At 41.4% G+C, this 72,089-nt stretch overlaps 6 protein-coding genes across 6 annotated transcripts in view; 2 read left to right on the forward strand and 4 right to left on the reverse strand.

The window, feature by feature from the left end:
* Positions 1 to 1,600: 1,600 nt before the first annotated feature.
* Positions 1,601 to 9,589, forward strand: LOC307075565 (proline-serine-threonine phosphatase-interacting protein 1-like). Its single transcript, XM_079736199.1, has 15 exons — positions 1,601 to 1,734; positions 2,126 to 2,226; positions 2,986 to 3,060; positions 3,833 to 3,867; positions 3,965 to 4,071; positions 4,205 to 4,267; positions 4,787 to 4,888; positions 5,098 to 5,143; positions 5,435 to 5,514; positions 6,053 to 6,151; positions 6,507 to 6,603; positions 6,972 to 7,068; positions 7,473 to 7,561; positions 7,678 to 7,778; positions 8,116 to 9,589. The coding sequence occupies exons 1-15, from the start codon at positions 1,684 to 1,686 to the stop codon at positions 8,245 to 8,247; spliced, it is 1,275 nt and encodes a 424-aa protein (XP_079592325.1). The 5' UTR covers positions 1,601 to 1,683; the 3' UTR covers positions 8,248 to 9,589.
* Positions 9,590 to 11,408: 1,819 nt separating this feature from the next.
* Positions 11,409 to 15,899, reverse strand: tspan3b (tetraspanin 3b). Its single transcript, XM_079737356.1, has 7 exons — positions 15,768 to 15,899; positions 15,178 to 15,369; positions 14,708 to 14,782; positions 14,245 to 14,346; positions 13,883 to 14,035; positions 13,440 to 13,523; positions 11,409 to 11,749 (listed from the first exon to the last, which is right to left on the reverse strand). The coding sequence occupies exons 1-7, from the start codon at positions 15,828 to 15,830 to the stop codon at positions 11,657 to 11,659; spliced, it is 762 nt and encodes a 253-aa protein (XP_079593482.1). The 5' UTR covers positions 15,831 to 15,899; the 3' UTR covers positions 11,409 to 11,656.
* A 7,176-nt stretch (positions 15,900 to 23,075) lies between these two features.
* On the reverse strand, positions 23,076 to 28,563 carry sec11a (SEC11 homolog A, signal peptidase complex subunit). The gene is made up of 6 exons (XM_079736579.1): positions 28,416 to 28,563; positions 27,275 to 27,384; positions 25,316 to 25,465; positions 24,739 to 24,858; positions 24,472 to 24,529; positions 23,076 to 23,561 (listed from the first exon to the last, which is right to left on the reverse strand). Exons 1-6 carry the CDS (start codon positions 28,464 to 28,466, stop codon positions 23,511 to 23,513), a joined length of 540 nt encoding a protein of 179 aa, XP_079592705.1. The 5' UTR covers positions 28,467 to 28,563; the 3' UTR covers positions 23,076 to 23,510.
* Positions 28,564 to 32,808: 4,245 nt separating this feature from the next.
* LOC307075790 (alpha-protein kinase 3-like) lies at positions 32,809 to 44,460 on the reverse strand (the record flags this gene model as incomplete). Its single annotated transcript, XM_079736485.1, has 16 exons — positions 32,809 to 33,127; positions 33,347 to 33,395; positions 33,647 to 33,864; positions 33,963 to 34,051; positions 34,451 to 34,725; positions 35,122 to 35,157; positions 35,265 to 35,392; positions 35,570 to 35,717; positions 36,146 to 36,698; positions 38,877 to 39,032; positions 40,551 to 40,691; positions 41,175 to 41,994; positions 42,264 to 42,381; positions 42,729 to 42,850; positions 43,223 to 43,261; positions 44,333 to 44,460. The coding sequence occupies 16 exons, from the start codon at positions 44,458 to 44,460 to the stop codon at positions 32,809 to 32,811; spliced, it is 3,339 nt and encodes a 1,112-aa protein (XP_079592611.1).
* A 6,609-nt stretch (positions 44,461 to 51,069) lies between these two features.
* cry5 (cryptochrome circadian regulator 5) lies at positions 51,070 to 57,912 on the reverse strand (the record flags this gene model as incomplete). The annotated part of the gene is made up of 10 exons (XM_079736405.1): positions 51,070 to 51,183; positions 51,273 to 51,493; positions 51,577 to 51,728; positions 52,296 to 52,436; positions 52,866 to 53,033; positions 53,425 to 53,565; positions 56,094 to 56,251; positions 56,521 to 56,639; positions 57,042 to 57,236; positions 57,698 to 57,912. The coding sequence occupies 10 exons, from the start codon at positions 57,910 to 57,912 to the stop codon at positions 51,125 to 51,127; spliced, it is 1,569 nt and encodes a 522-aa protein (XP_079592531.1). The 3' UTR covers positions 51,070 to 51,124.
* Positions 57,913 to 60,027: 2,115 nt separating this feature from the next.
* LOC307075627 (FERM domain-containing protein 5-like) overlaps positions 60,028 to 72,089 on the forward strand; it is a gene marked incomplete at both ends in the record, with an annotated part of 63,019 nt that continues 50,957 nt past the window's right edge. The window contains one exon of the mRNA XM_079736280.1: positions 60,028 to 60,129. Coding sequence (XP_079592406.1) covers positions 60,028 to 60,129 — 102 coding nt within the window. The remainder of the gene's footprint in view (positions 60,130 to 72,089) is intronic.

Below are 72,089 nucleotides of genomic sequence, written 5' to 3' on the forward strand. Positions count from 1 at the left end.
AGCTATTATTTATTTTCGGTATTTTGAACATTGAGCCCCCTTTGTGGTTTGTCTAGGATGAAATAGAGTGGTTGAATCAAGTATCGTAGAGAAATACAGTTTATATGGTGTTTTATTGCACATTTAGCGCATTTTGTAAATTCCATTGATCTCCGTTGGAAGACTCATTGCTCGTTGGCCGGAAACGGAAAGGGGGGGTGTTCACGTTTGGTTGTAGTCTTTTCGCTCGGTTCTAGCCCTACTGTTGAGACGGAGAACCTAGCGAAAAGATTACAACCAAATGTAAACAGCCCCCCCTTTCCGTTTCCGGCCAACAAGCAATGATTCTAGGAGGCATTCTATTCCGCTGAGCCATGAGCCAGAGAGCTTACGTTATGGATTGTACATATTTATAATTTTTTTACATATTTAAATGCTCTAGGGTCTATAGCATATTAGCTAGCTATAGCAAAGCTATAGCATATACGTTGTCTGATTACAGTTTAATTCATTTTTCACAATTTAAAAGCTCTCGTTTTGAAGAATAATCACCGCGCCATTCGTTTCAATGGGAATCGCGACGGTCTATACTTTCACCACTAACCACTCGATGAGTTTCACATTTCTGAAAACGAAGGTTAAGGGGTGTTTGTGAATGCCCATAGACAGCCATTGTGAAGCAGGCAGGGGTGATTCGAAATTAGCCAAATACTGGAGACAGGACCAATATTCAAAATTTCGGTGTTAACCACTCTAGACAAACCAGAAAGGGGGCTCAACGTTCAAAATACTGGAATTGTCCTTTAATTTCTGCTACCTTTTTGGCTGATGGTGAGTATTTTCTTCAAAACATGTTTTAACTGCGCAACTATCTAACAAATATGTTTTACATTGCACCTTTTGACAATATGTGCATGAAAACACTGGCTTTAATGCTGAATGTAGAAATAAGTTGATATGTGTTATCTTTACGAGACTGGGAGCGGAGAAAGTTTTCGTCGGTGGCAGGGACAGGAGGTCAGCATACATAGAATTTAGTTACTATAAATAAAATGTCCATTGATGCTGCTTTTTCGCTAGGTATATCGATGTACTTATCGCTGTATAGAAAGATAGGCCTACTACTGATAAGCGATACATTGAGCTTTATGATGGAGAAGCTGTTTGATGTAATGGTATATGTTGGAGAAGATACTATTGGACCATTTAATGTCTTTAAATAAAGGAATTAAGACATTGTCCATTTTACCTTAAAACGACAATGACGTGCACTTACAATTGTAATATTGTAGATTGTGTAGCCAATATCCAAATTCTGCCACCAGATGGCAGACAATAACAAAGGCCTACATGGCCATATAGAACTGCTCTATGTATCTCAACACTGGAATGAACAAACCTAACTTTCTTGAAATTTAAAAACATAAACTAAAATGTACATACACAGGCTACAAATACATAAACATAATTATACACAGGCTAAATACAAACACCAATACACACACAACCACACACACACACACACACATTCACATATTCAGTTTCTGGTCAGTAACTTGTGTCATAGGTCCTTCCTCATTGACACATATACGTCAAGCACACATGCCGTTAGTAAGGTTTTGTTTCCTAACCACTCCTCAGCTTGTCACCAGACTCTTCTAGGTTCAGATCAGTTTTTCTGAGGAACCTACTAAGACTAAACGTATGGACTTATCAAACAGGATGACACCATTGCTGTTTAAAGATGCCTTTTGGGTAAGCCATTTTTTTGAGGTTTTAGAATTTTCAACAGAGTTTTGACTTTTCCTTGAGTTTCCTGCAGTTAGTTTGCTCAGTAAGGAAAGAGACTTACGTAACCCAAGTATCAAAGTCATAATACTGAATATATAGGTCTATACATTACTGTGTTCAATTCAAAAGTACTGTGTGTTAACATTTGGATGTTAAGCACAATATTATTGAAGTTTTTTAGAACTGCTAAAGATGATCAAACTTTTCTGCAAGACATTCAGTTTTGCTAGTTCTGCTTTTTTTATGTTACATGAAATAAGATATCACCAACGGGAAGAGTGTCTCAAAAGTTTCCACAAAAAAAAGTAGTGAAACATCAATTCTGGGTCACATCTCTTTCTGTTTCCTTTTCTAGGGGAGGGACTTCACCAGCCGAGAAGGCTATGACACGCTGATAGTCCGACTGAAAGATGGGAGACAGATGTGTAAAGATGTGCAGGGGCTCATTAAGATGAGGTACTGATAGGGGACCAATCCTTGGGTTCTTCAGGGATAAACTAAACTAACTTCTACTTCAATATTTTCATGAGTCCTTCTGCGAATTCCTGTAAAGGATCAACGGATAACTGCATTTGTGATTGTATCTTTTGAAGAAAATGTGTCTCAGACGTATGCTTTACGTCTAAGACAGGAATGCACACATAACCAACTATGGTAATGTAACCCTAAAGGAAGTAATAATCACGTAATTACTTATCACACAATGACATATTGAGCAATGAGAGGGACATCTAGCTGGGTCATTCTACATTTAAATGAAAGACTACAGATGATTGAGGGCTCCCTAATTGTTGCTTAACTCCTCTGTGTTGCATTTAAACAGAACACATCCACAGGAAGACTAGATTAGATTTCACCTGTTTTTTCCATCTCTCTCCCAGACTTCTCTCCCCCTCTATCTATCCATATATGTCTCTCTCCCCACTACTCAATTCAAAGAGTCCCTCTTTGAATTCCTGTAAATGATCAATGGATAACTCCATTTTTGATTGTGTGAAAGAGTCATAGAAATTAATTCCCCCCCCTCTTCCTCCCTCTTTCCATCTCTCTCGCTCACTCTCTCCATTTATCTCTCCATTTCCCTTGCTTTATATCCTACTACCTACCTATCCCTACCTTTTTACCTATCTCTGTATCCTTCTACCTATCTCTCTTTCTACCTATCTCTGTATCCATTTATCTATCAATCCATCTGTCTACCTCTCCCTCCCCCAGGGCCCTAGCGGAAGAGCAGTATGGGAAGGAGCTGGTGATGATAGCCCACAAGGCCAGGGGCCTTAGGGAGATCGGGTACGACCCGCTCAACGCAGACACTTACAGATAGCGCTGGGCTAGCTCCCATCGCTATGCCTAACATTATCATTCTAGTTCATTAAGAAGCATGTGCAGGGTGATTCTTTATGTATTCTTGATTTATAATGCTTGTCCACTGGTACATTGACAGTAGTTTGGGTGATAGTCACAGAAATGACAGTTTTGGTTGTTTGTCATAATATACAGTGTTTGTGTGTGTGTGTGTGTGCATGCATGGGTGAGTGTGTGCGTGCGTGCATGGGTGCGTGCGTGCGTGCGTGCGTGCTTATCCATTGCCTCGACTTTAATGGTACAGTTCCCCATCAGACACACCCATGTTGAATACACACATGGAACATTAATAACTATAGCTGACTCTCAGAGAGGTCATTTTAATGATGAAGTGGGAGAAAAACCCACTTGTACTTGCATTCTACACAAACACATTTTGCATTTTAGACGTCCATACAGGAACGTATAAAGTTAGGCTTGATTAATGTTCTAAATGTATAAAATGAATATACATATATTCAAATTACGAATACATTACATACGCTGAGGTGACTCTTTGCAAGCTTCCGTAGAGATGAACCCTAAGGTTCCATATACAGCATTCAGCTCGCCTTCTTTTGGATCTGTTTCTGTGTCCGTATGTTTGCGTATATCAATGAGTCATAATTGTAACATTGCGATATAGATCATATTGTTAAATCCTTTTTGACATATAATTGCATAAGTTAGTGTATTAATTTATGTCATATTTCCCCAGTACCCTGAGAGCATCTTTTGATCAACTTAAAGCACGTAGGTTCACACAATTTATTGAAGTATTTTATTAATAATGTATTTAATATATATTTCCAAATGTGTTCACTGTTTGATTTGTATTATTCCTGTACAGATATTGAGAATATTGGGAATTTTCACATCCATTTGTCTAATGTTTTGGAAGAGGAGGTGAAAAGGATTGAAATATTCCAAGAGAAGCAAAAGGCACAGAGGAAAAAGGTATGACGACGCTGTTATGTGTTCAGGGAGTTTTGTATATGTAAATGCTAATTACCTGACCTCTGAAATCCAAAAGTAGACCATGCAAGTTTTATTAATAAGCACTATTTTTGTTTTTTTGTTTAATACACAGTTTGAGTCAATCATGGAGAAGCTTATGAAGAGTAAGAGTTCTGTGTATAAGAAGACAATGGAGGTACAGTTGACAAAAAGGTTGAGTATAAAGGCCCTCATGCTTTGATGGATCTTACTCAGTTAGCATATACCACAGGTGCCGTTAATATGCTTTCACATGCAGTCACTCAAAGACACACACACACACACACACACACACACATAAACACAGAGAACTGAAAACAGGAAGGAAATGGGGTCTGGAACCCTCTGAAACTTAAAGTCCACCGTGTTTTATATTTAGAAATTCTAGTCTACACAAACAATTCAACTTTCACATTATATATCGCACAACATACATATCCAAAATGTAAACTTGAATCGTTGATAGATATCTGTGAATGTGCAATATCACTTAAACAAAATCATAACATTAGATGCAGATACAGACACAGATATAGTTACAGGTGTTTCTGTGTTCAAGCATCTGAATGAAGACTCCATTGTTAAGTATAGTCCTGAGCACATTCCATGGTGTTTCTTTTGGTATACTATGGTTTCTCTTTGAATCATTCCAAGCCTCTCTCTATCACTGATCCAGTCCAAGAACAACAGCAAGCAGAGGAGCCAGGAAGCTACTGAGGCAGAGAATCTAGCTGCGAAAATCGCTGCAACATCTTCTACCCCCAAGATCATAGAGAAGGTAGATAATGATGCTGGACACAACAGACTCTGTACTCTGTTAAGTGCAAACAGAGAAATTATACTGCCTCAACTGCAGCAGGGGGGTTCCATTTGATTTGAATGCAGCATCTCTTATGATTCAATGCCTATGGTTCCATCAATTAATTACAGAACATCTGTTCTTTCAAAGTTGATGTTTTGTTTCTATCCCTTCTTGCTTGTGTGAAGGCATATCAAAAGGCAGAGAACTGTAAAAGAACTGCGGCAGAATCAGGTTTGTCTAATTCATTTATTAAATATACTAACTGTTTAAGTTATTTTTGACATTGTAGGAAACCTGTCCTCATTGTCCGATCATTTCTAAGGGACTAATGCGGACAAAAATCTTAGTGTAGTTACAGTGTTATCATAGTGGGCCCAAATAACAAATTATATAGAGAATAATAATATAATATAAATAGTTGCAATGAAAAAATGACATAGGGCAGGTTAAAAGGTTGACTTTGATAAGCATATGTTGATGGTTGTATATAATCACCATTTAATACTTCCCTGCGTTTCCCAGAGAGCCTTTACCTGGGCGACATTGTGCATTTGGAAGAAGTGCGCCAGGACTGGATAGGGACACACCAGAGTACTTGCGAGGTGGGTTAACTTAACCATGAAGAAGTTCAAGTATTTTATCGTAACATGCAAAGAAAAACACAAAGTCACACCGGGCATCCAAATTCTTAGGTCACCTCTTTTGTGCATAATGTTCTCGAAGGATTAAATATACACAAACATATATCACACACACACACACACACACACACACACACACACACACACACACACACACACACACACACACACACACACACACACACACACACACACACACACACAGAACCACACATACAATACCAATACACACCAATAAAGTTAAAAAAGATTGGTCCCCCTAAGTTAAGTGCTGTAGAAAAGATCGGAATTGTAAAGAAAGAGAGCAGAAAACATTATAAAGGAGCACGATTTTGAAATGAATACATCTAAATAGGTTCATACAGAGGCAGCTGTTCAATTCAACTTGAAACAACATTCTGATGGATGGCAATGGCCTTTACAAGATGTAATGTAGGCTTTCACAAAAAAATGGTTAGAAAGGAGATTTTTCAAAAGTGTGTATGTGTGTGTGTGTCAGGTTTTCCAACAACTGGAGTCCGACCGCATCAGTTTCCTGAGATGTGTGCTATGGGACCACTGCAACCATTTCTCAATGCAGTGCGTCAAGGACGATGAGGTGAGAGCGCCATGCAGAGCCTGCTTACTAGTAACGTAAAGACGTGATCTGAGCACTACTCCCCTCAGACCCACTGACCTCAAATCAGATCTGTTGATCAATGATCAGATCTGCTGAACTCAGATCAGATCTGCTGAACCCAGATCAGATCTTCTGTAATCAGATCAGATCCGCTGAACTCAGTTCAGATCCGCTGAACTCAGATCAGATCCACGGAACTCAGATCAGAACCCACTGAACCCAGAACTCTCTCACTAAACACAGATCTGATACACTAAACTTGGATCGGTGCTTTGTGTATAAATGATGAAGCTTTTCTCAAGTATTTTAACATTTTGATTGTGTTCTCCGCCAGATTTACGAGGATGTCAGGAAGGGTCTTGAGAAGTGTGAAATCAGCACAGACAATAAATACTTCATCCAGATGAAGAGCACCAGCACTAGCCCACCTGGTCAGACCTCCCAACACTTTATCCTGAATCATGTATCCATTCTATATCTATAGTCGAATTTAAGTCTAGCTTATATATTTAGTCTTGTCTTCCATCTGACTACATCAGGAATAAGTTGAGTTTATCTGTCTAAATCAAGTCAAAGTTTACTTTGTTTTTCTATATCAGGTATTAGTTTAGTTGATCTGCTTATATCAAGTCTCAGTCTAGTTGATCAATATGTATTGAAGTTTAGTTTGTCCGTCTAAACTAAATAGTCTATTTCATATCTCTATATATTGAAAAAAGTATTTTCTTAAATGACCCACAAAAATAAACATCCCATTGCCAGGCTTGACTTAGTCTACCATGTGTTCCCCTGGGGTCAGAACCTGTGATGTTTAGGAACTACAGTGTTCTGCTGGAGGAGTGCCAGGCCAGCCCCAGCAACCTCAGCTCTGTGGGGAGAGCATCCGTCTCAGAGAGGTACCAAACCATACACAACCAAAATGTTTCATTAGTTGAGTTATTTATCAGACGCTCTGATCCACGGTTAGAGGGCATCTTGCATGACAACGCCTATGGAAGGGAGGTCGCAACCCCCTTCCTATTCCACACACACACACACACACACACACACACACACACACACCCACAGCAACGCATTTCCCTGTGGGTATTGGAAACCATTTACCTTACGGATAATGACTGTGAAAATGCCCAAATGTATTTTTTAAATTTTTTTTGAATGAAACGATCTTTATCTTGGTTAATCTCTCTGAGTCATCGTATTACCACGCACTCACGACATCCGAAACGCTTCACATCATGACCACATCTCTTATGACGCATATAAATGTTCCTTATTTAACGGTAAACCTCTTGCACAGGCTTTCCATATTACACGGAGTGGACTCTAATTCGTCTCTCACTGACGGAACTCCTTATTCAGAGTCAACGAGGAACTCTAGTGGCTACTGTAGGTATCTCTTCTCTTTCAAATGCCTTCAATATTTTAAATATGACAACGTACAGATTCTTCTTCAAGGTCAAAGTATCTCATTAAACCCTTCACGTGCATCTTTGCGTCCTCAGCACTCAACTGTTCGAACACATCTGGATTCCAACAGACAAGTTCAAGAGCATCGGTTGCCTTCAACGACAGCTACAGGGTGGCCTACGAATACATCGCACAGGTGAACCTGATGCCTATGTAATGCAAAAGAAGTAACTCTGTTCATTTAAATGTGCATATGTCACTCTTTTGTTCTCTTTTGACCTGTTTCATTTTATGAGTATTACAGGGCCCTCATTTTAACCATTGGGTGTGAGGCATCTGGGTTGACGCTCACTTTAGAGGTCACCAGTGGATCTATTTTTTTTTTCAATGGCTGATCCACCTCACAACGGGTGGTTCAAAACTACGCCCCTTTAAAAACCTTTTCTCTCAGATCTGTTTTGGTTATGAAAGCATAGTGTTAAATGGAATGAAGAGTTACATGTTGTATTATAACGGTGTCGTTTGCCCTCCAGAACCCAGATGAGCTGACCCTGTTGGGGGGGGAGGTGGTGCAGCTGATTGAGCAGGGGGATGACGGCTGGTGGACGGTGGAAAGGGACGCGGAGGTTGGACTGGTCCCTGGGAACTACCTCACTCTGATCTGAACTCCCTCTCACATACACACGCATAGAAATGCCCGCTTGCTTTTTCCCTCTCACACGTTTCTGTGTGTGTGTTTGTGTGCGTGTGTTTGTGTGTCAAATCAATCGATTAATATATACATACACTTTTTATATGTTTATGTAGATAAGAGAAAGAGAAACAAAAGTGGGGGGGACTTCGAAGTATGGCTTAATACAGCTATGAGGCCAGCTATGATCAAAAGTGGACAACTCATATTCCTGGCAGAAGTGTGTTCTATAAGTGTTTGTGCTGTAAGGGATGATTGGATGGAAAAGCTACATTGGAACAAACCAATAGAAATGTGTTGCACTATAGACCCGTGAATAAATGAACTGCCGGGGCTGGTGTGAACCAAAAATGATGCAATCACGGCCCTTGCGTCATCTATTTGTGGCAAATTTCTGAAGTGCGTGGCATGTTTTGCCTAGCACTGTGTGCTGCAACTTTTGTGTCCCATTGCAAAATTGTGCTCCTTTTTCAAAGAGTGATCTTCACGGTCAAACATTTACATTTACATTACATTTAGGGCATTTAGCAGACGCTTTTATCCAAAGCGACTTACAATAAGTGCATTTGTTGCAATAAGTACATTAACAATCAAACATGGTAGTTTGTTGATTGTACGCTGGAGTGGAGATTATGTGGAGAGAGCAAGAACATCAAGAGGAAATGTAATACATCCAGTTTTTTCTTTTGGAACAAGGTTATCTTTTTTTAATATTTATTTTTATTTTTAAGGTCTTGAAAAAATCCCATTGTTTTCCAACAATATCACTGGATTGGTATTTGGACATTTCGGTAGTGAAATGTCGATCTCAGCTTAAAATAGAAAAGGTGTTTAAGAATTCCCAATAGATAAATGCAAACAAAAAGAAAACATTGAGGCAAAAGCCAACCGGATTAAATTATATATTAAAAAAAATTGTGCCTATATGATACACCCTCTACCTGGTGAGCCACCAACCGGATTCAATAAGATACTTTTCTCATGTGATGTTTTATTTTTACAAGCGTGAGAAGTGGATTCACAAGCACATATACAAGGCTACAATGTCATATTAATCTTACACAGAGCTGTGAAATCGTTTATTCAAGTCTCCAATATGTGCTCTATAAAGCTGTGGAACGTAGGACCTTGGGAGAGCACACATGTAGAACTGGAGAACATAGGACACAGTCAACTTTTTTCATGTTCCATATACATTTTGGGGACATAGGTCCCTGGAGGCATAGGACCCTGGGAACGACCCTATCCGGGGCGGTTTTATGTTAGCTTACAATATAAACGTCATTGTCCTTCAGTCAAAACTGTCACTCGGCTATTTGCAATAAAATTATATTGACTATAAATTAACTTGCATCATTTTTGTTGTCATGAAATTGTAATTTTAGAAAACAATGTACTATTTTTGGTGTAGAGAGCTATAGACAGTTTGTGTCACATAAGTATAGCATTGGCTCAGCTGGTTAAACTAGGATACGTTACTTCACACTAACTAATGGATCTAAGACCAGGATCAAAATGTGTCAAAATGGTGCTTTTACATTACAATATTAACAAGGGAGAGAAACCGCCTACATTGGCTGATGGGAACAATGTTTCATTACCACTCTTATTTCAGACAGCCAGGTATTAATTCGGGCACTGATACTTAATGTATGCATGCGTATAGCAGCAAATTTTGTGCTTCATCCATAAATTATGCAGAAAAAGAAAATTGGCCATTCATTCCTATCCCTTGCCATGGTCTTCCTTCCAGATAATACATTTTCAAAAATGATGTAGATTGACAGGTCTATGAGCTACACTCAAATGACAACACCCCCCTATAGACTCCATAGATAAGACTAATCTAAGAAACAGCCCCGCTTTGTAATGCTCTCCTGCTAGAACGATTGACTTATCCTTTTCAATTAAGTATGTTATTTGCTTAGTATTCCTTTTTAGCTGAGAAGCCAAACCACTGCGTTTTGTGTTTATATGTTGTATGACTCCCAACAGAACTATGAAGCTTTCTCAACTGAATAGTAGGCCTATTGTTTGTTTTTTTACCATTTTGTTTATAAACATGCCTTTCTAACTTTTTAGGTTTTGTATTTATGTCTGAAGTTAGGACCTCAAATGTGAGACAGCAACACTTGGAACCAGGTGAAATGTAGGAGTTTATTTAAATCAGTCTTCCACCCTCCCTTCCAAAGCAACACCATTATCTTGTTGTTTCCCCTTCTTTACAAGCTGAATATCTAGAAATAGAAGAAAACCAAAGAATACAAAACCAAACTCAAATACAAAACCTAACGACAAGGAAGTGCATGGCGTGAGAGTTTCGTGATATACTTCCTAATAAGGTAACACTGTAGAGTGCCTCAACTTGTAGCAACATGTAGATGCTTAAGTAGGCTGAATGGCTCACTTTTTATTAATTGGCTCACTATTCATTTCTAGACAATAAATCGGAAAGCTCAACAAAGAAAATTACAAAAAGGACAGCACTTTGATAATAAACAGAACCACAACATATTTAAATAATCCAAAGATTAAACATTGTTCAGGATGAAGGCAACTCCTCCAACTTTGTCAGGAGTTTCCATGCCCAAAGTGAATGATGGATCGTAGCACCAACAGCTCTACAAGAGCTGGAGGGCCCACTGGGTACCAAAGCAGATGCCAGGTTACTTCATCCACAGACGAAACAAAAGGAAAATAATTTAGTTTTACAACAATCTCTACTCAGAGCCTGTGGTTATAATTGTACTCCGTTCCTTTGAAATTCGAAAGCTTGCATGTTTTTAACTTGAAAACCTCACTATACACGTACAGACACAGCCGTAGTGCAAACCTACACGTTTATGTAATACATTCAGCCCAACGAGCTTAGCAGACACAGAAACCTGCTCCTCGACCCCCGACTTCACATGAAGCAACAAAAAGGTCAACAACCAGAGTAATGATCGCGCAATTCTCATCATCGGTAATATCAATATGCCAAGTACAACTTTTGCCTTTTTTGTCCTTCAGCGTGTCAGTGTTTAATCTTTTTAAAAACAATTAAAGTAACATTAACTTACAAAGCATGTCAATAAATATTGTATTGGTCCCTTCCCCCCCCCCCATTCCCTCCCACCCTCTCCCCATCCCTTCCCTACCAGTGTTTGCTACTGCAGATTAATGGAAGATTGTACAACATGTGCTTGAGCTTCTTAACGACTACAGCAGAAATCGAACTGTGTGTGCATGTTTGGTGTATGTATGTGTTTGTTTGGGGAGAGGGCGTGTCCAATGGATTGGGTTCCGGTCAGTGTAGCGTTGTTGTTGTTGTTGTAGTATTGTTGGCGTGCTGTTGTAACGTTAGTGTTGGCGGTGCTGTGGGGGAGGGGGGGCACTCCTGTTCATGCGTAGCTGTTGGTGGTGACCAGCAGCTCGTAGGCCGGGTCGTGACTCCGCCGACAGAGCACCACGCAGGCACACAGCATGCCCAGCATCTGCATGGGGTAGAGGGTGGGGCGGGGACATTAGTGCGACCGGAATGGATGACCGGAAGGGTACGACCACAACAAACGGGTGGGTCTTCAGAAACGACGATTGTATGGGTTACTTCTTGGTGAATTATGAACATTTGATGCCATTTTGTGAAGAAGAAAAAATAAGCTTGTTTTGGTCCACAGTAGGGCTGATCCTGAATAGTAGTTCGCTAGGTAGGAATTCGAATCTCAAAATATTCAGATATTTCTTTTGTTTAGGGATTATGAAAAAACAAGTAATGCAAAAATAAATATGCTTTTTTGACGTCTATGCGTGTAGGACATGTGGGAGGAAGACTAGGTTAAATTTTGTCTGAACATCCGAATAGCACTAGTCCTGCTGTGAAATGTATTATCAACTTTGCACAATGTGTAAACCACGTATTTGCTTTGTGATGATTGATAATTTCATACTTTTGAAGCCGTGTGTGTTCAGAAACTTTTAGGCTGCATTGAAGCTCTGGCTTCACCAATTTGAACTCGGACTGATGAGTGGATCCGAAAGCCATTTAGTGGCCATATAGCCTTTTGCGTTCTTAAAATAAAACATTTGTTTTACCAATTGAACCACTTCAGAAAACGATCAGTTGATAAAAACTTGATTCTTCGCCCTGCTTTGTGTGCAGGCAGTAAAAGATGCACACTATGAATAGACTTTACTTCTCTTTTTTTCTTCATAGAATATTCAGATTTTTATTTGGAAACTTAACGAATACCCGAAGCGTGAAATTATGTGTACAGGAGCCAGCCCTAGTCCACAGTCAAACCAAAAGGAAAATATTTTAGTTCTCATTTCTGCCGTATCTAAAAGGACTTGACATTTCATGCCATTTGTGAATTAGTCCTAACAAGCAGATGACGCTTTATTTTCAAAGATTCGATTTGCGATTGATATTTCAATTCACACAGTTGAAGTAGCCAGTGGCTAAAAGTGCCAAGTGGTTACATGAGATACGGTAAGCGTGCAGCAGCAAGCATGGACCAGCATGAGCTCATCACATCTAATTAAGGCTGCGGAGGGAAAAAGAGGCTCCTTGTTGATGGCGTGATTCTGTGTGACTACGGCCGCGGCGGGACTCCTCAGAGACTATGGTGTGCTGAGAGCACAACCTCTCTCATGTTGTCAGCACACCATAGGTGATAAATGCTAGCTAGCCCCTTCTAGTTTAACATAAAGGGTCTTAATCAACACTCAATCAAAAATAGGATCAGATTGTCTACAAAAAATATGTGTTGTTAAAAGCATACATTGACATTTTTGGATCTACGGTATTGCCAGCAGGGCAGATATGGAAAGATAAGGGATGATAATTAAATAGAAATCAGAAGATCTGGCCAGAGGTAATCTATGCACTAGTTATGGATAAATAATTTGTTTTTATAAACGTGCAGGTATGTATTGAAAGTTATTTAAAATAGTAAGTATATCAACAAACGGTTCCACATTTCTATCTCACCTGTATGGATGATTTGATGTTTTGTATAGTGGAATGTTAACACTCATGTATTGATGAGATAGTGTATAGTGTAATTTATTGTAAGTTATCTCACCTGTATACATGTAGTGTTATTTATAGATCTATACTAAAATGTTATCTCCCCTGTATTGATGTAGTGTTATGTTTAGATTTATAGTACAATTGTATCTCACCTGTATAGATGAAAACATCAAGGCAGTCCAGATGACATACATCATGATCTCCTTTAATTTCTTCACAACTAGAGCCTCACATCCCTAGAAGGTACAAATGTGAAGAAATGACAAAATTAAATACAGAAAATATCCTTAGGACCTCAAGTATTTCTGAAGTTGTGGGTATGTTTGGAACGAACGCACATAAATATAACAATCTTTGTTTGTGCACACATGCTGAAAGAATATTCAAAGCTTGAAATGATGCATTCAGTCCAGCAATAAATTTGATACAGAATGAAATCTAATTTATTTATCCCAGAGGACGCATTTGAGGTATAGATACAATTATAATAAAACATTAATGATATAATATAACAACACCATGTACTGTATGCAGTGTCCAAGGGTCCCTTTAACCAACAAGCCACCACCAGCATCTAAAGTGCCCGGTAGTGTACCTCCTGGTAGAGGTCCCCGGGCCGGGCCAGGCTCCCGGTGCAGTTGGTGATGCTGGGCTGACAGCAGCTCAGTGGAACGCTGTTGGCCTTGCTCTGCTGGAACCATGTGGTGTTCCTCCAGTCAGAGTAGTTGTGAATCCCACAGCAGTGAAGCTAGGGGGGTAGAATACCACACACACACACACACACACACACACACACACACACACACACACACACACACACACACACACACACACACACACACACACACACACACACACACGTTATAGAACCAACCTGGGCAAGCATCCAACATAGATCCGGTCACATGGAAACAAGAGTGTAAACGTAGAGTCAAGAATGCTGGCTCTGTTCCTCACCTGCCTTTGCACATAGTCAATAGCACGGCTAGGTGCGTCCGTGTTGGTGCCGTTGTATTCGTTGTACACTTTCTGGATGGAGTGGTTCACCTGATCTTCCACCTGAAACATCAAGATGTTAGAGGATACACTCTACATACACATTATCTGACACAGCCATGCACTCAGGGTATTAGATATTGAAACTAGCATGTTCCCATGCTTCCAGCATTAAGTAACTAGTGGAAGGTAATTAGTTTGACCCCATTTAAATCAATACGAGAAGAATGACTATAAAGCACTATTAACTCTCCTTCTGATGGACAAAACACATACTTTAGGTGGTAGTGGATATACGTCTTTGCATTTGCTGTAAATTCAAATTAATATCTTCATGATAAATACAGGAAAATAATTTGGCTGCTACCCTGGATATTCAGTTTTAAGTTATAGGCTCACAGTGCTGTATGAAAGGTAGGCCTACCTTTGCTCTGTATATGTATCCAAGCACCACCACCACACACTCTGTTACAAACACCAGCAGGAGAATAACTGCAAACTGTAGAAAGAGATACAGTGAGACTTTGCACAAGTATCAAATTTTGGCCACCAAACAAAAAAAAACATTATTATTTTTGTTTTTAATACACAATTATGCCTTTCAAAATCTATTAAAGAGTGAAATAATATACCTATTCAACAAAAACATAGAACCTTTATAAGTGACAAGCTGGCAACACTCTGCTACACAACGTCACCAGTGAAACTTCCTGGTTATGAGTTAAAGCCCTCCTTTGTATTTGAAAGAAACCAGGGGGCACAGTGCAGCTAGCTAGCATGGGTAGAGCAGCAGCACTGGACCACATTGACTTAATAATGCTGCAGCAAGGGTTTACGCCACCACGTCACATTTTCATCCGTACTAGAAGAGATTAATCTATGAATAATACGTACAGTGGCCAGACCACAGGAGCTCTCACGTATGGTGGCGCAGCAGCCGATCAGCCCAATGACGAAGAGCAGAGTCCCCACGACTATGATGATGACGGCGGGGATCAGGGTGTACACATCCTCGAAGAAGTGGTCGTAGTCGTCGTATGTGATGAATACATAGGCGCCAATGTAGCACAGTATTCCTGCAGCCGCCTATGAGACAACAGGACAGATGGTCGTACTTGAGTTGAGTTTGTGTGTACGGCGGTGTTTTACCATGCAATACATTTGTATGCATGCAACATCAAATCCTAGTAATGTACTTGCCACCTGCACTAAAGAGTTTGCAGTAAACGGAAGGACTGCCTAAACTTCAGGAGGACAGCAGGGCACAGTAAAGGCTTTATATAATGATTGTTGGGTTTAACAACTGCGGTCAATTTGAAATACGAATAAAATACAAAACATTAAGAGTGTGAGCAACTTAATGATAAACGCAACGCAGGGTATCTGCATGGCGCAGTTTGCTGGCCTGCAGCTCCTCCGGAGCCTCATTGGGATGCAATTCGACTCAGCATTGATACAACATACGTTAGTTTTATTTTTCTTACCCAAAATATCAGGTTAAGAAACACCAAGACGGTTTTGGAAGACGTAATCCCACACTGCCCCATTGTTGGCGTTTGGGGCTAAAAAAAAATACACAAAATAAAACACAGCGTTGCACCTGCTTCTTCCCTAATGATGATAATAAAATGGCTTCAGTGGCCCTGCCCTCTTTGCGCAGACTCGTCTCGGGTTACCCAATCAGAAGCATGAAAAGGGACACATGGCACAATGAGGTAATGTTTAAAGCAATACGGGCCTGACGTCAACTGTACATGGAACATGGAATCCGTCCATCTATTTTATCCGAATGAATAAATGAACCCATACCATGAACAACTGCTTCTCTCTCTCTCTCTCTCTCTCTCTCTCTCTCTCTCTCTCTCTCTCTCTCTCTCTCTCCCTCTCTCTCTCTCTCTCTCTCTCTCTCTCTCTCTCTCTCTCTCTCTCTCTCTCTCTCTCTCTCTCTCTTTTAACAGATGTGGGCCCGAATGGACATTAGTGTCAAATTTCCCTTGCTGCTATTTGTTTTAACATTACAGTGTGTGGTTATTTCTGTAACCAATCAGGTTTCTGGGGACAAGTCAAGAAGTATTATCAATCCAATAGGGACCAGTGAATGGCGTCACAAATAGATATTTATACAAGAGGGTGACAGTGTTTTGGTGAGCTTCGTTTTTCTGTGGAAAATTATGTTGAATGTAAATACCCCAGATTGCAAAAGACTTCACTCATTTATGAATAATCTCATTTATTTATATGATTCTAGCAGGTAGGAATATATACCATTAAAGGTGACATATTATACCACCAGGTGTGATTGTGATTAGCCGTTACAATCCGTTTTGAAAGTCTGCGGGCGTGTGGGCGCGTCCTCCTAGAAACTGGATGTATGACGGATAGATGAGCAACATTTGCAGAACAGGAATAAGGATTTTTTTAAAGTTTGGAATATTCAGGTCAGGGTCGGGGGGACTTTTTTCTGTGCCAATAGCTAATGGGTCTAGGGCTAGTTGAAGAGGGGTCTCCTGATTGGGATTTTGAAATCCCAGCAGTTAATAAGACACAGGTAGGATTGTTTGGATGGAAGAGGGGTCTTGGGGAGTTTTGGATTTCCCTCTATGGCCCCCCTTTGGAGAGGGGGCTCGATATCAATTTTTGAGAATTCTGTTTGAAGAAATGATGACTTGGAGATCGTAGTTGTGGAGAAATGTAGGAAAGTTCTGAAACTCCTTAGGCACTGGATGTGCCTTGGGAACATTCTACTGATGAATTACAGGGTAACAATTATACCTATGCTGGACTAGGGGTGTTTGGCTTTTGGGTCGGCAGCTAATACAACTTTGCAAACAAAGGTGTTCAGGCGTCAGCTATAAGCGTATCTGCTGTGATGCTTTTCACAAGACCCCCGTGCATGCACTGCTTGTGGACGTCGAGAAAGCCCCCCCTGGCGCCGAGGCTGAAATATAATTCAGAGATGGGATTTGTACTTTTTTAGCAACAGGCTTTTATGTGTGACAATCCATGTATATATTACAATGGGCCCCAATGGAGGTTCTTTCCTGCCAGATACATTGCTGCTTGTCTGCTTCTGGTAGAAGCATAGAATGAGGTACAAATTCCAGCAGTAAATCAACAACCTCATCAAACAAGATGTGAACTCATTTCAAAGTTGGAATCATAAATGTCCTACCTTTTATTTTAACAATTATAATTGTAATACCAATACTACTAAGTATCATTCTAGTATTTCTACTACTCATCAGACTAATAGGCCTACTGATGATAGGCCTTACATACTACTTCTACTACTTATCATTACTTCTACTACTGGTACTACTCTTACGAATAGGCATAACCTACTACTATTACTATTTAAACTTATCATTCTACTACTGGTACATATACCATACTGAAATTACTACTTATCATGCTTATATTATGTCTACTACTTATCATACTAATAGGGTTAAGGTTCAAAATGTATCATAGCCAATTTCTTTTTTTGCCTTTTGTCAACTATTTGAAATTATTCAAATAGTTTGAACTCCATTTAACCCTTAATATGTTAAAAAATAATTTAAAACCAGCAATCCGGTTTAACATAAGCCATAACAGCCGGTATTAAAACCACAATGTATTCAGAAATTGCCTTTTCTATTAAATATGTGTTACTAATTATTTATTTGTGTGTTATTCTCAAGGTAGCGTTGTCATGCATCTTGCCATAGAAGAAATCTTAGCCAGCCTGGTCTCATTATTATTAGTGTTTTCTCTTTTTAAATGACTACTCAACAATGTTATTGAACCACCCCAATCCCAAGATAAAAGCCTCTAACCCTAGCTCTATCTGCTGGGCCTGTTGACTTCATATTGTGGTCCAATCACTTTGTCACACCGCTGCCTTGGCTTGAGGTCCACCCAGCATGGGTGCAGACAGAGCCCTCAACATGAAACCAATGACCTCATCCTCCCCATGAGCCATGCGTGTGAACAGCTCCAATCAACACTTTTTTTTCACATTTAATGTGACCACAATCAACCGCTTATGTCACATCGCAAGCTTCACCTGAGATATTGTGGCCTGCAGCGATGCAGTCCTTAACTCTGAATCCTGCACATGAGAGTATGATGCATAGAAAATATATTCCGGAGCAAGATAAATTACTCTAGTGTGTGCATTATATTACAGACAGCATAATCAATGCAACACTGGAAAGGGTGTGTTTTTAAATATTATGGTGAAATTTTCGATCAATAATCTCTATACATACATGATACATTTTCATAACATTCACTTTACACCGCTTTTGATAAAAGTGTATGCCACATGACTAATTACTAAATAGTATTAATTGTACTACTTCAAAATGAATGCCAGTAAGACTTTGGGGGGTGTAACTTCTTAATGAAACTTTTTTGGGGGGGTTCTCAGGTGAATAAGGTCATCAAATTGAAATACCATGGTGATATTTTAGAGACCTAGGAACAATTGTACGGGTTCCTGATTGTAGTCATAACAGATGCTGTGTGATTAGAAAAGAGTGAGATAACACTGTGTACACAAGATAAAGGACATTCATAAACCTATTCAATCTCCATGCTGCGGTTTAACTGCACATCACTATTAGCTTCTGTGTTTACCCCTTTTAAAAAATAATGTTTGGATATATGCTGTTCAATTTTGAGTTATTCTTTCAGAATTGATTGATTATCCTAATAAATGTTGGTGCTCTTTTTTCCCCCTTCTGTTATTCATATTAGGTCCTGTGCTGAACATTTCACAAGTGCTTCATCTATAATCTCATTCTATCCTTGAATAATAGAAGGCATTTTGAATGTTTTTACCTAGACCAAGACCAGTACTTTACATGAAGATATCTAGATATTCATATATCGAGCACATTTTTGCAATGCAGTTCATCAGCAAGGCAGAGCAATGAACAGCATTAGACAACGATTATAATTGGGACTGATCACAGCTCCCCATTGCCGTCTTAAAAAGTAAACTGGTTTGTAAGAGTTAACAACAAGGCTGTGGTTTGTGCTCTTGGTGTGTGATTTTGTTTTATTGCAGACTGGCCACTGAGAGGATAAACGTAATCTTCATTAGTCGAGACAGGCCTCTTATGTCATAGGAGGATTGCGCTATAGAGTAGTGGGAATAATGTGTTGTTTTTCTCACAAAATCCACCTGATACAACAGCTAAGGTTCAAGAGCAATACATTTATAACTCTTATTGCAAATCTCTGGAGAGGACATCTGAAGAGTTTCAAAAGCATGTGGGAAGCTGCACATTTCGGAGCCAAATAATGTGTTGTAAAATCAGCCATCTAAAATAAACACTTTGAGAAATGGTTATTATGGGAAAGGTCATAGTGAAATGAAATGTGGAGGCTTGAATGCAGCTTGGTTCTGTCCTGGTAACCTACTTCCCATCTTCATCCTGTGGGATGACGAATAAGATGGGTGTCAAGTGTTCAACCCATTTTGAAGTCCAGTTCTGTTGTTGTCTTTGATGTCTCCGAAAGTAACAACAATTGACTCATTTTATTGGAGCATTCCACTTCAAAGGGGTCAGATTGTGCAGTCTTCAATTGAGAACCAAATCACAGTTGAATTACAGATTTTTACCTTGTTATGTTGTTCATAAGGTCTTTGAGTTGGCACCATTCACTTAGAATGTATGTTTTACAAGGGTCAAATGACGCATGTTAAATATGAAGAGATGGAGATTTATCTAAAGAAATGTTAATTTCCAAATAAACAGTTAAGCTGTTGATAATTCAGTGATATTTTATATCTGATGGGTTTGTGACTATAATAAAAGGTAATATAAATAATAGTATGTTGGTATCAATCATAAACATTAAAAAAGAGGGATACTTCAATGGATTTTATTTGTTTGTTTTACATCTGGACACATTTAAGTCAATATTTTTTTCAAATGTTTTATAACTTGCTACAGGAGTCTATGCTCTCACAGCGTATGCAGGACGATTATGGAATGTTCATATCAATAATACAAATATTAGTTGGCTATAGTTTAAAATATTTACACCACATTTTGCATAGGCTTTATATGTTGAACATAAAAACGATGAATTATAGAAAGGAAGTGACAATGAAAGCATAATAATTAAATAAATTAATGATATTTATTTGAAGCATACACTCCACATATGCAAACACATATTGTAAGGTAATACATTTGAAATAAAATATCCACTGGCCAAATAAAATCAACCAAAAACAGCGTTTGTATATTACTGTGCAGCTGGGAGTTACAATCAAGAGGATGCATGACAACATCAGTGACATCGCGATGCTTATTAATTGTCCATATGCGTAGTAGCAGTCAGCAGTGCTTTCCCCACGCCTCACTTTTTGCTGCTGTCGACGTAGCTCTCCAAAATCTTCATCAACAACTCCGACTCCTTTAATCAGAAAGAATTACAATGTCACTGTAGTGGTTCAAAGTATGCAAACACGATTCATCACATAGAAACGGTGGACTTGGGTTTTCCTCACCTGCTTTTTAGAGCGGGTCTCTTGCGTGTCGATCTGCGCTTGTAGAGCGACCCGCAGAACCTCCTGGAAGATGTTCCCCAGGTCGTCCTGCTCCGGACCCAGTGCTACCCGCAGCCCGTCAACACCTTGCCCATCGGCGGATGACAGCAGAGGCTTGTCCATCACACTTTTCTTGCCCATGAAGTGTCCTTTGAAGCGATAAATAAAATGCATATTGTTATTATGCGTTTTAATTCATGATTGCAGATGAACCATTAACAAGTCAACAAGTATAACACATTAATGCATGGAAAACATGGGAAAGCATTTGATACTTAATCTGCCAATTCTACTTTAAATACAAATGAGATAAATAACCATGAAAGCAAAAAAATAAGAAGTATCCACATACCTGTGGCCCAAAGATTGCCTCTCGGGTTCACTTTAATCTTTGCAACTTTATTCCTTAGCTCTGTCAAATCGAAGCTCACAGCAGTAGTGAGAGAAAGCACCGAAAAAAACACTAGATACGTCAGTAAAGCCCCATGGCAGACGTTGCTAAGCGTTAACCCAGACATAGCTGAAACCGGAACGGCGGAGTCCCTTGGCGCGCAAAACCTCCAACTGCTGGCGACTGGGAGTTCGGTGTGAGGGCGCTCGGACGCACTACGCATTTATAGCTTCAGGCGTGGGTGGGCTCTGTCATGTGCGTGCAAACCTGCACAGCAATTCACAGTTTGAAGTTGTGACCAGGCTGTATAGGGCTCGATCTCAGCCGAACCTTTCCGTATGACGGCTGGCCATACGGTTTATTTGATTAGACTTTTTGATACAGGCCCACATGTTTGGTGGCTGTGTGTGTGTGCTGGATGTGTAAACATCCGTTTTACCAATGCGCAAATGGTAGCGCGTAAAATAAGAGTCGATAGCCTACTACAATGACCTTGGTCTTCTTCAAATTGATTAAGGCCTGATATAGGGTAGTGTGGAATAGAGTGATGTTGACCCACTAAAACTACAGGACAGATTCGTGAACCAAACCAACATTTCTCAAATTAGAGGAATCAAAGATGCCGAAGGAAAAACAATAAGTGGGATACTAGGTACTAGTATCCCCCGACATTGGCAACTACTTGACCCCGGACGGTTTTGAAAGATTTAGTTGATTTTCATCATAACAATAGGAACTATCCACCAAATACAACAGCGCGCTATAACAGACACCAACATGCGTGATGACGCTTTCAGTCCCCGCGGTCTGACAAAACAACCACCTGCAATCATCTTGTCCATTTGTACTCCTGGCTGAAGTTCCACACGTTTGATTAAACTGGGACTTTCCTTGACAGGGACGGCCCGGAACATTTCCCTTGCATCGCAACCAAAGGGCGAACTGTAGGAGTGACTCTGTAATTGGAGGGGGTCACGTAAAGCGGTGGGATTGGGGGTCCAACCAAGGAAAGTTTGAGTGTCAGTCACTTAATTTCCTGCATTCGATTGAATTGTTTTGCACCAATTTGTGCCTTTATTGTGTCAATGCATGGGGGAAATATCTTTATTTATGTTAAGGAAAGCCATTTTTACCACCAATCATTGTGTTCATAAACTCACAAATAAACTGCATTGCTTTATGTCTTTGAGATTGTCTGTATTTTAGAAACACAAACCCCACACAAAAAAACGGTATTAAAGAAACATGTTCATTCAGCAACCCTGATTTAGAGCCTTTTATAGGCTATGTATGTAGTTATGTTGATATGGGCATTCTTGTATTATTGGTTTTCCGTAGGCCCCCTTATGGATGGAAGGCACCCCTAACACTCAACTTTAGCCCCTTGATAAACAGCTGATATATACTAAATAAACTTCCATTCTTTTTGAAGTCTCCCAGCTTGCCGGTCTCCGGTCACCTTTGCCCCTGCTCTTATGCTCATTGTCTCCTCATAGTATAATACATGCTGACAAATTCTGTTAGGAATACAAGGCTTGCAGAGATCTTTATGGCAAAGTCGGAGCCAGAGACCTTACATTTACTATAACATTATCTCCATATTCCTCATTATGTCTGAGGATTTGGAAAAAGTTTGAAAAGCGGGCATACTGCCAATAGCAGAAAAGAGAGAGGGATGGGTAAGAGCTACATGAAGTGAGATGCTGAGAGGTGAGAGCAACATAGGGGGACGGTTAGGAGATACAGCTACATAGAGAGATGGGGTGAAAGGTAGACGGATGGAGTTTGAGAGATAGACAAAAAAAGCGAATAAGAGTATTTTCAATTTAAGAAGTAAAAACAATTCACACATTGAGGGCAACAGAGTTAAATTTAATATCAAACTCATAATGTGTCTTAAGATACTTCACATAATTTCATCGGACAATGAATCAACATGAAAAGACACAAAATGAGAAGAATGCTGACATTTTCTGGGGAACATGACAAATAAAATTGTAATGTGAAATGAACTTTAAGTCTAGTCCCCCTCACAAAACAGACACGTGTAAAGCTTAAACACACACATTGACACCTTATAGCCCCATTTCTAGAAAATGCGGCCAATCAAAATAGTACAAAACCCGGTAGGATTGAAAAAGAAAATATGAAACTAAACAGAAGTTGTTTTGTGACAGGCAATGGTTGACATTTTTCTTGGACAAAGCTGGGTCCGCAGCGTGTTCGACAGAGACCTTGCCATCGCCACCTCCCATCCTCAGGGCCATGGCTTCCTTGAAGCCCTGCTCATTCCCGGTGGACCAATACAAAGAGCCCCAGCATGAAGAGAACAGCATACTGGAGACGGTGGAAGAACAGCAGGACTTTAGATAGTATACATTCAGATCAGGCTTTAATTAAAATAACATCATGAAACGCAGCAGCGGTAGGTCTGAGCTGAAGACGAAACTTATCTATACCTCTTCGATCTATTTCCCCTCGGAAATAATGATGATTACGATCAGATGCACTTTATAAATCAAAGGGACGCTTGGGTGTTGCATCGGCATGCAACCAATACATTTATGAATGGTCGCTCACACCCCACCTTCCCTCTCCCGCTTCCCGAATGCCACGATGGTCTGCTCCTTTGGGAGGTAGCTTATACATACTACTATGTGTGATTCGTCGTAGTGATGCAATATACTAGGTCTGTGAATCTTTCAGTATGTCACAATTAGATTTAGATTCTAAATATATTCTCTATTTAGAGTAGGGACGCTAATTTGAGGATCAACTCCAGTCCTCGGGGTGCTAAGAAAGGCAGTGTGGCAAATGATGGCATGAAACAGATTAAAATGTGTATCAGATTGTCATCAAGTTGTATAACCTGAAGGCAATAATGTAAGAACAGAAAGGCTAACCTAAGACAAAAAAATAAGCATAAGAATTTGGTTTTTGAGAATCTATTCAGAATTATAGAAAATAAGAGTTACGATTCTAACGTGAATCAACTTTTTCCTCACCTTGATCAACTATAGACTATTTACTAAATTACCAGATTATTTTATTCAATTGGACTCAGATACATTTCATTAAGGAAAAGGGTTGGGTGGCAAGGATGCCTACAGGTAGTCTAGAAAGAATCTAACCCAGTACCTTTTGGATGGAGTCGAACACCGATACTACTACACATTATCCTACCCCGTAGTTCATCCCACTTCAAGTCTAACCAGCAGAGTAGCCCTCCAGGAAGTCGGCAACCTACCTTAAATTTGGGGTAGTCGTTCATTAAAATGGTAACGATTCCAATATACGGCACAAACCTGGAAGCAAATATCCACAATGAATACATGTTTAGTATACGCGTACCAATACAGACACACACACAACCATACCAAAAAATAACTTCCCAAAATAAAGATCTGCTGAACTTATAAAAACTAAACTCAATACATATGGCCTTTTAGGTGGGAAGGAACCTATCAAAGTGTATGAACTGCTTGGTCCCAGTGGAGACGGAGAGGAGGCGTACCCTCTGGCTCTGCCCACTACGTCCTTCTTCTCCAGCCAGTGCTGGCCCTGCTTGTACAGCCCTCGGTCATCCACCGCGTTGTTGTCCCCCTTGGTCAGGAATTTGATGTCGCCGTTGTCCCTGCACAAGAACCATTGGTCGAGTGTTAACGCTTCAACGTTTGGACGCCAGGTGCCTGCTACTGAGTGTTTAGAAGAGGGTTAATAATAAAAAAATTGCTGATAATTTTCCTTCGATCAAGTGTGTGATATACTTTCTCCCAAGCACAGGAACCATTGGTGAAGTTTGAAACCTCAGTTTAGAGTCGGGTACTTCTGTATTTGGCCTCAGTACGAACATACAAAAACAAAAAGCGAAATGTCCCTTTGCAATGCAACTCGATTGTTCAAATATATACTAGTTAGGAATTGCACTGGTCCAGCAGTTTACAGTCACAGGGATTTAGGGTGACCCATTATACCGCCAGGTGTGAGTGTGATTAGCCGTATCACCCTCACACCTGGCGGTATAACATGTCACCTTTAATATCCAACCCCAACTACTGCTGCTACATAATTAGAACCCGGAGGACGCATACTTTTCATGAATCTTCAGTACTCTGTGCACTATGGGGATCTCGCGGCCCTCTATCCTGAAGACGACGATCTCCCCGACCCGGATTGGGTCCTCCACCCGGTTGGTGAGGAACAGCAGGTCTCCTCTGTGGAATGCAGGCTCCATGCTGCCGCTAGAACGACACAATCAGGCCACCCATTTGAAGGACGACACAAAACGGTTGAGGGAAAACCTGCCCCATTGCCTCGCCTGCCCTCAAGACACAGAGACACCAAATATAGTCAGAATGCAAATACTTTAAAAACGTACACAAGGGAATCCTCCTGAATTCTTAGGGTTAGGGTTAGCTGTTGTATAGTTAGCTGATATCGGTAGCTGTTGTTTTTCGGCAAAATGTATTGCAGACTCATTGTCTTGATAATCATAATGGGACACTGTACACTAATGAGGGAACATATGAAAGCCAAGTTCTAATACAGCTGTAAGGTAAGAATAACAATATGGGAAGAAGTAATGGTTTAATAGTTTGTGAATGAACTGTATGCAGCCCCAATCACTGCTATATTTAGTCCAACCCGGAAATCCGCTTTTACTTTGAAATGAGTCACATCTGGCAAGTATGATCATCATTATGAACCAGTTCCGTACTCTTCATGTATTATACTAAAACTAACCCTAATTCAGACTGATGTCAACAGCAGATGGAGACAGAGCAGGAGGAAGACCTTCTGAAACACAGCCATATCGTGGTTTACCTTCAATAATCATTATTCAAATTAGGCTCCTGGTCACTTTAATTGAATTGTATTAAAACATATATATTTAAGTGTTAACCTATTTATAGTCCCCTTGCTGCTTATTTGGGGTTTATTCGAGAAAATATATATATTTGGGTTATCCCCCCCCCCCCCCCCCCCCCCCCAAGAACCCTAATGCAAATTGTTGATTGATTGATGATTGATTTCCTTTCTGGAAAACATATGGAACAAGCAAGTCTAACCGTTCCCCATGTTGGGTAGCTTTTGGGTTGCATTAAATCATCATATCTTGTGATGACTAGCTATCATCTTGCCTCCACTCCCCCTCGCCTGTCCACTATGGGCTAACACACAGCAGGCCAACACAGCTGGCTAGCGTGCCTGTCCCTTCACACACAAACCAATCAAATCCTGCATTCATCAAATCCTCCCGTGTTTGGGCCTACACCAATATCCCGCTTTACTCATAATAACTCCTGACATTCATTACAGATTCCCCCATTGCAGGCAAGTAATGCTGGAATCAACGCCATTTTATTGTTTTCCTTTAGGAATACAAGGTTGTAAAATAATCAGCATGTATGTAAATAAGCTGCAGCATTGGTGTTGCAGCGACATTGCACATTAAACCCAGATACATTGGTCTGCAACAGTAACTCTTCCAAAGAAAATAAATTCAAGGCTTTCCATACACCCAGCCAGAATCACACTTCATCAATTTCATTAATGTAATAGGGTAAAAAACAAATCTAGCTACAACGTTATCTATATCTATCTATCTATATCTGTATCATTTTTTTTTTGGTATCTGATTGGTGAGACCATATCACAGTCTCATGCTCTGTTTAATCTTTAATATTACAATCCAAATCATATGCATGATGTTAATTGCTCTTATGGAGTGCAGAGCAAAGTGTTAGTGAGCATGCATATGGAGAACGGAGATGCAGGTCGTCAGATGATGATCCATGAAAAAAAAAGAAGTCCTTGGGGGAATACAGATTAGTTGCAAAATCCTTTAAAATGCAATTGTCTGCAAAACACCGGATATTTCCATTGTCCTGCTTTGATGTATGTGTTTCGGAGCACGCGCACATTGAGCGAACAGTCAAGCGCATTTGAAAATTGTAGATTATCCCCTAATTTGCAAATATATGATCAGATCGCCAATTGGCAAAAACGCCATAGATATACGTCACAGACACACAAAACGTGATTCTTACCTGAGAACGACTACGATGGGACTCTCACTTCCGGTGACGACCATCAGTCCTTTCCAGATCATCAAAGCGGACGACACGATCATACCAAAGTTCAAAACCTGGTAATACAGCTGAGACAAAAATAACAAGGTCTTCAGTTCTAAACAAGAAGTGTGGGTATATTGAGTTGGGGAGACAGTAAATGGTGATTGGGGGAGGGGTAGTCTTGTGGTTATGGTGTTGACTTTGAGTGCAAAAGGTTCCGTTTTCTACTCTCAAATATCTATCGCAGCATAACCTTTTGTCATACTTAAGGAAGTTGAAAAAACATGTCCTGCTCTCCATATGAAAATGAATCGAATAACGGCATGTCGTTTTGGATAAGATATTCTAAACATAAAATAGTATTAGGCTAAATATAATTAGGCGTAATGATGAATTATAGCAACAAACTGGATTTTTTTTTGTTAGTTGTGTTAGCTGTAAATGTCCTTTTATATGGTGGAATACTTGTGCCAGGCCATAAGCCAAATGTGTGGACTTTAATGCAAACATTAAAAACATAAGAAATGGAGGTGTAACGACATTAAGGAATTGGTTAAACTCCATTTTATTCTTTATACCCAATAACGTTATGTTTTTGGTCCCACCGCATGCAATATGGAACAATGAAAGTACATCTACATATCCCTCATTCCAAGCCAACCGAGTCTAAATAAATACAAAGCCTTATTATTATGAACTATATATCAAGGATTAAAATACTTGGTATACTTTTCAACAGACACCATTGGCGTTTTGGTCCAAGGGTTTATATTTAAACAATGATATAGTATCAGTCTGACTAGTAATGCATGATACAATATTATTGTTTAATGTTATACAAAGCAGTTAAAAGAGCCACAAGTGCGAAATCAAAAATAGTAGCATGAAAAGAGAAGAGTAGACAGAGTTGTTACTATTCTGAGAGAATGCAGTCAGATTCCCTTCCAAGGTAAATCCCATGGCCAAGGTGCAGGTACACACAATAGAGTGTAGCATATTGAATGCAACGTGTGATTGAGATAGCAGCTAGCGGGTTAGCATTTAGCTTTGTGTCCCTATTTGACATCAGAGGGAAGCGATTAGCAAGGAAGTAACAAACTCAGAGTCGTCGACATACCTGCCGCTTATTCATGCGCCGCACATCGTCAAGGAAATCTAACGATAACATTTTTAATGTGTTTACTATTATATATCAGCGTAAAATGTAGAATACATATGGATGCATATATGAGGAAACTTGCATCCGAATCTTCCGGGTCCGCTCAGGCGGAAGTCCCGCCCCCGTATTCATATTTTAGCTGAGGTGTCGTTTCAGGATACGACCAATGGACATTGTTTACATTATCCTTACAACGTTTTGATGCTATTAGTCTCAATTATAATAATTATAACAATACTATTAAATAATAATAATGATAATAGGTATAGGTACAATAATAATGAAAAGTTATAATACTCATATTATTTGAAAGAAAGATATTCCAAAAAAAGCAATACCAACATAATACCATGTAATAATTAATATAATATATCATGGTACTTACATAAAATAAAAAATAGCCACAAACATAATTAGCACATTGTTAACTAAAACGATCACCCAAAAACGATTTGCTTTCATTAACCAAAAATGGTATCTCCAAAATATTAGTTAACTGGCAAAGAATAAATCATTATGGAAAGCACTTAATTATTTTGTCACTTTAATTTCCTGTTGGATTTGCGGTTTGACAGAGAAACTGATAAGAGTATCAGGGACTGTACATCTAAAATCACCGGAACAATTGGTCTTTTCACTCTGCTCAAGAGATTGTTATTAACACAATATAGCAAATAAGTCATAATCATAATTAAAGTGTGATAACATTTGTGATTTATGAGTCACCCGTTTTTTTTTTCTTGTTACATGAATGGCATGTTTGAGCAATATCTTTTGCCTCTCCTAGGAAACAATCCAACTTCAACACTGGTATCAGATAGGAAAGCCTATTTACTAACACGTCAGGACAGCTGTATTCATGCTGCTACGTAAATAATAGTAAAATCTAATTTTAGCCAGGGGTTTGTGATTGTGTCATGTTGGCCCAGGACCAGAAGAGAACACTCCAAAACAAATGATAATGGCAGAATCCTGTATTCAGCTCTCTATCTTACAATGTTCAGTGAGAAACAATGGGAATGGACAGGGAATTCTCTTGAGGACCAATTACTCCAAGGTGTTTGTGTATATGAATGTAAGAGAGAGTGTGTGCGTATGTGTGTGTGTGTGTGTGTGTGTGTGTGTGTGTGTGTGTGTGTGTGTGTGTGTGTGTGTGTGTGATTGTGTGTGTATTACTGTAAGGTGTATGTGTGAGTTTGGCACTATGGTTACCTTCCTTGGGACCCTTCGTTTTGGGGTGATTTTGGAACCCTGTCTTCAGTACTGGGAGGAACGGCCCTGTGTCGGAGGATGGACCTGCTGAAGCATCCTGGTGAAGCCCTCAAACAGCGAGAGGACATGTCTGATCAAGGTCTGAGAACGGCTCGTCATGGTATACCTTCTAATATGCCACCCAAGCATGGCCAACGTAGTCTTCTCCCCATGGCCGCTGGAGCAAAGAGGTTCAGCTTAATGAAATGACCAGAGTAGTGACACACCTTAGCACTGCTCTGTTCGATAGATAGGCCAGGAAGCCCACTGGTGGAAATTGCATCAAAAGCAGAAGCTTCCTCAGCAAAGACTCTTCAATCTTTCTCAGGCGAATCATGTTCTAAATGATGTGCTTAATCATCTGGCCTGAAACACACAGTTGGTCTTTACTGCCTGTTCTTTTTTTTTTACTTGTGTGTGTTCTGTCTGTTTTAAAGATCCTTATTGTCTGTGTTGCGGAAAATACCAAACCCCAACTCAACCAATAGTACCACCTCCATACCAAACTGTTCATAAACTACGATTTGAGAAGGAAAGGTTATTATTGCATCCGTCCAAATGCATTATCATACACTAGACGCGTGACACCGGCGATTGTATTCCCAAACATTTAGCCTTTGTATTCTCCCAAGAGAGTGTGAGATATACATCAGAATGTCATTAACTCCCAGTCAGTAACAGCCTGCTGTGTTAGATTACAGCAGCATTAACAGTCCACTCAGCGACAGAACCGAGACCAGACCAGACCTGCGACTTTTGGTGCATCAGAGATAAAACTATTTTATTTTAAATGCCAGCTAGTCTGTGGCATTTCGGGAGTGTGCAATGTGTTTCCCACGTAATCTGCATAAATAGTCAGAGCTGGTAAATTAGATCACCCTCAACAATAACAGGTCAATATCTTTGACAGGACAGGCCACTCTGGCAGAGGTCTTTACATTATTCTTGGTCTATAATGTTTTTGCTGGGGTTTTATTACATGGGAGGTAATCTGTGCCCTTACGTAGTTCCAAGAAATACGTCTGCATGGATTTTGTTCTTTGAATGAAATGTAACTTCTCTGGGTGCACAATCTAAATTGTACATTGACGTTTCCAAGTGTATGCATGACCCAGTTAAATCAGGGTTTTGAGTCGTTATGCTACCTCTCTACCCGATTACAAGATAATCTGATAATCGTGTTAATCTTTCGGCACCTGTTTGAAACATGTTCCAGTTTTAACATCAAGTCGATTAAAATATAAAATATATAGATATAAATAAGATATAAATTACCTTTAGATGAGTAAACAAGGCAGAGATGATCTGATTTAAAGCGTCAATTGCAAGTTAAAAATAAATAATCAAAACTATATTTCTTATAGATACCATTTTTAAGAGGTTGGTACCTTATATAATAACAATCCTGATGTAGCCACATCTCTTTCCTTCATTGAATGACATTGATTATTTAAATCCAGGCTGCACATGTAACAGATCTTTCATTAGACAACTGGCTACTGTATGACATGAGTGTTAATTCTCAGTTTTCTCCCATTAAACACATTCAGAGCTCTTCATTACATCTGACAAGAGCTGCCTATCAAGACGTGAAGAGCTTGGAAAATGCATAACCCCCTCTCTATTTTTTGCCTGATTCAGTCATTCATTTTCCTCTTACGCACTGAACAAATCTGTACAGATTAATACAGAATGTCTCATTTGGATTCTTTGAATCTGTTCAGACAAATGTGTTTTACATTCATACTGACTGTGTCAACGGAGATGGAGATTCAGATGTATTTCCATACAAAATAACGTGTGTGTCTTTGAACCAAATGTACATTCAGCTTACTTGAATGTACACATATTTGAATCTGACCAACCAAGGTTTGCTCTATCTATATCTCAACCATTGTCCACAATTGTTATTATTTTGGAGAAATTAAAAATCTTCAGACATCAATCAATAAAAATTGTAACTGTGTCAAATAGCTGAAATGAGTAACCGCCCTGGTTTTAGTTTGCTTGATTCATGATAAAAAAAAAAAAACGTATTCAAGCATTGCACAGAACCATTTAATAGAAAAAAAAATAGCAGGCAAAAATATTCTGCTTTAGCAGCAATAACATCTCAAGCCCTACTCTACAAATTTCTCATTTGTCTTCCCATATCTTGAATCTCCACTCCCGATGGGTAGGGGGTGTTTGAAAATGAGTGTAATTAAAGCCTTAGCCTTCCGGTTGAAGTCACGGTCAACTGTCATGTGTTCTCTTCCATTGTTAACAGCTTGTGACGCTTTTCGGTCGCTTAAACGTCATCCCAGCTGACACAGTGGAGACACGCTCGATAGCTTACACATTGTCTTTCGCCTTTAACGGTCAAACTTGTTTGTTCATTCATGATTCAGGTGTTTAATTGAGTTGACCAATTTGACCTTTTACAGGAAGGAGTCTCTGCATCAGTGGTTTATATATAAATAAACACAAATATTGGACATTGAAAAAAACTTGATTCATAGAAAAACAATGCTGTATGTGTTTCTACACATAGACATATGATAAACCTATATATTTAGTCTTTTAATTTATATTTAAGAGTGATTCAATATTGTAGAATCCCAATGCTGGGAGCCTTAATCAATTAAATGATATTGTCTCTATCTGAATTGTGTTGAGTGATGTATACAGCACTTCTCAAACATTCAAACATTATGATTTTATTTCATACATTGTCATTACATTTTAATTAATAGTTTGACATTTTAATTACTACAAAAGTTAATTTCAATTATTTTTGACCTTTGGTGAAATCAGGATAACAATCTATGCCATACTTTTGTGTGGTTTTCTGGTGATCATTTTAAATGTCGTTTGAGTGCCAATAAGGTACCCAGGTTTAGTAAACATCCTTAACAAGTTAATTGTTTTCCTCTCAACCCCCTTTAGGGGTGACAAAGCTCAAGGAAACGGGTGCACCTCCTCCTCCTAGCAGTAGGGATCTGCACCCACACATCCACCAGCCTACTGGCCTGAGATCTGGTTCTCTTCTGCACAACCAGCACTTCACGATCCTCTCATTGGGATCTCCCGAGAGATGAGAGACTTAAGGAGGCTGTTATTAACTCGTTATGTTTGAGGGGCTATCCTCTTTTGCTTTCATAGGACTCTTGCTCCTATCCTGTTCCCCGTCAGCCTTCCTGGGTAGCCGGGGGCTGAGGGGAGCTCTCCTGGCTGTCCCAGGGCTGTGTGTGCCAGCCGCCGTCTTGCGTTGCAGCAAGGGGCTTTTGGAGCCCCTGGACTTGGAGGATGGCGTCTGCAGAGAGTCTGTGGGCTTCAGGGACCTAAGGCCCAGCAGTCCACAGTAGTAGTTACACTGGTGCTGGGACACAAACTGCTCCAAGAGGTCCGGATTCCCGACGGCTGAGAGGCCTTGATACCTGCAGTAGGAAAAACCACACTGAGCGTCATCTGCTAGGATATTGTATTGGCAAAAGACAGCGACGTCATCTGGTGGGATATTAGCATTAGCTACAAAAATTTGTAATCACAACATTACCACAAATAAAACATCACTTGATGAAGCTTTGCTGGTTTTCGTTAGTACGTGAAATGCTGTCAATGTGTAGATTTTATATGTGAGTAGGATGTATACCAACCCAGTTGATTTGATTGATATTCCAACATTGGTGAGTTTATTGTCCACACCTGCAAAATAATCAAATTTCATATATAACATAAATACATATATTTAACTTTCAATTGGTTGGATGTTATTGTATGGTCAATCACCCTCATTAGAAGGAGTCAACATTTAAGTTTAGCAAAATGATACTCCCACAGAATAAACTAATGCTATACTAGAGGGGAGAACGACTGCTTTGCAGCCATTTATCCCAACAGTGCCATTACAGTCTACTGAGCTAAGACGATGAGAAGATCTAAGCTCAATGTCTTACCCTCCAGCTGAGTGAAAAGCAGGTTCCCGTTGGTCCACTGATGGATCCAGTGCTGCAGAGCACAGCATTTCAGCTCCACCTCAGAGCCAGTCCGGGAGACTAGCCCGTTCCCAGCGCTTAGCTTACAGTACTTCAGGTAGACCCCCTTCAGGTCTGTCTCCACTGTGGCATAGGGCACGGTGTTGGCTGGCCGGTACATCAGGTAGACTGGAATGACCCTGGGACAACCGAGTGAGGTAGGGATGTGGTTAGAATGTAAACACGCATTATGCTGTATATTGGTGGATCCATCAGGTGATCCGAATCCTGTACTCACTCAAGACACGGACCAAAGTTTTCAACCACTCTTGACTCCGCAGAGAAGATCTTACAATATTCCCGAGCCAGACTCTGAATTCTACATCTCTGTTTTTGTACAAAATGGAAGATAAGAATTGTAAAGATACATTTATCAGAAATGAGAATATCTTAATATCTTTTACCTCAGTGATAAAATATATTAAATATAATAATATAATTTAAATATAAAAATATTATTTATTTATTTAGTAATAAACTATATGTTAGTTGTGTAAGGTTGGTAGAATGTTGATATCAGTGTTAAGTTCGGGTACCATAAAGTTTTCTTTCCCATTCCTTAACCTAGGATGACATCTTGTCATGCCAATCTATGGGCTTGTTTTGTCTGTGTTAAAGTCCTCATTTTCCTTTGTTAATTGTTGACTTGAGAATCCACGTCAATGGTATTGTTATTGTGTATCTCTCCACCAGCAGCTCACATTTTCATTGTTATGATGTACTTGCCTGTCTCTCCATTTCCACATTCCTCTCTGTGAGTTGGGCCTCTCCTTTGCCTCCATAGGCGATCCGGTTGCACATTTTTATCACACAAGTGGTGCCGGACTCAAACACGGGCTCCAGGCCGTAGACCACCTTGGCTCTCCAGGTTTTGCGGGAACAGCCACCTCCAATATGAGACTCCTGCACCATGACACGCCCAAAGAACTTGTTGCCCCAGACCCCGCTGTCGGCGACACCCTTATTCAACAGGAGCGGAGTCATCTCAATCTCCTCTCCCACTACACAGAACCCAGGGTCAGAGTATGAGAGATTTTAGAGATACGTTCAATATATTCAAATGGATTGATGAAACCTGCAGTCTGTTTAAGCTTCACTCTTTGTTTTTCCCTGTTTTGTATTGAAGTGCCTCTTTATATAAGTTTCAGAAACTACAGAGTTACCGGTATAGGTATACATTGTTATTTATTATTACAAATGGTTGAACAAATATTAAGTACATAAATAAAAGCCTTTTGGTGGACGTATTACTGTGAATGCATTCTAAGGGCACAGTGGGAATCAAAGCCCGGATCCTGGCAGTGTTCATGCCATGCTCTGTATACACATGAATACAAAGTACAAGGAAAACTAGCTGAAGTGACGTTTGGTGTGAAAACGTTTGCGAAATATCTTACCACCCAGGTCCTCCCGCAGCCGCATCCCCCCAAGGACTGCAATACAAATAGACAAACCACGTTGCAGCTGTTAAGTGCTATTCATACTATACAGTTGGATCATCATTATCAATGCTATAATAGTACCGTGACGTAATACCTACTTTCTGCACTCAGCAGGAGGTCTGTGATGTCGGTGCCATGGTCGTTGGCGATCTTGCACCCGTAAACCCCGCAGTCTCTCTTCGATGCTTGGACAATGGCAAGGTTTACTGGGGTCTCATCTCCTGCACTATACACAAACAAACAGAAATGAACACTGATCTTAATTTTGCCAATCCCTCATATCCAAATTCACTAAAACAAAATTGTTTCATAGAAATGAATAGTTGTAAAACATTATTAATGGGCTTTTTTTAAATGATAAATTCGAATGGTTCCATATTTTATTTTGCTATTTTGGACTTACCTTCGATTCACCTGGACTACCTCCACATCGTCCCTATACCAGCTGATAACAGAGTCGCTCAGGACGTTGAAGAACTGGCACCACAGCTTCAGGTGTCCCGAGGCATCCGAGAAGCTCTCACCTCTAATCTTACGGATGACCTGAGGAGCTAAAAGGGGAATACAGGCCCCCCCATGGCGTGTTACATCTGAACCTTACTGTGTTTCACATTCTCCGCTCTCCTAAAAACGACAGAGGGAATCCTATCTGTGTCTCGTCTATATCCTGGCGTTGGTAGCGGCCGTGCCAAAACTAACAAGCAGGGGGCTCCTGCTGGCTGGGGTTCCAGTGAGACCTGGCCAAAGAAAGCTGCACTGACTAACAGTTGCTTATTTAATTAAATGAAATTATTGAATCATAATATTAGTGGCCCAAGGGATGCATAGCACTATGTTTATTATACTGGATTTGTATGGGTCTCTTATCAGAGAGGCTTCCCTCGACAAACAATGCCAAACTACTCATCAAACATGACAAATTAAAGAAGGGTGAGGTTGAGATAGGTTATCAGAGGATGCTTTGAATGAAACGTTCTACCTTTGAATGGGTTAGGCTTTTCCTTCTCTGCAGACTTCTCCTCACTCCTTTGGGCCTGGGGCTGCTGCAGGGCTTCCTTTCCCCCTCCTGGGGTCTCCTGAGCCACCGCCTTCCTGCTCAACAGCGGTGACCGCCTCCTCACTGGCGGAGTCAGCTGGCCGATGGGCTCAACAGCTAAGAGGGACTGCTGAGACGGACCAGGGGGTACGGAGAGAGTCGCAGCACCCGGGAGCACCTTGCTGGGCTTTGGGAGAACTTCCTCACTCTGAAGTTCCCTGTCGACGGCTGTTGGGCTCGTCGGATTGTCCTCGGCCGTTTTCGGTTTGGGGATTAGGATTTTTCGTCGTGCTCCCGAGGCCAGTTCCTTTGGGGTAGCGGAAGAGAAGGTCGGAGCGTCACTCTTTACCTCCTGTAGGGGGGCTTCATAGTTCAAAGAAGACATCAGAGGAGCTATCGCCGTCGTTGATGGCTCAATGATGGAGAGGTTCCTCTCCTGCTGAGAGTCAATCACTTGTTTGGTCTCTACACTGCTTCTATTAAGCTCAGGTATCGTCTGTGCATCAACACATGTAGTAGAAAGTACAGGCACGCTTTTCAATTTACTTTCAATGTTAAGTTGAAGTTCCGGATGTGGGATCTGTTTAAATCCTTCATCAGTACCATGTAAGTGTTTTCGACTGTGTTGTTCTAAGGAAGGACCAATTATCTCACTAGAGTCTCCTGTACAGCACAACTCTGTAGTGTCAATCACTGTCTCCACACATGAGGGAGGCTTCCTATGTTCCTGAGTCATGGTAACAGACAAATTTGACTCTGTAAGTGCTTTGTAGTTCCCTCCCCCCAGAGAAGCATTAAAAGAAGATGTAATTGTGGTATTGAGATCCGCAGCGGCAGCAGGGGGTGCGTCAGTAATATTTCCCAATGAAACTGGAGATGGGGTTCCACATTCATGGCCTGTGTCCACTATATCTTTATTTTCCATGCTGCTATAAGTGTTTCCAGTGTCTGCAAAGCTCTCTGTGTCAATCACAGTTATGGGCGGGATGCTGAAAGAGAGGATAGCTTCTGGGGGGATAGCTGGAGAGGTGGGAGTAAGGGCTGGGTCGGCCGTACACTCTGTTGTTGTTTGTTGATGAATTCCGGGTGGTGTTTCAAACAGTTTCAACGTGATACCTGCTACCTCAGCCGTAGAAACAGAATTTGGGTCAGTTTTCGGTTCCATTTCTTTTGTGCTCTCCACATCAAGTCCTTTCACAATACCTTCTCCTCTAGCTGAAGAGGTTAGAACTTCAGTAGTCGGGGCAGTGGGTGTCTGGGGTTGCTCTTGTGAACACTCTTTAGGGTTTATACTAGGTTGCAATCCAAACTGTTTTTCCGTAGTGTCTAGTACCGCAGGAGTGGAAACAGGTATGGCCTCTACTCTCTCCGAGGGCTTGATTGGATAAACCAGCGGAAAATTGGTTGCCATGTTTACGGTAGTACATGATTTCGGTGCAGTGCTCAGAGTCTGAAGTTCTGTCACTGCGGGTCCGATAGCAGTATCCACCACTGTGACACAACTGCCTATTTCTTTTGTGCTCTCCACATCAAGTCCCTTCACTATGTTGTCTCCTTTAGTTGAAGAGGTTAGAACTTCAGTAGTCGGGGCAGTGGGTGTCTGGGGTTGCTCTGGTGAACACTCTTTAGGATTTATTCTAGGTTGCAATCCAAACTGTTTTGCCTCAGGGTCTAGTACCGCGGGTGTGGAAACAGGTATTGCCTCTACTCTCTGTTCTATTTCCACTGTCTTCTCCAAATCCTGTACCGTTGCATTGTCTTCTCCCTGTGGAGGAACATTAAAAGAGGCTACGGCTTCAGTAGTAGGGGGACTGGGTTTCGGGGGTTGGTCTGGGGGCTTTGTCTCTATTTTCTCTTCCACTGCAATCGTTAATGCCCTCTCTATATCATGTACCTTTTTAAGTTCCTCTCTTAAGTCTGGAACTGTCTTTTTAGCTGCTACTTTTTTGGTTGACAAAGCAAAAATTGGAGTGGCGGCAATGGATTCAGCTGAAGCTGAATTTGTCTCATCTGTAGATGGATTTGACATCTTGGAGTCAAGGGCCTTTATCTGAGATCTCATCATTTCAGCAACTGAAAGAACATTAAGTTCAGGTTTGTGGGATTCCTTTAGGGGGTTAATTTGTTGTTCAGATACGCTTGTGTCTGGGACATTTATACTTCTTGGTTCCATTGTAACTTGTTGATTGTGGGTGTCAAAACCAGATATGTTGGTTTTGTGCGTCATTGGATGGGTCTCAACTCTGGATTTTATCACAGGTTCATTTTTTATTTCACTGTGAGAAACACATGCGTGTGTAATGGAAACAGTTTCCTTTTGGCTCTCATCTAGAGTGGCTCCTATTTGTGCTTTTTCCTTTTCCTTCAGGGCAACAACAACATCTACTTCCATCTCGACTTTCCTCTGGCTCAGAGCCCGACGCTCCTCACATACTGGCGACGTACCTGCCGGGTGCCCATCAACCTCACCCTCCAGCGGTACGTCTAACCCCTCCTCTGTTTTAACAGCTGACTCGCCTGGATGTTGGATGGCATGGGACACGCTACACCCTGGGCTGCCCTGCCCATTGCGCAAACTTCTGTCCGGGAACGTCGCTGGGTCTGTAAAAGGGACTGAATTGCGTTCACTTGATCCTCTGGAATGATCCCTCGCGGTCCGCCTTGTTCCCGGGACAGGGTGGTGCGCAATGTGCTTCTGCCCTCCTGCCACCCCAGTCTCTTCTGACGGAGTCCTTCGCGGAGAGGGCGTGGCCACGGGACGTGGGGGGGCTGGTGGTTTGAGGCCGGGAGGTGCATCGGTCTGGTTTGGCTGTGCCTGGGCCTGTGTGACCTTGAGGGACAAAGGGAGTAGAGATGTGTCCATGCTGCAAATATGCACCGCCTTATCCCTGGATATACTGCGAGCATAAACACAGGTGTTTATGATCGTGACAACAGCATGCGGCGACAGCATAGCAAGGGCAAAACAAGGCAGCATGGGCATAGACATCTCACACATGGATGCAGTATTTTAGAGCTTGGTCGTATGTGCGAGCAGGACATCCAAGGAAAGAAATGCAATCATAATTCCAAGGACTTTTATGTTAAACCTGCCTTTGCTTTTTCCATTGCAGACATCACACAAAATTGTTTTTTTGCATAGCTTTATTTTCCACAAATCCAATTTGTTTTATAATACTTAATCTGACAATTGATTGTTTTGAAGGTAATGGTGGCGGGATGGCTTCTATTATTGCCCCTAGTAATTCACTTTGAAACCAAAGTGGCTACAGCACAAAAAAGCATAGTGCAGCTTTAAGAGATATACATATATCGGTATATTTATGTTTTATTAATGTATATTATATTTTTTAGTGTTGGTATGCATTAATATGGCTATGTTTAATGCCATTTGCTCTGTAAAAAAAAGACAACTCAAATAGCAGTAAAGGCCGCTGACATCACCTCTCAAGGGACAGTATGTAAATGAACACCCTCAGTAGCAGGTATAGTACACTAACTGGTGACGCATGTTCTCTGTGTATGTCCCTTTGTACTGATGAGTCTTTGAAATACCTCTGCCTTTCATGAAATGAGTAAAGAGGGAAGACTATTTTAAGTCCCAGTGGGGCCAGGGTGGTATGTATATCATTTTAAGTGGTACTCAGCTATCATGACCTGTTCTGTCTCACTTTTTGTTCCCCCACCGGTCTGGCATCCATCTGGCTGGGTTAAATATTGCATGAGCAGTGCACGGGTCTTTCGTATAATAAATCATGGAGAGATTGGAGTGAGTTTTCATAAGACTAGTCGTGGCTTTCACCTAAGCGGACCTTTTTAAATAGCTTTACTCATATTGAAAAATGAATAGGCCTATGGGATATTGTGATAAAGTAGATGAATAATAGATACTCCTTTTCTATGTAGGCTATGGGAGTACAAAACAACTGCAGCAAGAGTAATTAGTGCGCTAGATAAATGTTATTATGATACAAAATCGGCTCCAAGTCTTCAGTTCTGCTTATCATTAGACACCAATTGCTCCTATTAATCACGGAACTGTGAAGATCACTGACCGCCAAATTAAATTACATTAGACTTTATATAAGACAACATAAAATAATTATTATATTGCAACTGCGTGGGTCTTCCAAGTCCCCATCTTTCTGAATATTATTATCCAACACACTGCAAAACGTACAACTATACCTGCATCCCCCAGTTTGTGTGCGTCACTCAATTCCTGCCAAACAGTGGGTGCGAAAGCTTGTAAAAGCTATATTTAGAGATCGGATGCCTGTGGTACCAATCTAGCCTGTGGTCGAAATGCAAAGCAATTCATGAGCTCATGCAAAACAGGGTCACTCACCTCGGCCAGCTGTTGTGGCTCAGACACAGAAACATTCTCCGGGCAAGGGTTTGTTTCCTTCCTGCATCCCTGTTCCCCTGGCGACTGGCGGAGAGCGTCCTCAGCATCCCCTGCCGACTGACACCTCCGCAGTGTTGTCCCCTGATGTCTTGGGCGTGAGGGGGGCTCAGAGGGCTTGATTGGAGTAACCGGCGCCAAACTGGTTTCCATGTTTACGGTGGTACGTGATTTCGGTGCAGTGCTCAGAGTTTGAGGTTCTGTCGCTGCGGGTCCGATGGCAGTAACCACCGCTGTGACACCACTGTCTTTAACGTCTTTCTGCTTTTGGTTTCTGCTCAAGGGCTGTTTGGGCGTTGCTATGTGTGTTGGTGGTCGTTGTGCTTGGGAAACTTGGGGAGACTTTTGGGACCTCGAATCCAAATTGTTTTTTTTCGTATCTCTGTGTTCAGCTTTCCCCTGAGATAATAGTTTATCTTGTTTACTTTCTGACCCATGCTCACCATTATGTTCACGCAGAGATCCAGCAAGTGAAACATCAACAGGGCGTGTGTTAGGAACGGGCTTTTGCTTTTGAGTGGCGCTTTTAGGTCCCTCTAAACGGGCTAAAGCTCCATGCAGAGATACCTCATCCTTCTTTGAAGGAGTTTTATCGACATTCAACGCTGCCTCTGTTGTTCTCTTCTGGCCCCGTTCTGGTTTTGCTGGAGGTGCAGAATCCAGAGCAGTGAAGGAAGGGGGGCTCTTCATCGCCTCCTCTGAAAGCCCCTGAGCGTTGACCAGCTCGTTGCGGGCTTGTGTTTCACAGCACCGCACATTTGAGCTCACGTCTTCGGAAACCCCCTCCCCCGGGTCATTCTCCTTCACACCTTCCACCTTGTTTGACATCTTGATCTTTTTCTCCCCTAAGGGGATTTTGGGTTGATGCGGAGTGAAAACTTTCTGCACAGAGTCGTACAGGTAAGTATTCCTCTTGCCCCCGTTCTCCGTGACCCCGCCGTGTCCGTTAACGGAGGGGGCCACTGATTTCCCATTGGCCAACAGGGGAGGCTTCGCCACCGTCTCCCCAGCCGTAGAGTCCTGCAGCCTGGCCTCCACCGCAGCCTCATTCCCTGGCCCTGGAGCTTCAGGTCGCTCTCTGGTGGGTTTCTGTACCACCTCCATGGAGCCGGGGGCGCTGAAATGGGGCGCCATTGGGGAGCGGCGTTTCCTCTGCGAGCGGTCTGGGCTGTGGGTCCGGAGGGGCTCCTGCTCGGTGACACCCTGGTTCTCGCGGCCCTCCAGATCCCTACGGCGGTTCTCAGCCTTCTGTTTGAGCTTGGAGAAGTAGCGCTGGTGGATCAGGTACTCGTTCATAAGGCCTACCTCCAGCACCCCGGAGCAGGACACGATGCCCTTAGTGTTGCTGGCCGAGGCCTGGTATATAGCAGCGTCCTCCATCGTACAGCTGGAAGCACAACAAGCGGTCAGATCAGGTCATCAACCACAACAACAGCAATAACAACTCCACATTGGATCCAAAGAGTTGATTGTGATACAGGAAATGAGCAAGGTAAGAAGTAGGCATCTTTCTCAATGATGCCTGCAGGTTAGGCTGTGGACATTGATATCGAAGCCAGTACGTTTCACCTGGAAGTCAACCAGCCTAGCCAGTACACTATCCTGTAAATATTTCTAAATCAGCAAAAGGAATGTCTGAAAAAGAAAAAAACATACTTGTAAATGTGCAGGCAATGATTTGGTCCATTGCGGAATATTTCATACTTGGGCAGTCCGCAGTATCTATCTAACTGAACATCATCTTTATACCAAATCACTTCAGGGATAGGGTGACCTAAAATGCAAACAAACAAGGGAAGTAGAAAATACAATGTATTTAACACAATGTATGCAATGTATGCATCACAGTTGCTAATGATTTCTTAAATAGGTTGGTTAACTAGTTGATCTTATATTTTGTTCATACTGTATGGATATAAAGTAGTGGATTAAGAAAAAGTATTCACTAAATAATAAACAATTCTCCGTAACCAACATTTAGGGTGCAAAACATGAGGGGGAACATTTTAAAGCAACCCATTCTAAAGTTATTGTGCATGTATGGTATATTTGATTATGTTGTTGTTGAGCTTGTACTTTTATGTTTTTATCTAAATAAATCGAGCCAGATTGTGATATTACCTTTCACTTCACAGGTAAAGGTCACTTTGCATTTCTCAGACACAGCTCTTGACCTCAAGGTGAGCTCGAAGGTGGGCTGGGTCTCCTCAGCTAACTGGGCCATCACACTGCACAGGGTGCTCCTGAACAGGGTCAACGCATGGAGCTGTATGGTTCTGCATCTTCTATCAATATCCCTCATGCATAAACCCATCAATCAATCACTCAATCAATAACTATTTTGATTATCTATGATTTACAATGATCAAGCAGAACAGAAAAATTACAATTATGCTTTTTTTTCCCATTTAATCCATGAGGTGAGATGTGGTATGATTGTAGTATTCATTTAAAAAATATAACAAATTATATAGACTAACAAATACACTTTCAGAAGTCAACAGAAATGGTATTCAATCCGCTTCAGTGCATAGCATTCATTCAAGAACTTTCACACTCATGCTGACAGCGAACTAGACGTATACGATAGAGAGGGGATACAATAGGCACAATACCTTGGCGGCCTATACTGAGAATACCTGTGACTCGGAGAGCTAGGCAGAAAGGAAGCAAGTAGAAGCAGAATGTTAGGCATGTTAGCGAGGCATTACATCACACATCACAAGGGATGCTTGCCACATGTAAGCAAAGCATTCATATGGAGATATGAATGTGTCCCTTGACGGATTTGTTTTTTACATTACATTTTACAAACATTATTTGAGAGCTATTAATTGTTCCTTTATTTTATCTTCGATTCGGTCACTACTATCAAAAGTCCCGAAATATTCAGCACTGTCAAGAATAATTAGATAAGAAAATCTGATTTAGAATCAAAATGACAAAATAAATAAGCAAAAAAATGACTAGTGTTGGCAATACATGGAAATGCAAGAATACACGTTAGCTAAATATGACGAGAAGAGGAGGAAACCAACCATCAGAAAAAGTCATTTTCTAAACGTTGCCGCACACACACACACATGACCTTCTAGTGCAGTAATTACAGGGTGAATGAAGCCCTGTTAACATAATGTTCACATGTTATAAGGTCAGATATAATGCATTTCTTACTGAACTGTGTTAACAGGGGTCACCATGACACGGATAGTCATCAATAGAAGAACAATAATCTATTATGTCGTCCATGTGTGGAATAAGCACGGAAATTAAATCTGCTCGGATGTTAAATGAGGCTTTTCGAGGTTTAGTGCAGGTTCAGTGCCCTTGATAGGATCCTCACATACTCCACTGCATGTTTACCACAATTAGGCTATCACAGCAAGACACTGGCTCGAGAAGGAGCTGCAGCCATGCAAGCCGTCACACAACATGCTATTCATGTTCTGTTTTTTCCATCCACTTGGCATTGGGGAATGTGAGGAGCACCTTGTTGTTGTTTGACAAATACGAATTTCTAACACGACATGGAACATCTATCTGACAGAAATTCATTTAGCATTTTAAAGCATTATGATTTGCAGCTGTTTTTTGAGAGAATAGCAGAGCTACTGGAATTGAGGGATTGCAATCTGCTTGGGAAGAAACTTGTGAATTTACCGTCAATATTATCTATCACAAATCTGAGAGCCTCTATGTATCCCATTGAATTGTTGGGTGTGTACCTGCTCTCGGGCCTGACGTTAGAGAGGTAGCTTCGGCTGGATGGCCGGCCGCTGACGTCATCCGCATTGTGGAGGCCTGTGCGGCCGTCTCCAGAATAGGAGCGCTGCATCACCCTCCTGGAACTCATGCTTACGGCCAGACCCGGTGTTTCAGCTCCGATTCAGGTTCACTCGGACAATCTCACGCGAGAGACAGAGGCGCACTGTATAGTGTTGTTTTGTAGATGTGAGGGTAATTCCTTTGGAGGCGTTAGGTGCCTGATAGTTTGTATAGTCTTGAACAGACCGAGATTGAGGCTGAAAAAAAAGGAGGGAAAAGTTAAGTGGTTCATTAGTGAAATAAATAAATGAAAATAAATCAGCACTCTGCTATTCCATGATGAAATACATCAAACTTGACAAAACTTAACGATATCACAAAAGGTGCAAACTTTTTCACGTTGTCTTGTTCTCCCCAACACAATAGAACATGAAAAACAAGACAGAGGATGCTACTTCAAAAAGAAAAGGATAAATCCCAGTTCCTTGCTACCTACGACTCCTGCTTGCATTGTGTTCATTGCATTCTTCCCATGTTGGATCTTTGGTTCACTCACCCTTCACATGTTCCTTTGTGTGCCTTGACAGATAGCGCACTGCTCTCACTCCAGGCTCTGCGATCTCCAATCAAACATGAGCATGGGTAGCCTGCCGGTTATTTATAGGAGGCCTACAAATAGGCACGAGGCTACATCACACTTTCCAAAACGTACCTTCTTGGGTCCATTTTATTTAAAAAAACGAGGTATAGACTTTGGAAGAAAAAGATATAGTCTCTGTGATTAGTTGGGAAAATCCAAGTCTTTTATCACCGGAATAATCCACACAATCTTCTCAGATTTGGTAGTTCTTTCAATTGGGATGAGATGGAAAAAGGTTGTAGGTTTTACTATTAAGATACAAACAATATCTTCATAAATAAATATTCTACATAGAATGTAGTTGTGTATTGATAATTATAAAAAGGGTTAGGGTTAAAAAAACAACAACATTTGAGCCTGCCTGAGTGCATGAGGGTTTTATGTGCGCAGTAAAATCAATCCAGCTACAGTTCTGCTATAACATACGCTCAGTAGACCTTCTCGTTTAGCTCTGAATACATGCAAACGCTCATGAAGTGGTGCCATAATATAGTCTATTTATATGGCATTAATGTTACCATGTGTGGGGCAATAGTGCATGCATTGTCCTGCTATTGACAATTACACTGGACCCCAGAGGATGGCTGGTCAGAATAGAACTGCCTTATATAGACCGCTCAGACTGACAGTTTAGTTGCTGCTCACACCCATATCCTTATAGGCATTACACATGCACATGGAGGACATGCATGAGTAAGCCATACACACACTCACATGATCACAGAATAATTATTATGGAAAATGGTATACATTTTGAATTGTATTGTTTTTTGTCGTCGTCGTCCATTCTAATGTAGAAAGATACTGTAGATAATGTAGAAGACTCTCAACAAACCATGTATTGCTATATTTGTGTAGTAATTTTACAATTTAATCCAGTTCAATTTGAGCAGGCTATGAACAGGTCTTTTGATGACTTTGCATATTCATGTGATGTATTTTGGTCATATTATGAGTAGTTTGTTTTGTTTAGATCCCTGCTTGCAAACAACAAGTTTCTTCCTGAACACATAATAACAAGTCCCTGCTACTATCAGTTACAGTTTCCTGGCCCTGAGGCGACCCTGAATCACAAAGTTCAAAGACGGCAATCCGAATTTCCTCTTGTGTTGCATCAGATAGTTGCTCATCAAATTACACACGCGTGTGTGCTTGCTGTGTGGCTATTTTAAATAACGTATTTTCATCATCCGTCATAATATTCTGTCATATGTTTGCTTAAAATGACCACTATTTATATGTGACACAACCTGTTTATGGAGTGTTTAGAGGCAGTTCAGTGGCAGTCCAGTGACTGGTAGTTTACACAAGGCGGCCCCTGGTACGTTCTGGCCCGACCGGTACAGCTTTTGACAGGGTCAGGGGGTTTGTTTCCCTAGCGCCCGTTCATACTATTCCCTCCCATCACTATGCTGTCTGAGTTCATGATAAATTAAGGAAATGCCAAGCTATTTTGTACTTATGTTCGCCCAGACAGAGGATAATCATCTTTTCTAAGAGAGTTATGGGATTGCCAAAAGGTTCCTTCTGAAGTTTGACAAAACGGTGACCATTTATTTTTGCAATAAACTAAAACAAAGGGTTTTTCAAAATTTGTCAAATTACTTTTAATACTAAGGTGTTTCTGGATTCCAATCTCAGATTATTGGAAGGAAGCCCTGAAAGTCCTGGACAGAAAAAATCACGATAGAATCATTGTGATATTTGAAAATAGTATGTAAAGAAAGGTTTAAAATATTCAGCTTTGACAACTCAATTTTGTGTTCCAGTGTTGGTCTAGTGCTTAAGATATTTCATAATGTTGCTCTTTCAATGTGGAAGATCTTAGTTCAGCTTCATACTCGGCCAATGAGCAAAACTTCAAGGTCTTCTTCACGGGGAGATTGATACGCCCATAAATGCAGCTCTGCCTTTGGACTATCTGCCTTTTCTTTTCGAACTAGGCAAGGCAATTTGGATAAAAATAATATTTTAAAAGTATCAAACCAAATAAATCTTCCCCACCCTTCCGCCCTCCCACCAAAGTCACTCCTCTTAAACATGTGACTCACTAGCTTTAGCAATAGGTCTGCCTAGTCTTGTGGAAGACCCTGTGCACTCATGCACAATGATTGCACAGGCAGAGGCACAAATAGGCAGGTAAGGCTTTCTACATGCCAGTGACAGCCACAGATACCGCTATTTCAGAGCATTGAATTTATCGATTGCTTGTGGAATAAATTAGCGATCCATATTTGTTACAGTATTTGTATTAATTGTTTGAGTGTTTGTGTCTACCTGCCAAGGGACTGCAGCTGGAAATTACTTCACAGCTAAATCTGGTAAAATGCATCTCATCTTATTGCGCAAGAGTGTTTTTGTCTATGGTCCCTGGAATGTTATGTGTTGCCCTGCATAACAGTGAGCAGGCCTCCATAGCCTTGTATGTACTCACGGTATTGTCACTAAACTGAACACAAATTTGAGGAAAACAATTTGAAAACACACAATACATTCGTAAAGTCTTGCAACTAACAACTGCTTTTGTAGATTTAGTGTCAATTTTCCTTAATGCGTAAACAGACTTGGTTTGATCCATTCTGCCCTCTCTATAGCTGTGTGAACCATCTGACAGACAGGCAGTTGAATAAGTGCCACCGGCTGCTGGCTGTCTTCACAGGGACTATGCCAACACTGGTGCCCTGTGCCCATTATGGACTGGATTCTTCCAGGGGTGCTGAGGGACATCAAAGCCCAACAGCGGTTATTAATTGGAATATTTTTTTAAACATTTACCACTTTCAGTATGTAATGTAACTAAAGTAGGGTAACTAAACATGACAGAGAGTGTGAATGAGTTTGGTGGAGAACTAGACTGTGCTCCCCATCTTGTTTTCCAATCGGCTCTACTAAGCTCTGTAAAGAGCCTCCAGTCCCTGTGCTGTCTACGGCTGGCAGTTAGTGGGGCAACAAATATTAACTGGGGCTACATTACCTCTATTGTATAGGTAATGAATGGTGTGTGCATATCATGTGTATATGTATATTACTTACAAAATATATAAAAATGCCATATATAAATACCATTGAAAACTATACTATAAGCAACCAGGCTTTGTAACATGTGTCTTTTGGGAAATTTTAACCATGATGAAAATAGGGATGGAAAAGTTGATTTGGTTATTTAACTAGTTCAAGAAGAAAAATAATCACCAACCAAACTCTCCAATATTTAAATCCTGACAAACTCGATGGGAATATCAAATTAAAATATACATTTAAAACATTCCCTTCAAAAGTTAATCTGTATCTGTTATGATGAGTCTATTTAGCCGATGTCTGTGACACACACACAGCTGTTCGCAGCAGAGAATGCGCAAAGCCAATAGCTACAGTCTATTTCCCAGTCATTGCATTTGTCATTTACAGCACAGAGATTGGAGCCACCTGTGTTGCCAGGCCAGATACATACGCACACAAAATCACACATGTGCACAAACACACAAACACAAACACACACACACACACGCACACACACACGCATACACACACACACACACACACACACACACACAAATACACATACACACCAGGCAGACAGACAGAAACACAAACACAGGTAGACAAACACACAGACACACACACACACGAACACACGCACACACACACACACACGCGCACACACACACACACACACACACACACACACACACACACACACACACACACACACACGTCCACTCATAATAAGTGTGAGCATATGCCCATTTTCTGCCTAGTTGAACTTTTAAAGCCTTTTTAGTCCCACAACAGGTGCTGTTGGACTTTACAATAGGGGCCAACATGTTAGACTGTGACTGCAGTGCGGCTGAAAGAACGGATGTGGCCCCTGACTGACGCTGTGGAAGGCTGTGGAGGTGACGCATAGAGCTGGAGACAATAGTTAGAGAACACATCCTTGGTGCGCTGGGGGCAGCACCTCCTCCTTAGTGGTGTGCTGAAGAAGAGCCATGTTGACCAGGCTTCAGTTGTGTGTCCCGAGTTGTTTCTAAAACCGAGCAGTCACGCTCGGTAACTCTGGTCTGGCAACAGTGTTTTCCAACCATTTTCTTTGTTTTATATACCCCACAGCCCCTTCAGTACCCCTTCCTCTTCCCGCCTGAACGAATATAACACTTGTTTCATTAAGCGCCGTTATCTACACTGTTATGGCCTCTGCATTTCAATTAGAGAAGAAGCTGAGGTGTTCTGCGGTCTTCGTCTGAACTTGATCAGCAACACATTTTAATGTCTACTCATTTTGAACCCCCAGTATCCCCAGTAGGGAATCACTGACCTAACATGTGTCCAAGTGTGTCCAATGCCGCAGTGTCAAAGCACATAATAGAAATAGTGATGAGGTTATTCGTGCGCTGCCTGTATGGAGAATTATCCATTGGCATAAATCAACCGTATATATGACCGCGCAAAGTGTTCCTGCCCAGCTCGGACGGGACCCCAGAACGATGAGGAGTGGAAATGGAGGCTGTGGCTGACACTCTGTCGTAGGACAGACAGACAGACGGACTAAAAGGCTGTGCAGACGGAACATGGTTACGGCTTTAAAACCAGGCCAGGGTTTGAAAGACCCTAGACTTGCCAGGGCTTGTCGGGACTCTGGCCGGTCGATCATTTGATACACCTCCCACCTGGGACAGATAAGTATTATGGGATGTTGGTACCGTGGCGACACCCGGTTTGTGCCTATGGTCTCTCTTTGCCTATCTGTCAAAAACCAATCTCTCTCAAAAGTGAACCAGTGTTCATTTCAAACACACACACACTAACACACAGACGGATGGACACACACACACACCCATGTTGGCAGGATAGATGGTGTTGATGTTTGAGGGGTCTCTGTGGAAACCCTGCTTGCCTTTGTAAGGCCGCTGTGGAGGTTGTGACATCATTGCTGGGGTATTCACGCCATGTTCAGGGCCAAGGAAGAGCATTCCAGAAGACACTTGACCTCCCATGACAGCTGAGGCCCACGTCTCTGTGTCTTAGGCTCCCAAACACTCACACGTACACAGACACGCAGTCCAACACGTCATCAGAGTCATTACCATATGGGACGCTACATATTCATATGCCCTCCCCCCCGGCACGACCATAATGGCTGTTAGTCTGGCGGTCTCGTGTTACGGCTAATAGGTCTGATTTTTAGTTTGCACAGACTACTGATCTGCAATTAAGTAGAAAGGACGCCGTTTATTAATTCAGGCCGGTTTTCTGAGGTATTCTGCCAAAATGTTTAACATTTGAACAGAATGTGTGGGAATTTTTAAGAAAGATACGGCATGTAATGGGTTAGGATTAAAAGTATGCCTGCCTTCTGGAGATGAAATCTTAAATGTTTCAAATTTTCTAACCGAGAAGAGTGGTCTAAACTCTGTATAGGCTTATTAGAAAAGTTCTGAATAACTGGTGTATTCTTAAATCTTTGGTTGTGCTTTTAATGAGTGTCTTTCATTAGATGAGACAACGTGATAAGCTAGGTTGCTGGCTCTTCATCAAAAATGGAAGAAGTTGGATGGAAGAAGATGAATAACCTCATAAAATATAACATTAAAATGTTTCCCTTGCGATACAAAATAAGAATGATTGGCTAAAATTAGAGCTATGTGGAGCCATTATGATCTTCAAACATAATAACAAATATTTAAACATTGGCATCCTTTGTGAATCTTAGAGTGCCCTCTAGAGACAGTGGTGGGCTTTATTTTAATCCCACCACCGACTCTCAACCCAAGTTGTGAGCTACTTTGAACTTTAGGACTGATATAGAATAATCAATATTATGCCTTGGAAGCTGACAATTAGTACTCACACTTACGACACCATTTTGTTTCCAATACAATTTTTTATTATTCAAAACGATAAAAGTATTGTCGCTAGATATAAGATGGTTGACTCATATTATCCCTGAAACTAATCATGTTTTGTCATTCAGATGAAAAGATTGCTGAAGGCATGTAAAAAAATATTGTTTAAATAATGTGTTCATATAAACACAACTATGCATAATCAATTCTATGCCCCAGACTTTATAATGCAAGTGATGCTGAAACAGAACAGATGCAGGATTGTTATATTATTTCTTCTTCTTATTCTTCAGCATGTCCAAGACAGACGGTCCCTTGCGCTTCTCAGCTATAACAAAAACAAACAAAGTGGTATAAATTATTTCAAATAGACGTCAATGTAGACTTAATATAACAAGATTCAGTCTCTATATTTACCTTTCTTTGGTTGTGGCGATTCGGAGACTCCCTGAGATCTCTTCCCATACGATGTTTTCATGCGCTGGATGTTCTGTTTGCTAATTACTTCGTGCTCTACTATTGGAGAGGGGTAGTCTTTACCCACAATGCACCCCGCCGCCTTCTGAACACTAAGGGGTGCCTTCCATGGTTCGTATATGTACTCAACAGGGAACTTCTTCAACACCGGTAGATATTTCCTAAAGAATAGTAATGAGTTTATGGTGAGCACATTCTAAAAAAGGTTTTCAAATCGATATCTTACCTTTAATTAAGATCTTACTTGATGTATTCTCCGTGCTTATCAGTCTTCTTTCCAAAAGCGATGGGGGAGTAGACCCTGAAGTACTGGTGGAAGAAGGCGCTGGCCGACAGCCACAGCCAGTTCCCTGCGTTCAGAGCCCAATCTCTGTCCAACAGTAGCCCCTCAAACACCTGGGGACGAAGAGCAATATTCAGGATAATTTGTGATGTCCATGATACTTACAATCCCAGCACAATGTATATGACTGTATATAATATACAGGATAATGTATGATCAATATCCATTATAACGTTCAATAATTATCTCGCACAACGAATGATAAATACCTAGCAGAATGTACAATAAATGTCCAGGATAACATAAGATTGATATCATGATAACGTACAAGGAAAATTCACAGATAACACACAAAGTAAATTTCAGATAACATACGATAATTATCCAGTAGAACGTACGATAAATATCTAGCATAACGCACAACAATGATCCACTATAAGATACCATCAATTTTTGCATAATGTAAGATAAATGCCCAAGATAACCCAGGATAAATACCCATCATAGCATAAATAAATAGCATACGATAACATGCAGGATAACGTACAAAGAAGGCAAAGGGGATATGCTTCCCTCTAAGAAGGAAATACAAGCAAACGGACACACACACACACAAACACACACACATACACACACACACACAGGCAAAAAAGGGGTTCCTTTAATAAGGACGTACACACCTTCTTGCCCTCCTCCCAGCTGATCCAGAGGTCTCCCCTGGTGAGGAAACAGGCCACGGCGTGCCGCGCCAGGTGGTGGATCCAGCCCTCCCGCCGCAGCTGGGTCATGATGGCGTCGATGAAGGGGAAGCCCGTACGAGCCTTCATAGGGAGACAAGACAAAGACAGAGAAAGAGAGGAAAAAGGCAGAGAATGGGTGGTTAAAGGGATCCATGATGTTTACTCCTTGATTCAAGTTGGAATTTAATTACGTATAGGATTAACGTTTGTCTCTTGAGACATCATTAAGCTTCAATTAGAAAGCTTATTTTACTCCAAAAACACAATATTTTTGAGCCAAATGCAGAGATATATTTGAATCTTCACATGCTTTGCCAAAACATTGCAAAACATTGAACCATAAACATATCATCTTGTGAATATACATTTTCCTGTAGTCTGAGACAGGAAAATGGTAGTAAGTATGCACTCCATATGTTGGTTACCAAGGTAGCTACTTGTTTCTCCTTTTTTTCTAATGTTCAGTGCATTTTTCCATTCTACCTCTACATTATTGCCCCCGGACCCTACCTCTTTCCAGGCGGTCAGATACTCTGGGTTGGTGTCCCAGTCGATCTGGGTGCACACTGGGTTGTCTAGCATGCGGTCGAAGTTGGGGACCCCCACGCTGGCAGTGTAGAAGAACTCTCTCCACAGCAGCTGGCCGTGCAGGGACACAGGCGGAGCTGAATGCTTCTTCTGCAGGACAAAAGCAGTTGTCCAAATTTTAGTGTGTCTTCAGATACTATAAGATAAGAAATATAAATAGAGCACAGCATAGACGGTTTTCCGACTGCATTTTGATGGTGTTTGCACCATTTCAATGGTATATTGCATTCAAGTGTTACAGTTATGCATGAAGAACAAGCATATTATTATGTACTATAAGCACTATTGTTGTGGCTTTTGGCGTGCTCGGACTCATAAGTTGCTCTTGGGAAAGAAACAAAAACCAACTAAAACATGCTTTGCACTTCTACAGCTATCCTTCACTTTTATCTGATTTTGGAAACTTTACCATTGTAGCACTAAAATCTGTTTTTGCTTCAATATTGAATTCATGTAAACATAAAGCAACTGAACCACTCACCCCCTCGTAGACGTCAGACAGTCTCCACCAGAAGGTGCGTGCAGACAGGCATCCGAGGGTGAGATAGGGGCTGAGGACCGTGGTGCTGGGGCTTAGTGAGTTGGGTGCGGTCTGAGGCTTCTCAAAGCTGCACACCCACCCCTGGAATAACAACAAGACATTAGGACGTTGATCCACATCGGTCTACATCACGTTATTATGACGTTAATCCACATCATGTTATTATGACGTTGATCCACATCGGACAACATCATGTTATTATGACGCTGATCCACATCGGTCTACATCATGTTATTATGACGTTGATCCACATCGGTCTACATCATGTTATTATGACGTTGATCCACATCGGTCTACATCAGGTTATTATGACGTTAATCCACATCATGTTATTATGACGTTGATCCACATTGGACAACATCATGTTATTATGACGTTAATCCACATCATGTTATTATGACGTTAATCCACAACGGTCTACATTCTGTTATTATGAGGTTGATCCACATTGGACAACATCATGTTATTATGACGTTGATCCACATTGGACAACATCATGTTATTATGACGTTGATCCACATTGGACAACATGTTATTATGACGTTGATCCACATTAGACAACATCATGCTATTATGACGTTAATCCACATCGGTCTACATCATGTTATTATGACGTTAATCCACATCGGTCTACATCATGTTATTATGACGTTAATCCACATCGGTCTACATCATGTTATTATGACGTTGATCCACATCGGTCTACATCATGTTATTATGACGTTAATCCACATCGGTCTACATCGTGTTATTATGTCGTTGATCCACATCGGTCTACATCATGTTATTATGACGTTGATCCACATCGGTCTACATCATGTTATTATGACGTTGATCCACATCGGCCAACATCATGTTATTATGACGTTGATCCACATCGGTCTACATCATGTTATTATGAAGTTGATCCACATCGGTCTACATCATGTTATTATGACGTTGATCCACATCGGTCTACATCATGTTATTATGACGTTGATCCACATCGGTCTACATCATGTTATTATGACGTTGATCCACATCGGTCTACATCATGTTATTATGACGTTGATCCACATCGGACTACATCATGTTATTATGACGTTAATTCACATCGGTCTACATCATGTTATTATGACATTGATCAACATCGTTCTACATCATGTTATTATGACGTTGATCCACATCGGTCTACATCATGTTATTATGACGTTGATCCACATCGGTCTACATCATGTTATTATGACGTTGATCCACATCGGTCTACATCATGTTATTATGACGTTGATCCACATCGGTCTACATCATGTTATTATGACGTTGATCCACATCGGTCTACATCATGTTATTATGACGTTAATCCACATCATGTTATTATGACGTTGATCCACATTGGCCAACATCATGTTATTATGACGTTGATCCACATCGGTCTACATCATGTTATTATGACGTTAATCCACATCGGACAACATCATGTTATTATGACGTTAATCCACATCGGACAACATCATGTTATTAAGACGTTGATCCACATCGGTCTACATCATGTTATTACGACGTTGATCCACATCGGTCTACATCATGTTATTACGACGTTGATCCACATCGGTCTACATCATGTTATTATGACGTTGATCCACATCGGTCTACATCATGTTATTATGACGTTGATCCACATCGGTCTACATCATGTTATTACGACGTTGATCCACATCGGACAACATCATGTTATTATGACGTTGATCCACATCGGTCTACATCATGTTATTATGACGTTGATCCACATCGGTCTACATCATGTTATTATGACGTTTATCCACATCGGTCTACATCATGTTATTTTGACGTTGATCCACATCGGTCTAGATCATGTTATTATGACCTTGATCCACATCGGTCTACATCATGTTATTATGACGTTAATCCACATCGGTCTACATCATGTTATTATGACTTTAATCCACATTGGACAAAATCATGTTATTATGACGTTAATCCACATCGGTCTACATCATATTATTATAACGTTAATCCACATTGGACAACATCATGGTATTATGACGTAAAACCACATTGGGCAACAGGGAGAATATCTGCCTTTCATAAATTTTGTCATGGGAAATTACTACTTTTGTGGATATCATTTGTTCTTCTTCATTGTATTTACAATGTTGATGTAAAACCGACTCTCCAATGACAGGAATCTTTAGAACTCATTCTGTGAATATTTTTTATACTTTTTCTTGTCCAATAGTTGTGATTTATTCTGTTATCAATCTTAACCTACTATTTATCTAATTTACAACTGCACTTCCATAACGACTGTGGCACTTTCACCAGTAGGGGTCGCCATTGTATTTAACAGATTTGACCATTTCGTTATTTTAAAAACACATTTTATCAAAAAGGGACTCAAAGTAAAATACAGATGCTCTGCAATAAATTGGCAAATAGGGGTTCAGACAATCAGACATTGGGGGATTGGACCCACTACCTCTCAGCTGGGAACCCCATAGCCACTCTGCTACCCTGTTCCAAGAACTAATAAAAAAAACGTTTGAAATAAATTGGAATAGCTCAATTAAACCCCCATGGTTAGAGAGACCACCATTGGTTCCCCATCTTACCGTTCTCTCCATGCTTTCCTCCAGCCTCCTCAGAGCCTCCTCCTCTCCCCCAGGAAACTGTGCTTCCTGCAGGCAGGACAGGTCATGTCCCAGCTCCTCCAGGGAGGGCAGCCCATACTTCTGCTCCTCAGGACTCTCCAGACACAGTGTTTTCACGTCTGAGGTAGACAAGCATTCTATACGTTGGGCCAACTGTTCATTTTTCCAATATGTAGCGTGGAAAATATACCCTTGCCCATGGTATTAAGCTTTCTTCACTGTCATTTCAATTGAAAATATGTATAATGTAATTTGAAAGACTTGCCATGTACCATACCCATAACGTATAGTCGTCTTACATAATATGAATTATTTCTGTATATTCATGTTGTGAGTCCATCGAACTCGACTCCCAGTATATATATATAATCGTTTCCTGATTTGTTACCCTTTATGTCTTCAACTGTCGGAGCAGGTATTGGCCTCTTGGGGGCTCCCAGGGGCTTCAGAACAGTCTGGAAACGCCCGTAGGTCAGGGGGGCCTTCCCATTGTTCTCCTCGATGATCCTAACACACACACACACACACACACACACACACACACACACACACACACACACACACACACACACACATTTAACCTTCCTGAAAACACAACTGGACACCAGAAATATCTGATGTATACAGTTTTCTGTTAACTACACCAAATCAAATGGAACATATTGGGCTCTTAGAAAGGGAATGATGGAACACATGAAGAACAACAAACAACACAAGTTTTCAACTACAGGTGAAAAACATCTGAATCACAAAGACACACAATTTCTTAGAAGAAACTACAAATTAAGTCAAAAAGCTTTGTTTGCAGACTTTTAGTTCAAACATATTGCCAGTCCCTCGGTCCTACTATTCCAGAGAGACACTGCTTTCCGGACTATATACTGGGAAGAGGTCCAGTGGGTGACTGACCGGTCGACGTCATACAGCGTGTGGGAGATCTTGTAGACGACCTCCACACCGTGCTCCTTGGCCAGCACGGACACCTTCAGGTCCCTGCTGCGGCTGTACGGCTCTGTGTCGTACTCATAGGTCATCCGTGAAACGCCCCACTTCTGGAAGAGCTGGGGCAGGACGTCCTGCGGCTTGCCCCTCACCACAAACAGCCTGGAAGGGAAACATAACGTTCATATTACGACTGGGATCGACTGACAGTTGAGCGGGACTGTGCCCGGAGGTGGACAATGCCTACCAAAAAGCTTATTAAAAAAAAAAGGTTAATAAAAGCTGTGATAAAAATCGCATACGGTTGTCACTAATAAGTGTAATTACATGGTTATGCGAGGCAAACACTTTACAGGAAAAGGAGGGTTCTTTGGTGGCAAGATCTCAAAGCATTTGATTTTTATTTAAAAGTCTTTATGTATGCTGTGTCAATGATTGTAAATTCTCCAGACACAATATTTTCCCTTAGTACCTTGTCAGAGCTACACAAGAACATATTATGTAGTGTGTATATAATGTAGATGTGTAAATTATGAAGTTATTATAAGGTTGACTGTACGCATACCATTTCTGTGTCTTGTACCCGTCATAAAATATAAAGTATGATTACTCCTGCACCCAACCTTAAGTTGAGTTTCCTCAGACTGCGGTCGAGGTCCTGGAGTGATCCCATGAGGAACCTCCAGGGGTTGACCCCCAAGCTCTCTTTGTTGTGGATGCAGGGGTCCAGGATGAACAGAGGATAGATCTCCTTACATCCGCTCAGAGCCGACATCAGGGCGGGATTGTCGTGCAGACGGAGTCCCTTTCGGAACCAGTGGATGCATACATGCGCCATCCCAACTTCAATTTAAATATTAATTAAAATATAAGTAAAGCAAATTCACAAAGTTTATACTTCAATGTAATGTTAGAGCAACCTGTGGGTGGTATAAAAAACACATTTAATTATCTTCAAAGATGTATCTTACAATGTACTGTATTGTTATATCAACCAACCAGTGTGGCACTGGTTTAAACCATCTCGGTTAGAAATATTAGTTAAACACAAAGGGCACAGCACATGCCCATTCACGATGCAATGACTTAATAAGAAGCGCATAGACATATTCTGACGATATTTGCATGACTTTTAACAATAACTTACCCGAAAAGCTTGCAAAAAATATCAAAGGTGCGCTACGACAACACGTTTCAGTGAGTTGTATAAACACTGTTTTATAACCCGCTACCTCCAAGTTACAAAACGACACCACGTAAACGTGAAATCGCTTCAGCCAATAAGAGAGAAAAACAGACCAAACCTAGCCTATCGATTGGCTGGAATCACAAATTCCACGCCCACTTATGGATGTTTTAGCTCTCCACCACCAGATGTCGACACTGTTCGAGATGGTTGAAAAGTGTTAATAATATGACGCAAAAAAATATTTTAAATAAAACAATAGCAAGAATATTTGTACCCATTCGAAACAAGCCGCAGGAAACAGTCGATATGCAATCAAAAAAAACACCAACAGGGACCGACCCGAACAATTCTATAGTTTATTAATTACTATAGAGCGGACGTGTAACCAGGGTCCATCGTAGCTCGCCGTGATCGTATAGTGGTTAGTACTCTGCGTTGTGGCCGCAGCAACCCCGGTTCGAATCCGGGTCACGGCATTGATTCACAATGTCACGGCAGATGGCTCATTTTTGCCAGTTAAATTCTTGGTTATCATTTGGTGGAAATATATACGAAACCTTTACATTCTTCGCTGATTGTCGAATCTACTATGTCAATGGGAAGTAGGGCTATGGCATTTGTCGATTTAAACGGGACGTTATTTTTCGAAGAAGTATATCTGGTTTACGGGGTATTCCTATATGTCCGAATAAAGCGCGTATCTTGTTGCGAAACGATATGTGTTATTATAAGCATTTTGATAATACAAGGCCCAAAAAATAAGTAAAGTGGGACCGCCAGCAAATACAATACAATTGGACGCCACCAGATAGAGCTATTCCACAACAAAATGAGTCGTTGATAGCCTCCCACGAAGTTGGGTACTTTTCACCAAACGCGTGGTTGGGTTTTCCTCTGCTTTACTTGTTTCAGGCAAAAATGTTCTGTTTGGTGGTCCAACAACGTTGAACAAACTGTTAATCTTCAGCCAGCTTCCACAGGGAGAGTCCTAGATCCGATTAATATATTTGATGGAAATCAGTAAAATAGCTGTTTTTTAGGATCCAGCAAACGACTCCATCTCCCAAACGTAGGCATAATTAGCAGAATTTCCAAATAAGCAGCACTTAAATTAATGAACAACAGCTTCATAGCATGACGGACATTACATCACAAACCGCCACCAGGTGACGACGATCCAAGGGATTTCCAACATGTGGGCGACGGACTGAATGATGGCGTGAGAGATTCTCTCTGCGTTTCGCACGCCGTTGGACGACGCGCACGCCACTCACGGTGCGCTCCGCCCAGACGGTCCTGCTGCCGCGAGTGGCTCTCGGTGAGAAGGCTGCAATAAATGTCTGACGAAACCAACAGTTTGGACCGACCAGGCAACAGTGTGTATTCATTCTCATGGAGTAGGGAAACGTACTGTCTGTGAGAGAGCCCTTGACTGTGTGTGTGCGTGTGTGTGTGTGTGTGTGTGTGTGTGTGTGTGTGTGTGTGTGTGTGTGTGTGTGTGTGTGTGTGTGTGTGTGTGTGTGTGTGTGTGTGTGTGTGTGTGTGTGTGTAAGTGCGTGTGCGAGCGTGTGTGTCTGTGTGTGAGAGAGAGCCCCGCACTTGTATGGAACGATGCACAGCCAGCACCGTCGCGCACGTCTGTCATTTCTCGGCATGTGTTGGATAAAAAAAAAACAAGGGCGCTGCTAACGTGAACGAGCACAACTTATTGATGGTGTGTGCCCTTCTGTCTGCTTGGCTCCGTGCACGACCAGAACCGAGGAGATGCTGAGCCGTCTAATGAGTGGCAGCATCCGGAGTCTAGACAGGGAATATGACTGCACGGTGAGACTGCTGGACGACTCGGAGTACACCTGCACCATACAGGTCAGTTCCAGACATGTCTTCAACTAGGGGAAGCAGACAGGTGCGTCGATGTGAAGGGAAACGGCATTCATGCACGACTTCTCTTTTGAATACCATGTGTACGTGGGTTTTAATTGATCTATGGGGTGGACTTCGACTTCATGAATGAAGATGGGAGCTTTTAGAGTCAACTAAGCTGCTCACTGCGTGTGATGCTTCTGGGGCTGTTGTTTGTGATTCAGCCTCCGTCATTTTGGACCAACTAGACCGGAGCTTGCTGTCGTCACACATTACCTGTGTGGAGATCACGTGGTCGCATGTCGCGGTCTCTCCCGCTCCCGCCACCTGCATTGCGTAGCGAACGTCAGGAGGTTGATGGGCGATCATGCTTTGTATTCCGCGTAGGTGACCAGTCTGCGTAACCTGTCTCCATACGAATGCGTTATGTTTTGCTTCTGTGTAGACTATGCTTTTGTAAATGAAATGTTGAAGATGTTGAAGAAGTCATTTCATCCCATGTCGGTCCTGTCATGAATTTGAATTCGGGAGGGTCTGTTTCTTGTTTTACTGGTGTAACGGAATGTTGCCATAGGTCCACAGCCCTTTTCATTCTTCTTCTGTCCTGCTCTCTTCTTTTCATCTTTCTTTCGTTCCTTAAAAAAATATGTATTTAAACAGTGCTTCAATGGTATTTACATAATCAAGAGAGACAATGCAATGGCTGTTCATTCGAACTAGAATTGAATGTCTGTCTGGTGTCTGGTGTGTGTGTGTGTGTGTGTGTGTGTGTGTGTGTGTGTGTGTGTGTGTGTGTGTGTGTGTGTGTGTGTGTGTGTGTGTGTGTGTGCGTGTGTGCGTGTGTGCGTGTGTGTGTGTGTGTGTGTGCCTGTGTGCGTGCGTGCATGCATGCGTCTATTTGTGCAGTGCTGGATTGGGAGGCCACCAAATATTCGCTTAACCTGCAACAATAACACAACTACTACATGTCCCCCACCAACACACTATAATCCCACTGATTTGTGTGAGAAGAGACACATGTGATCCCAGGCTAACACATGGATGTCCACGTGTGTTTAAATGCTTCTGAGGTCGGAGCCTCACATTGTCACAAGGGGTTTAACAATGGGATATTAAGAATGGTACCTACAAAGACAATCTCTGACTTTGCATCTCATGAAACTTGACACCAAAGGCAACGGAAGCCTTTCAAAATCTTGAAAGCAAGTGGAAACAGAGCCCTGATGACAGATTAAATAAAAGTTGACTTTCTTCTCAGGCCTCTCCCTGTCTCTCTGCATCTCATCAGAGACCAAACAATCCCTATCCCAACAAGTGTTCGCCATACTATCTCAGCCATTTCCACCAATGTCCCGCTGTTGTTAATGATTTGTTGTCTTGGAGGGTGATGGTGCTGCGGAAAAATAGCTCACAAAATGACCCAGGCTATTGTAAACCTCTCTCTGTATAAATATATCATCATAATTTCTCCATTCAGCCTGAAGGGACAAACTGAACTAATTACTGGACAAAAAGAGTCACAGAAAAACCTGGATTTTTAATGTTGTGCAACAAAGGTTAAGGTATTCTTGTCTTCCTTTCTCTCATGACTGTCAAACCAACGGTTTTATGATTTGATGTGGATGTCAATGGCGGAACAGGAAGCCAAGTTCTGTGGCACAGGATACTCACATCCCCAGAGGTATATTCGGTGTACGCGGTAAAGATTAAAGACAACACAGGATTTGAACATAAAAAACATAGCTTTATCATAGACTTCCCTCACTCTGCTATGAAAAGGAGGAGGGCCTTCCTGACAGCGCTAAAGGAAGGAGTGCTCTAGTTCCTGGCGCGCCTCAGAGGTTTGGCCCAGAATAGAGGACCTGTGGGCCATGACACGGGTCACTCTTCCCATTAAGCGCCATTAGTTTACACCTGGAGCCGCTGCCGCTTGTCAGACCAGCCTCGGATCTCTCTTTCCCATCCTGAACACCAGCCAACGTTTTTTTCTGAGGGAAGGTTGGTTTTCTATTCCCCATGTTTTCCTTATATTCTCACCGTAGAGAAATGTCCACACTTCTTATGGGTAAACTTATGGGTAAAAGAAAATCAAGATTATTGATTTAGCTTATTCCCGCTGCTCATTAAATGTCCCCAGGGTAGAATGGTGGTCGTAAACAGGCTGGAATGGTTCCATGGTGTAATGGTTCCTTGTTGGTCATTAGCACGGTGGAATGGTTCGTTGCTGGTCGTTACCAGGGTGGAATGGTTCTATGGTGGAATGGTTCCTTGCTGGTCGATACCAGGGTGGAATGGTTCTTTGCTGGTCGCTACCAGGGTGTAATGGTTCCTTGGTGTAATGGTTCCATGGTGGAATGGTTCCGTGGTGGGTGTTACCGTGGTGGAATGGCTCCATACTGCTCGTTACCAGGATGAATGGTTCCATGGTGGGCGTTACTAGGGTGGAATTGTTCCATGGTGGGCGTTTCCAGGGTCCAACATAGTGGTTGTTACCAGGGTTACATTGTGTTGGCTGCATGATGGTTGTTCCCCGGTTTTAACCCATCGGCCGTTACCAGGGTTACATGGTGGTCATAACCAGGATGGAATGGTGACATGTTGGTTTTTAACAGTGTTGAATGGTAACTTGTTGGTTGTGAGCAGTGTTGAATGCTTACATGGTGGTTGTTAATGGGGATGAATTGTAGTCATTACCAGGATGGGATGGTTACACGGTGGTCGTTACCAGGGTTTAATTGTACTTACTGAGCAAGAGGGAAACATACACAGACACGCACACAGACACGCACACACACACGTGCACACACACACACACACATACACAAACACACACACACGCCCGCACGGGCACAGGCGCTCACACGCACAAACGCACAGGCACTCACACATACAAACACACACACACACACATACACACACACACACACACACACACACACGCACAAACATACACACAACCTATTCTTGGTCTCGCATGGCCAGATCCAAGTGTTAACTGCTTGGAATTTGTAGCTGCAGTGGGTCTCTTCAGTGGAAATGAAATGTGCAATGATGGCATCTAGCAGAATGTGAGAGTGAACTTAGTGAAACAATCATATTTGCTTAAACTGGCTTCTTTGGTCTGACACACACGTACACAGTTCATATATCGGTTCCTATAACAGTCAACCACATAGTCTTCCTCAGTTCACTCAGTTCAAAGGGACACAGCAGGGGGCTTGTGTTTCATCTGATAGTTGTATAAGAGTTGTGTAACCATGCAACCCTGTATCTTTCCTCACACACCCTGAGTAGACCAGAAAAGGACAACATTGGGTGTTGACCTTCAATTCAAACACTTGATGTATCACATAATGCTATGTTGGTGAATATAACTCTACAGTTACTCCACAGAGCGTATCAATGCTAGGTTTGCTTTAAATGGACTTATACTTATAATAAACAAATACATTTGTAGCCTTACATCTATACTGTGTGTATATACTGTATATATAATATATATATATATATATATATATACCATGTTGAATTAATTCCACAATAATTAAATAACTAATTAAATTCATTCAGCTAGCGTTTCCCCCTCACTAAGAGCTGTGTTTAATATATGTTTCCAATCTGCTAATGAAATGGTTTGGGGGCTGCGGCTCAAACTAGTGCCTGGTCTGGAGGGCGCCATTTGTGATTTTCATTGTGAATGCCTTATGAGCTAGCTCCTTTCCTCCAAGTGGTCTGTCTTAAAGATCATTGTTAGCTAGTCGGCTCTCGCTGCTATATCTGGAGTCAAGCTTGTAAGATATTTGGTTTTGAGGTCTATGATTCATTTCGTGTCCTATTGTCTTTTCCCTCAAGCATGGGCTTTGAAAACCTCACATATGCATCAATTCATGTTGTAACGTAATACAACTGTACCAAGTACAGTTTGACATAGCTAGAGCATTTGTACGCTAGCGTTTACAGATGCCAACACATGTGTTTATCTGTACTATAGTGATGGTTTATTTTATTGAAAATGTTAAAGCTGTTTCAAAATAAAAAATATGATAGGTTAAGCCAAGTTAAAAACAAAAATAAATATGTAGAGATAACATCAGACAAATGTATTTTAACTATTTGATTTTTGAGCTTCCTGATTAGAAAATATTCAAATATGAACTGCAAGGTTGTATATTTAATAAATTATTACAGTTTCAAGCATCTCCATGGTCTCCCGCTGAAACCTTCCTATTGTGCCTCAGAAGCATGGAGGACTCAAATAGGACATATATTTCCATTATAAAGCATAGAACGGGAACGGTAGTGTAGCCTAAGGAGATTAATTTCGAGCCCCCTAGAGCTTAGTGTGGAGTGAGAGTGGGGTGACTGCTGCTTATCAGCTCCACTTTGGTGCCATGTGTGTTCAGCAAGGGAATCATGACTTCCTGGTTTGGCCCTCAAAATAAAACATTTGAACCACAACATGAAGAACGTAATCTCTCAAAGGCTTTAGTGGGCTCTCAGGTGAGGTCCAAATGGCCTTGAACTGAAACTGTATCAACTGGGGTGTCAGTGATGTTGTTCCCTGAACTCAAATAACTCTATTCACTATTGATTATTAGCTCTGAGTCTAAAAGATAGACTCATATTATATGTCTCTTAAATCTGTCTTCTATTATCGTCAAGATTGTTGACAATCTCAACATAGTTGACGATAATATGCCATTTTATCACTGTTACTGAAATAAGTCGCTAATTTAGAGAAAAGCGGTAAAACCCTATGTTTTTACCGCTATGTTCTCCCCAAAAGACTACGTGAACGTTCCACTCTGCTGCACACGCAGGTGGGTTATTTTCGTGATGTCTGCCTTTTTTCCGAGGCACTCCGACGTCACAACCAAGGGCCACCAGAGGAGTGTGTGTGTGTGTGCAGCTCTGTCGTGGCAGCGGTTGACTGCGGTTTCTGAGAGAAAGTTGAGCTTCTCTGGCATCTATAGTATGAAACTACAATGTGCATTTCATCAACAAAATCGCTCTTTATAATGCTCATACAAAACAATGGTACTAAAAAGGTATCACAAATTTGGCGTGGGTCGCAACCATAGGGATAACACGCCACCTGCTTTCCTAGAACGCTCAACCCTTCAACAATACATCTATACGATTTATTGTTGACTGCCACACATATAAATTATGCTTTTGTTTAATGTTAATGTCATTTTTAATATTTAAGCTTCTGTCAGTTAGGCACAGAATATAAAATTCTTAAATACTGTTTTTCTTTAAAGTCTTATAAAAAAATGATCTGATAGCAAGCTTTTAAATATTGCTCTCTCTCTTTCCAACCATATTGCAATTTCTTCATCATCTCTTTTTCTTCCTTTCTGCTCTTTCCTGCTTCTCTCTTTCCATTCTTCTCCCTCTGGGCACCTGGCTCTCTCTCGCTCTCTTCTTCCATCCCTCCGCTGTTAATCTTTCTCTATCTATATCTACCTCCTACTGCTCATTTTTATCCATCATCCCTTCTCTCATTTCTTACTCAACCTATTGCACTCTCTGTCTCTGTTTCTATCTCTCTGTCTCTCTCTGTCTCTCTCAAGATCACCATTAAAGATATAGAGGGAGCAGGGAGCCAGCGAACCGACGCCTCTGTTTCTCCAACAAGACCAAACTTTTGTTTCGTTGAGCGTGCCCTTTGTTTCCCTCTCTCTCTCTCTCTCTCTCTCTCTCTCTCTCTCTCTCTCTCTCTCTCTCTCTCTCTCCACCATCCCCTCCTCTGCCCCTGAAGCAGCAGTGCAGCTTGGCCGAGTTGTGAGCCTTGGCCAGATGACACGCCAATGACATGCTACATGCTATAACACAGCGATCGATCCACCCGAGTCCCCTTATAGACCCTATTTCCATAGCCGTGATTACACACAACCGGCCATTCACAAGCACAATTTATTAACACCTTCACGATTTATTTTCTTTTCTTCAATCTCATTTCCTAAATTGCTTTCGCCTTTATTGCCTGTATATTGTGCCCACTCAAAGGTGGCCACAATATACAGGAAATGTTCAAGTTTCTTCCGATTACATGACTATTTCGATGCCGAGGGCCATGATGAAACACATCATAGGAGCCGCCTGGAACACCAGGACGTCCCTGATGCTGGACCACCTCTGGAGAAGGCGATGATTCAACTGACAATGCGAGCGCTATGAACATCTACGCCGAGTTTGATTTGCCCATTTAATAAGAGCGTGTTATGATCCAGCTGTGCAGGCTTTTATGTGCCATCCTGTGTGCATCTGGAACTCCCTCTTTGACTCGTATAATTTCATTGCACAGATATGATTAAATCTGTTTCTTCTGCAATTCTTCTTCTCCAATCGGGGCTTAATGTAGCACCTAAGAAAGTGCTGTGATTACATAAAGCAGTGTCTCTGGAGTTTATCTTCTCCCCTCTTCTTCCCTCTCTTTCCCCACCAGTTCCCTCTTTTTTTACATAACAAATGTGACTAGACTCAGTTGCTGCACTGGGTCGTGGCTCAATGGTTGTATTGACCCTACCATCTGCTAATTCATCATCATTCATGAAACCTTCTCTAATCTCTACTCATCACTGCAGTGTGCACAGGCAGCTCTAGCCCACGCATTCCAAATAGTACTGTTACAATACTAGAGAAACAGCTTTAAAGTATACGACCTGGGCCAGACACCTGTGTTGGCTTCTTCTCCGCAGACGTTTAGTTCACAGAGAGAGAGCGAGAGAGAGAGAGAGAGAGAGAGAGAGAGAGAGAGAGAGAGAGAGAGAGAGAGAGAGAGAGAGAGAGAGAGAGAAACAAAGAGCACGCTCAACGAAACAAAAGTTTGGTCTTGTTGGAGAAACAGAGGCGTCGGTTCGCTGGCTCCCTGCTCCCTCTATATCTTTAATGGTGATCTTGAAGGAGTGGAGGCCGACCTAATTGGACAATTGCAGACACTTAATAAGTCGGCCAGATAACTCAAAGGGGAGTGGAGGGTTTAGTGTAGATGTTCCTGCCATGTTCTTCCAAGCTTGGGGTTGTGGATTTATTGGTGCATTAGAAAGGAAGTTTGTGTCTCAATGTGTTGTAAAAAGTGGCACTCCAATGATCGCACAAGTGTAACACCGTCTCTGTTAATTATGTTGCAGCATTGCAACAGCATGCAAATGCGCTAATGATGGGGTGCGCTTTAGGCAAAGTAGTTCTGGAGACGTGTATGATGTGTAGACTGTATACATTTGTTTTAGTAGGACAATTTGTATTCATTTCCATGGAGTCACACTTCAGTTTTGGGGATTTTCTGTGTGTTGTTGTGAATTATAAACTGATACCTTCCCATAAAGGTAATGTTTACTCAATCATCCACAAGGGATTGCTGTGTGTTACATTGTGGGGCTTACATTGCGGGGCTTACATTGCATGCAATCTGTTCTGCTGTCCATGGTGCTGACTATCTGATACAACTTTGTGTGGACTGTGAACATCCCTTTGATAGGATATTCTACTAAGAAAAATTGGAAAAACTAAGTTTTTATAAATTCCTTCAGGTATTCGCTTGGTTGATTCGACTTCTGTTTTGGGAGTTGAAATGGAACATACTGCAAACTTGGTTTGTTATCAATATTTAACTAAGAGGCAAGGAGGTTCTGTTGTTAAATTTTTATTTTATATTGTTATTTCTCTAATCAATTTGAATACATTTTTAGATGCATTTCTCATTCTAGCTTGGGCTAAAGGATTCATATTGATTCATACGATAGATTAGGTCTACACAAATGTCGGGCGTTAGGTTGAACACAATGCACTCTCACACTCTCTGTCTTCAGATCTGTTTTTGCTGCAGTGTGTGTGTGTGTTTGTTGTGTGCGCATGTGATAGTCAGACAGCACGGGTGGATGGATTGAAGGTGAGTAAACCCTTCCTTACCAAACTGTCATTGACCTTCCTCGGACGCATCAGACTTAATGTCAGACGTTTATAAGATTTGTGAACAAAATGTTCATGGTCAATCCTGAATAATTATTAATTTAGCAGTTACTTTGATTGTCCAGTTTATGTGCCCTTAAGGAGGTGGAAGAAAGATTACGAAGCGAACAGCCATTGAAATCAGCACCTTGCGGCTGGGTGTGGCCAGCCTCCTCACCCCCTCATCTTGTATCTGGACGTCCAGCGGGGCGTTTGACCGGCTCTGTGTGGCGCCTCATCCGCTCCATCCATCAGTCTCGTAGCCAGGGTCTATTTTTATCCTGCCCGGCTACAGCTAAAGCCAGACCATGTGTGTTGAATATTAAGTAATCGTGTTGCAGAGTCCTCTGTCTGGCCGTCATCAAACACAACAGAGACACACTCCAGCCTAGTGGCAGCCACACTGCAAGCTCCTTGCTCTCTCTCTTTGTCTCTCTCTCTCTCTCTCTCTCTCTCCCTCTCTCTCTCTCTCTGTCTGTCTGTCTGTCTGTCTGTCTGTTCCCTCCATTTGGCATGTTTCTCCTCCCTGTTCTCTCTATTAATTTCCCTCTCTCTCTGAATGTACTTAGTTACTATGTAATGCTTACTTTGTCTTCCTTTCTGTCTCTCTCTCTCCCTCTCAAATTCGGTAATGATCTCTCTCTTGTTGTGAGGTGCAGGTCGTCCCCTCTGTCTCTCTACCCTAGTGCTCTCTCACTCTCGCTCTAGCTGAGTTGTGTAGTGCGGGTCTTTCTGAGCTCTTTCTCCTATCAGAGATTGCCGAGAGAGACAGAGAGAGATTCAGTCTCTCTTTCCCCCCTCTCTCTCTTTCTCTTTGCGTAGTGTGCAGGTCTCTCCCCCTCCCTCTCTCTCTTACCCAAGTTGTGTAGTGCAGGTCTCTCTGCCTCCCTCTCTCTCTCTCTATCTGTGTATTGCAAGTCTATCTCCCTCTCTCTCTAGTTGTGTAGAGCATGTCTCTCCCTTCCTCCCTCTCTATCTCTACCTGGTTTGTGTATTGCTGGTCTCTCTCCCTCCCTCTCTATATATCTAGTTGTGTAGTGCAGGTCTTTCTCTCCTTCTCTCTCTCTAGTTGTTTCTCCCAGCTATGAGTAAGCAGAGCTGCTTTGTAATCTCTGATTGTATAGTGCAGGACTCTCTCTCACTCTCTCTCTCTAGTTGTGTAGAGCATGTCTTTCTCACAGCTATGAGTAAGCAGAGCTGCTTTGTAATCTCTGGTCGTCGCGGGGCAGAGTGTGTGTGTGAGTATTTTTAAAGACTAGCACAAGAGGTGGTCAGACAAATCAGCAGGACTTATCCACTGCTTCTCTCTCCCTCTCTCGCGCTATCTCTCTCTCTCTCTCTCTCTCTCTCTCTCTCTCTCCTTATCTAGCTCCCTCTCTCCTGATGTCTCTCTCCCCTCATCTACTCTGTCTCTGCCATCCTCCCTAGGAGGCAGAATGGCGTGAGAATGACTCACCGTCAGAAGAGGCTCTGTCCAGGCCTGTTATATCTCAGTGAAACATCACAGTGTTTCCGCCTCCAGAGACGGCTATCGTCTGCTATAGGAGGGTCTCACACGATTAAACACATACCCTTTGTTTCTCACATACCAAGCCGCCATCTTGTTGCTTTGTCGCCATCATAACAATATTTACAACTGCTTGCTTGGTTATTCTTAACCCCATATCAGTTTCTCTAATCTCATGACAGAAAGCCTGGAAGGGGATGCTCCAAATCTACGTTGGTTGCGAGAGAGAGGTGGCGGAGATCTGTTTCAGTTTTATCGGTTTAGTGGCAAGACAGATGGATTTCTGTCTCTGTTATATGTTTTGAATATTTCTTTGTCACATTCTTTATCCAAAATCTCCATATTTATATATTTCTTGGGCTTCTCTCAATACCAAGTACACCAAAGTCGGACATGCGTGGCAAGCTACACTCGTGAGTACAAACTCCAGAGGACAAAGGATGCAGTGCCGCTGGTGGTTGCGACAGACAGACAAATGCATTCTCGGATACACTTTTAGATTGATACATTGACTGGCGCTATTGCCCCAAAGGATGACATTCCTAGTGGCTACACCAGTAACGGTGTAGTTTATATTGTGTTCACACCACAAGGCATCTCTTTGGGGCAACTCTCTCCACTCCCAGCCCGATCCTGGTCCTAACTTATTACACCTCCCTCTGGCTCACATCTTCTGCTCCTTCATCTTACTTTCTATTTTCACAAGCATTCATGCAAATATTAATTTAATGAGACTGGCAGAGTACACACACACACAGACACACAACACAAAGCCAGCATGAACAAAGGCACGCACGGATGCACCCATGCACACCCACACAAACACACACACACACACACACACACACACACACACACACACACACACACACACACACACACACAGTTCTATCGTTATTACCACTTCAACCCATTAATCTATTCTAGACACGTTTGCTATCAGTCACGGCTGCTCCAGTGGTCGCAGTATAAAATAATAATTTCATAATACAGAAACTGTCTGCAGGGAATCTAATTGGTCCGGCTGGAGTCTGGCCATAATGCCCCAGAGTGAGTGCATTATGGACTGCATTGGATCTCTTTACTTTCTACAGAAGGTCTTGGCTTCAAGTTCTGCATTGTTCATCAAACTATAGAATTGGAAAGCCTGCAAACCTACACACGTTAATTTAATCTTTTATTGATTTATTTAATCTAATGATGATTATAGATTGAAATCTATTTTTGAAGAAAGCAGCATAAAACCTAACATCAGGGTTACAGTGGGACAACATAAACGGGCCATAGGAACTCACACACAAGGACACAGGAAGCATCGGTTTAAGCATACAAGTTTCAGTTTGAAACTTATGTGTTTCAAGTTTCAAGGACACTGCTGTCCAGTCCAGGTCCTTAGAATTTAATACAATCTTCCATGAAGAATAGTATCCTTCATGTCACTTTATAATAAAGGAGCCTGGAAGTTAGTTGTCTATTCAGGCCTTTAGACAGGTTTCAATATGACCCAACACATATTTGGGACTGTATGACACCCATCTAACTCAATGATAATTTGCATGTTTTCTCCAGTGTCTCATGTCCCCAGTGTGGGTTCACCTCCAAGACGGTTGCTAGGTGATGTTCAAAACATTAGCTCTGAAATCCCCTCCTCTATGCACTGACTTAATATGCATGTAGTATTCAAACCATGAAGACTGACACCTAAAAGCCACCACCAAAAGCACACAGTGTACTTCAATATTATATTGGTATTATATCATTTGTATTATAGAATAAGCTTTCACAGTTTTCCCTGCCCTAAAAGGCAATTCTCGATGAAATGTCATGTCACAGTAACATCGAAAATGAAGTTCCAATAGGTCATAGTATTACAGTAACCTTTATTGTATTACCAAAGCTATATTGTATGACAATAACCTATATTGTGTTACCATAACCTTTATTGTATTACCATTAGCCAGCAGGAATCTACTGGGTGAATTGTGGAGGATGTGTACTGAACAATATGTGCTGTACTTTTCATCTTCATTTATTTTTCCAGCATTTTGGCTTTGCTTTCAGAAAGCGCTGTAGAATAGTGTAATCAACAGCCAAATCACAGACCAGACAATGTCTGCGTGTGTAATATAATATTAAGAAAATTAAATTACCATTAATGCAATATGTATGAAAGAAGGTTTTAGGAAAAAACTTTTAAAGACTTTAGGTCATTCATTTCAGAGGTTTGTTTGGAAGATATTGGCTGGGAAATGAAAAGATTCAGTTTCGTTATGTCTCGCCACCGTTTACGTTGAGTATACACCAATATCTAATTACGCCTTTCAGGTTTCCTTCTGGGCATTCAGTGGCCAGACAAGGGCACTGCATGTTGAAAAAACAAGCTGCTTCCAACACTTTTATCTTAGAGTTGAATGTTCTAACGCAGTCTCTTTCCTCCTTTCTGTCTCTGTTTCTGTCTTTCACTCCCTCTTTCTCAATCTCTCTCTCTTTTGCACCCTTTTAC

Source organism: Pollachius pollachius, assembly GCF_949987615.1.
Source record: "Pollachius pollachius genome assembly, chromosome: 5".
Taxonomy (NCBI): Eukaryota; Metazoa; Chordata; class Actinopteri; order Gadiformes; family Gadidae; genus Pollachius; species Pollachius pollachius.

Coding starts and splice junctions, on each gene's coding strand:
- LOC307075565 (XM_079736199.1), top strand. CDS start 1,684: ATGGACTTATCAAACAGGATGACACCATTGCTGTTTAAAGATGCCTTT. Junction 5,515..6,052: donor CACACCAGAGTACTTGCGAG/GTGGGTTAACTT, acceptor TGTGTGTGTCAG/GTTTTCCAACAACTGGAGTC. Junction 7,069..7,472: donor AGAGCATCCGTCTCAGAGAG/GTACCAAACCAT, acceptor CCTCTTGCACAG/GCTTTCCATATTACACGGAG.
- tspan3b (XM_079737356.1), bottom strand. CDS start 15,830: ATGGGGCAGTGTGGGATTACGTCTTCCAAAACCGTCTTGGTGTTTCTT. Junction 14,783..15,177: donor GCTCCTGTGGTCTGGCCACT/GTACGTATTATT, acceptor CTCTTTCTACAG/TTTGCAGTTATTCTCCTGCT. Junction 11,750..13,439: donor TGATGTTTTCATCTATACAG/GTGAGATACAAT, acceptor TACCCCATGCAG/ATGCTGGGCATGCTGTGTGC.
- sec11a (XM_079736579.1), bottom strand. CDS start 28,466: ATGTTATCGTTAGATTTCCTTGACGATGTGCGGCGCATGAATAAGCGG. Junction 25,466..27,274: donor CCCATCGTAGTCGTTCTCAG/GTAAGAATCACG, acceptor GTGTCGTTCTAG/CGGCAGCATGGAGCCTGCAT. Junction 24,530..24,738: donor GTAGTGGGCAGAGCCAGAGG/GTACGCCTCCTC, acceptor ATTTGCTTCCAG/GTTTGTGCCGTATATTGGAA.